The following is a 72,089-nucleotide window of genomic DNA, read 5'->3' as shown; positions in this document are numbered from 1 at the left end:
ACAACACAATGACAACCCATCTGAATTCGCAAGTAGATGCACTTCAACGTGTAAATTTGCAAAATATCGATTTGATATATAGTTAGCATAACTTTTAAAATAATAATTCGTATAAATTTTAGTTTTTTTAATGAATATTTAATTGATCTAATTTTACAAGTTAAAGTGTTCAATAAAATAATTTTGAAAATTAAGTGTTTAATAGATATAATTTTATAAGTTAAATTTTTTTATGGATCAAAGTAAAAGTTGAGAGTGTCACAAGCTTAAAGTAATAAAATTCATGGGTAAATTTATATATTTGGCCACTAATCATCTTATATAACTTTTTTTAATGTATTCTTATATTTGTTCCTTTTACTAGCAATTGAATTACTTTGGATAATTTGTAAAATATTTAGGAAGGAGATACTAATTAGGAGTTTCCAATTTATTATATGAATTCCAAATTAATATTTTTTTTTTTACTTGTTGTTATTCATATATTTATTTTATTTTGTTATAATTATTTCAATTTCCTATAGTCATTAAAGTTTAATTTAATCGTTCTAGTTTATTAGTCTAATATTTTGTTTTTAAATTCCCTTTCACTTCCTTAATTACCTTAATTTTTTTTTTTCATAATTCTTAGTCAAAACACAAAATAACAAAGTCTTGCTCTCTAGCAAGTGGCGTTGTTTTGTTCTAATAAAAAGCTTTTGTTTTTCACTTTCCCAACTGTGAGAATGGCTTCCAGTTCTTGTCTTGAACGCAACTTATCATGAGACCTTATCCAACTAACGATTCGTGAGGAGGAGGAAACTGGTGGTGTGGTGGTTGATGATGGTAATTTTCTCCATCTCCAGCGATGCCTGAACTACGCTTGGTTGTTCGCTTTTTAACAGAAAAAGTGATCAACTTTCCAGCCTTGAAGCACACTATGGCCTCTCTTTGGAGACCAGGGCGGGGAGTAAGTATAAGGGAGTTGTTGAAGCTAGAAAAAGATGAACAACCATAGAATGTTTCTTTGTTTCACACTCTTCTTTGTGTCCAGGTTCATGATATGCCTTTCAATTTTTTTACTATAACGGTTGCTAAGTCTATTGACAATTACATAGGAAAATTCGTAGAAGTTGACCCAAAGAATTTTTCTGGTATTTGGTGGGGCTTCACGCGCATTTGCATATGGTTTGATACTAGGATTTCATTGAAATGCCCTATATATGCGCCTCAAAAAGATGGGAGGAGATTGGGTGCGGATAAGTTTCAAGTATGAACGATTGCCCAATTTTTCTTTTGTTTGTGGAAAATTGGGTCACATAGAGCGTTTTTCCTCAACATCCAGAGAACGGTGCTATTATTACCCGATGAAAAACTGTTTGGCCCAGAAATGCGAGCCACCACTCGCCGAACTTTACAAGGCATTGGGTTTAGGTGGCTACGGGAGGATATTTTGGTTGATCGGAAAAGTGCTGACCTGGCATATCCGAATGGAGCAGTTATGAATTGTAGATTTTTCCGTAAAACAACACAAGAGCTACGTGGGGATGAGGAGAGCATTAGTGTTGTTAATGATGTTGATGGTGGGAGGTCATATGGGAAAGAAAATGTTGCTCCTACAACTAAGGAAAATGTTGTTGTTTTTTGATGCAAAACGTATAAGAATTAATGATGGGGCCTATGAGCAAGTTGACTAGCCTATGAATGTTGATTGTTTTCTTATTATGCATTTTTCCAAAGTTTCGGTGGGTCCGGAGTCCTAGGCCCATCAACTTCAATGAGCTTTTTAAGCTGAAACGATCGTGTGGTTTAGGCAATTTACATACAGTTCGAGTTCTTAGGGATCTAATTTATAAATATCGACTCGTATTCGCTGTTTTAACTGAAACTAAAATTGGCGGATTAGAATGGAAATAGTAAGGGATTTATTGGGCTGTGAAGGAAGTTTTATATTGGATTCATACAGGCTTAGTGGTGGTATTGCATTATTGTGGAAGGCCAGAGATTCAATCCATCTTATTTCTTATTCAAATTATCATATTGATATTGTTGTACACATTCCACACTACTCTACTTGGCATCTGACCAGCTTCTATGGCCGTCCTAAGAGGCATCTTTGTCATCTATCTGGGACATATCTAAAGTCGCTTAAGTTGAAGTTGGTGCTACTTTGGTATTGTATAGGTGACTTTAATGACCTTCTTTGTTCATCCGAGAAATGAGGTCGTGTGTCGCATCCTCAATGGTTATTTAATGGGTTCTGAGAAGCTTTAGAATCAAGCGGATTAATTGACTTGGGATTACATGGATACCAATTTACTTAGGAGAAGAGTCGAGGATCACCAGGCTTGGTTGAAGAAAGATTGGACCAAGGCCTAGCTAATCGGGATTGGATAGAAATTTTTCAAAAGCGAAGGTGTCAACCTTACAGCTTCTACCTCTGATCATTCCCCGATCCTTTTGAAGTCATATGGTCGCCTTTGGACAAGGAGTCGTGGTTCCAATTTGAAAATCTTTGGATTCGGGAGCCTGAATGTCGAACGATAATCAACGGTAGCTAGTCCTCAAACCCTTTTTGTGCTATTGCTAACAAAATTGCTTCATGCGCTTCAGCGTTAGCCAACTGGGGCAAGGGTTTTTAAAAGGATAAGAGGAAGCTATATAGGAGAATGCATGACTTAAGACCAAAACATGATGCGGCTTTTGTGCTGGAATTTAATGCGATTAAAACACAATATGAAGCTTGTTTGAACGCGGTGAAGTCTATTAGAAACAAAGATCAAAACAATTTTGGCTATATAATCGAGATCAGAATCCTAGTTTTTTCCATGTTTAAGCCTTGGCTAGGTGGAAAAATTATATTTCATGGCTTCAGGTAAGGGTGGCCAAAATCTGATTTTCGGAACTAGAACTGTCGGTTCGAAACCGGTGGGACCCGGAATCGGTCTGAACTGGAATCGAAACCGGTGTGAACTGGTTCGGTTTCGATTCCACCAGTTTTGGAACCATGAACCAGCGGTTCCCAAAACTAGTCGGAACTGACAGTTCTAGTTTAGGTTGGAACCGTCCGAAACCCGTCGGAACCATCCCGAACCGGTGGGAGAACCGACCAGAACCATTGATTTTGGAACTGTTAAGGAACCGGAACCAGAACCAAAACCGCTCGGTTCCAAACCGTAATCGAAACTGTTAATTTTTTGTTCGGTTTCGATTCTAAAAAATTTGGAACTTGAACCGACGGTTCTGGAACCGTGGCCACGTCTGGCTTCAGGATGCTTTAAGAATTTAAAATGAGGCTGGTCCAAATTTGAATAAAATTATAGTGGAATATTTTTTGAATTTGTTTACATTAAAGGGAAGTGATGAAAATGTAGTTTAAAACTGCGTTAGTTCATTGGTCACAGAAATTGAGATAATATGCTCATGGAGCCTTTTTCACTAGAAAAAGTTCGTTCAGCTGTTTTCTCTATGCACTTGGACAAATCTCCTAGTCTAGATGGATTTAATCCTGCATTTTTTCAACTATTTTGGGGAATTGTAGGATCCGATGTTATCTTAGCATGTTTAGCATTTTTAAGTGAAACTTCCTTGCCCTCTCAATTGAATAAGACTCATATTGTCTTGATTCCCAAAAAAAAAGAAAAATCTCCCTGTCAATGTCGAACCTGAGTCTGATACGTTTATGTAATGAGGTGGATTTGAAGATGTTGGCAAATCGTATGTCAACAAAAATTCATTTGTTCCAAAAATCCCACTTATTATAACCCTAAAAATGCCCCATAACTATAAAACTCGGAAAAATTAAATTTCATATATTTTCAATAAAATACATAATTTAATCCTTGAACTTTGATTAAAAAAAAAAAAATTACGGCCCTCTAAACTTTAAAATCAACATTATGACACTTGAATTTCACTTTTTGTAGTAATCTCTTACCTTGTCATGCTAGCAACAACAATTTATAGGTTTTTGGCTTTTATGTAAGAATGCTGATTCCGTATATTGTCAGTACAACTTTGAAATAATAATTTCCACGTTACTCAATCATTCAATAAGTGTTTAATCGAACTAACTTTATAAACTGAGGCGTTTAATAGATCAAATAAAGCGTATAATAAGTGTAATTTTATAAATTGAAATATTTAATAGGTCAAAATAAAAATTGAGAATTTCATAGAATATTTCACGTAAAGTACAATTGTGAATTTATGTACCAATCAAACCGTATATTTTTAAAATTTCATTTTCAACTTCAAACAGTGTTGCCATATAATTTATCAATGACCGCTGCATATCCCGGGTCGTCTGGCCAGTCAACTTCTTCTCCCTATAAATACATATGATACAACATTTTGGTTTATGCTAAGTTATTCCCTGGTTTTCTTTCCTTGGTTCCTTGTTTTTCTTCTTCTTCCATTTTTTTTCAGTTGGAAAACAACAACAAATTATATAATCTGTTGGTCCCAATTATAATAGAATAAAATGAAGGTATTTGCTTTCTGTTAGGAGTTAAATTATTAACAAAAAATTTTAAAATTAATGCATTTCCTATTGTGTGCAGCAAAAGATTGTGCTCAAGGTTGATATGAAGTGCAACAGATGCCGGACTGAGGCACTCAAGGTTGTCGCAAAAGCTGATGGTAAGTGTTAATCAATAGCTTTTAGCTAATAGTTGATTTGAGCTATTTTGCTAACAGTTCATTCTAATTTAAATTGATTCTCTATAATACCAGTTTCATTTCTATCGATGCTTTTTTTTTCCGATTCAACATTCGAAACTATCTTTCCTTATAAATATGTTTTCATTAATCAAGTTAAGTTCTGTTTTATAGATTGAATTTTCTATATTAAAAAAAATCATTTGATAAATTTATATACGCTTCATCACTTGAGTCATTCATCTGATAAATTCATATACGCTTCATCACTTTGAGCCATTCATCAATAAGATTTAATCGCATATTAAGTAAGTCGTAAGTATCTAATATCAGATAATAATTAAGAAATTTTCCCATTTCAAGCATCCACTTTATATTAATTATGAAAAATTAACTCAAAAGTTTAAAGTTTTAGTTTTTTTGACCGACTCATTATTAGGGGAAAATTTTCAAGGTTTTTGAATTTCTCCACACGTAAAGGTGGTTAGCCAACTAATGTACGACTAGAGGTAATAGTAGTTATGGTGTCGAGTTAAAAGAAAATATAAATATCAAAGAAAAAAAAATAGTTTTTCATAAATTATTGTTTTTGTTTTTTTAACTTTGTTCTTTCTTTTTTATCTATTTGCTATAAGATGTGATATTTTTTTTTTTTTCTTAATTAATTTAGAGCTCAAGTAAAGTAAGATCAATTATTGAAAATTGACATTATGCTGACTTAGCCTTGATGATAATATTAATTTTGTATAGCCAGAGCCAGCACCAACCTGGCATGGTCTATTCTCCAAGTCAAGTCTTGTTTAGTCAAGCACGTTTATATTTAATTAGTTCAGTACCAAATACTTAAATTTAAGTAACTTATTTATGAATTTAAAAAATGTTGAATTTTATAAAAGAAATATCTCATCTTTTTTATAATTTCCTTCATAAATTTTTAAGTCGCTAGATCAGTGAACATGTTTAAGTTTAGACATTCATTAGTTGTATAGAGCAATATCAGTTTTAAAACATTATTTATATTCAGGGACGAAGTTACTTGGTGGAGGAGAGGGAGCAATTGTCCCCCTCCCATTCTTTTTTTAAAAAAATTTTCTTTATAACTCTTGATTCAAATCTTGGTCTAGAGAAATTTTTAAGACATCTTTAATCATTTTACTCCTTCCTTTTTTTTATAATATTCTCTTAATAAATTTTTATAGTAGTTTGTCTCCCTCTTTTATAAACCTTAGCTTCGTCCTTGTTTATATTTGGAATTGTTTAAATTGAAGAAAGAGGATGTGGGAGCAGGTGTGAACTTCTTGGGGTTAGAAGGAGAAAACAAAGAAAGAGTGGTGGTGATCGGAGATGGAGTTGATGCGGTCAATTTGGCTACCAACTTGAGGAAGAAAGTTGGGCATACCGAAATTATCAGCGTGGCAGCCCATGATTCTAAATAGAAATATTCAGTGTTCTAATGTATAAATTTGCTCTTAAAATTTACGCGAACTGCCATCTCACACTCTCAAATTTGTGGAGAATCTATCGTGATCCTAAACTTTTATATTTCAGTAATAACTATATACCTCGCTAAAATGAATAACTTTACAAGAGTTTAATCATAACTCTGTATTTTTACATTTTATTTTGACGAGGAATATAATTATTACTGAAATGTGAAAGTGTAGGATTATAATAGGTTTTTGCAAACTTGAGGGTGTTATAAGGCAAATCACGTAAACTTGGAGAGCAAATCTACGTATTTAGCCGATATTTAACATGTAACAGGGGCTTCTGTGGCCCATTTGTTTGATGAGTTTATTTGGCTTATCTTTTGGTGCTATGGAGGATGGTCATTTGTATCACCATTACCTTTTAAATTTTCTTAATTTTCGTTTTCATTTTATGATATTATTATCTCACAAGGTTTGTCTTTTAAATGTTTTATTTTTGTTATTTTGGTTTGCATGAAAAATGAAAAATATTCTTCAATGACTATAAAATTTAAAACATAAAATAAATCGTATTCTGACAAAAGTCTGAAATATATATATATATATATATATATTCACACTATATTTAAGTGAAAAATTTTACAGCACTCCAAATTTTATAAGGAACTTAATATACTTCTAGAGCTATCAATTTCCATCACAGACTTCTTTATACTAGCAACAATAGTTCTTTAGTAAATCCGCTTTTAAATACAAAATACATTGATTTAATGTGGTTATTATAACTTTTAGAACAATAATTGCACTTTTTAACTATAGGTTAGAGTATTCATTATAAAAATTTTAAAAATTAAAATACTTAATTAATAAGTGTAATTTTATAAATTGAAATATTTAATAGTCAAATTAATAAGTTGATTTTGAAACCGGAACCAGAACCAAAACCTTTCGGTTTCAAATCGTAATCGGAACCGTTAATTTTCGGTTCCGATTCTAAAAAATTTGGTATCGGAACCGACAGTTCTGGAATCATGGCCACATCTGGCTTTAAGATGCTTTAAGAATTTAGAATGAGGCTGGTCCAAATTTGAATAAAATTATAGTGGAATATTTTTCGAATTTGTTTACATCAAAGGGAAGTGATGAAAATGTAGTTTAAAACTGCGTTAGTTCATTGGTCACAGAAATTGAGATAATATGCTCATGGAGCCTTTTTCACTAGAAAAAGTTCGTTCAGCTGTTTTCTCTATGCACTTGGACAAATCTCCTAGTCTAGATGGATTTAATCCTGCATTTTTTTCAACTATTTTGGGGAATTGTAGGATATGATATTATTATCTTAGCATGTTTAGCATTTTTAAGTGAAACTTCCTTGCCCTCTCAATTGAATAAGACCAAATTGTCTTGATTCCCAAAAAAAAAGAAAAATCTCCCTATCGATGTTGAACCTGAGTCTGATACCTTTATGTAATGTCTTATATAAGGTGGTTTTGAAGATGCTGTGGCAAATCGTATGTTGACAAAAATTCATTTGTTCCAAAAATCCCACTTATTGTAACCCTAAAAATGCCCCATAACTATAAAACTCAGAAAAATTAAATTTCATATATTTTCAATAAAATACATAATTTAATCCTTGAACTTTGATAAAAAAAAAAAAAAATTATAGCCGCCTAAACTTTAAAATCAACATTATGATACTTGAATTTCACTTTTTGTAATAATTTCATACCTTATCATGCTAGCAACAACAATTTATAGGGTTTTTGGCTTTTATGTGAAAATGCTGATTCCGTATATATGGTCAGTATGACTTTGAAATAATAATTTTCAGATTACTCAGCCATTCAATAAGTGTTTAATATAACTAACTTTATAAATTGAGGCGTTTAATAGATCAAATAAAGCACATAATAAGTGTAATTTTATAAAATGAAATGTTTAATATGTCAAAATAAAAATTGAGAGTTCCATAGAATATTTCATGTAAAGTACAGTGATGAATTTATGTACCAATCAAGCGGTATATTTTTAAAATTTCATTTTCAACTTCAAACAGTGTTGCCATATAATTTATCAATGACCGCTACATATTCCGGGTCGCTGACCTGTCAACTTCTTCTCCCTATACATACATATGATACATCATTTATGTTTAGGCTAAGTTATTCCCTGGTTCTCTTTCCTTGGTTCCTTGTTTTTCTTCTTCTTCCATTTTTTTTCAGTTGGAAAACAACAACAAATTATATAATCTGTTGGTCCCAATTATAATAGAATAAAATGAAGGTATTTGCTTTCTGTTAGGAATTAAATTATTAACAAAAAATTTTAAAATTAATGCATTTCCTATTTTATGCAGCAAAAGATTGTGCTCAAGGTTGATATGAAGTGCAACAGATGCCGGACTGAGGCACTCAAGGTTGTCGCAAAAGCTGATGGTAAGTGTTAATCAAAAGCTTTTAGCTAATCGTTGATTTGAGCTATTTTGCTAACAGTTCATTCTAATTTAAATTGATTCTCTATAATACCAATTTCATTTCTATGGATGCTTTTTTTTCGATTCAATATTCGAAACTATCTTTCCTTACAAATATTTTTTTCATTAATCAAGTTAAGTTCTGTTTTATAGATGGAATTTTCTATATTACAAAAAAATCGTTTGATAAATTCATATACGCCTCATCACTCGAGTCATTCATGGATATACATATTAAGTAAGTCATAAGTATCTAATATCATATAATAATTAAGATATTTTCTCATTTCAAGCATCCACTTTATATTAATTATGAAAAAATCAACGCAAAAGTTTAAAGTTTTAGTTTTTTTGACCGACTCATTATCAGGGCAAATTTTTCAAGGTTTTTGAATTTCTCCACACGTAAAGGTGGTTAGCCAACTAATATACAACTAGAGGTAATAGTAGTTGTGGTGGCGAGTTAAAAGAAAATATAAATATCAAAGAAAAAAAAATAGTTTTTCATAAATTTTTTTCTTTCTTTTGTATCTATTTGCTATAAGATGTGATATTATTTTTTTTTCTTAATTAATTTAGAGCTCAAGTAAAGTAAGATCAATTAGTGAAAATTGCCATTATGCTGACCTAGCCTTGATGATAATATTAATTTTGTATAGCCAGAGCCAGCACCAACCTGGCATAGTCTATTCTCCAAGTCAAGTCTAGTTTAGTCAAGCAAGTTTATATTTAATGAGTTCAGTACCAACTACCTAAATTTAATTTCTTCTTTTTCTCTGGTTGATGATTAATTTTAACTTATTTATGAATTTAAAAAATGTTAAATTTTATAAAAAAAAAAATCCCATCTTCTTTATAATTTCCTTCATAAATTTTTAAGTTCGATGAACATGTTTAAATTTAGATATTCATTAGCTATATAGAGCAATATCAATTTTAAAATATTATTTATTTTCAAGGATGAAGCTACATGGAGGAGGAGAGGGACAATTGTCTCCCTCCTATTATTTAAAAAAAAAATTTTCATTTATAACTATGTAATTCGAATCTTGGTCTAGAGAAATTTTTAAGATATCTTTAACGATTTTGCCCCATCTTTTTTTTATAATATTTTCTTAATAAATTTTTATATTAATTGTCTTGCTTCTTTATAAATCTTAGCTTCGTCCTTGTTTATATTTGGAATTGTTTAAATTGAAGAAAGTGGATGTGGAAGCAGGTGTGAACTTCTTGGGATTAGAAGGACAAAACAAAGAAAAAGTGGTGGTGATCGGAGATGGAGTTGACGCTGTCAATTTGGCTACCAACTTGAGGAAGAAAGTTGGGCATACCGAAATTATCAGCGTGGCAGCTCATGATTCTAAATAAAAATATTTAACGTCCTCATGTACAAATTTACTCTTAAAATTTATGTGATTTGCCTCTTGACATTCTAAATTTGCGGAGAATTTATCATGATCTCTATACTTTTACATTTCAGTAATAATTATACATCTCGCTAAAATGAATAACTTTGCAAGAGTTCAATTATAACATTGTATTTTTACATTTTATTTTGGCGAGAAATATAATTATTATTGAAATATAAAAGTGTAGAATTATAATAAGTTTTTTGAAAATGCTACAAGGCAAATCTCATATCTCATAAACTTTGACAGCAAATCTATGCATTTAACCAATATTTAACGTGTAATAGGGGCTTCTGTGGCCCATTTGTTTGATGAATTTATTTCGCTTATCTTTGGTGCTATGGAGGATGATCATTTGTATCACCATTACCTTTTAAATTTTCTTAATGTTAATTTTCATTTATGATATTAATATCTTACAAGGTTTTTTCTTTTAAATGTTTTATTTTTGTTATTTTGGTTTGCATGAAAAATGAAAAATATTTTCTTCAATGACTATAAAATTTAAAAAATAAAATTGACAAAAGTCTGAATATATATATATACCCATATATTGAAGTGAAAAATTTTGTAACACTTGAAACTTTACAAGGAACTTTTATTCTTCTAGAGCTATCAATTTCAGTAACATCATATATTTCTTTATACTAGCAACAAAAGTTCTTTAGTATTTTCACTTTTAAATGCAAAATATATTGATTTAACGTGGTTTTTATAATTTTTAGGACAATAATTTTTATATTTTTTACTAAAGATTGGAGTATTCAATAAAAAAAGTTTAAAAATTGAAGTATTTAATTAATAATGTAGTTTTATAAGTTGAAATTTCCAATAGTCAAATTAAAAGTTTTAATGTTTTTTTTATATAAAGTAGAAAGTAAATTTTTACATTTAACTCATAAATATTAAAAATATATTTTTTTATGAACTGGTGGATGATGACGATGAAAGCAAGAAGGACAATGAAAGATGATGAAGATGATGATGATAGCTAGCTGTAACTCTTTCCCTCTTTATTTCGATGAAAGAATGAGTTATATGCACTGCACCAGATAGCTATTTAATCCCCATCAGTTAGTTAACTGTTTTGATATGACAAGTATAAAAGAATTTAATACATGAAATATTATAATTTTTGTGGCAGAAAAAATTTAAATTCAAAATCTCTTATTTTTTATATTTTCAATAAAAGATAAAAAGACCAATATTAATAATTAAAATATTAATTGGTTAAAAATATAATAATTATTTATTAAAATTTTTTTTAGAACGCTTTTTTATATTGATCAGAATGGTAAACAGTCTAGATATTGATAAATGTAAAGGTACAATTTCCATATAAATTTTAAAAAGAGACTAATCACAATTTGGCTACTCCTATTTAAAAAGGAGAGTTAATCTCAACTATATATTACACAATTATTTCCCTATTTAGCCTCGAATGAATGAAAATAAAATTTTCATTTCTCTTTTTTCATTTTCCTTTTGCCCAACAAAAAGACAAATCCATATTTTGAGGTGTAGAGTACAGCTTTTATTGCTTCTATGAGGTGTAGAATTAGACTTTCAAATTTGGAAGAGGAAAAGTGGGAAAAAAAAAAGTTATATTTATTATACATTAAATTAAAATTCGTCAAATCAAAAATATTAAAAAATTATTATTATTATTAATATAAGGTGGTGCATAATGTTTCAAAATTCACAACTGCAGAAATATTATAAGTCTCGAATAAAATTTAAGGTGACGCACCTAAAGTACATAGTGAATTTGCTGCAATTGACTATAATATAAGTTTAGACTTCAAGAAAATTCCAAGAGGTGTCCTTCAACTCATAACCAAACAGTCCATAACCCAATTATGTCTCCATGACTATAATTGCAGTTCCTTTCACACCAAGGACCCAGTTTCCAACTCGGACTCGAGAGACGAAGACCGTTTGGCTCCTGGCTCAATAATTTAACTTCCGTTCTCTCTCCTTACGTGGCACCCTTACCTTCCTTCTGTTACCACAAACCTACACGTTTCCTGCCACGTCATCGACGAAAACTTCCAAACTCATAACACATCACTCTCTTTTTTTTATCCTTCAGTACTCGTATCTTTCATTTTCATCATTGTTCCTCCTCCCACCGCCGCAATCATGGCGGTAACTTCACCAGAAACCACCGATCCCACCCTCACTCAATCTTCACATAAACCATTCTCCTATCGTCCATTTAATCTCCAAAAACTTCCTCATTTAAGTGATTATCTTCCAGATGTCAAATCCTACACTAACCCATTAGAGAATAATTCTTACTACCGCCCAACCGACGGTTTCTACCTAACAGACGCCGACATCGTTTTGCGTCAGATAATCATTGACCTTTCTGGTACTTTCCCTCCTTCCGCTCCATTCTCTGCGTACCATAGGGCGGGTCCGCGTCAACAAATATTCTTTGACCCGAGTAGTGTTCGGGCTGCTATTGTTACCTGCGGGGGACTGTGTCCTGGAATGAATACGGTGATAAGGGAATTGGTGGTTGGGCTTTGGGAGATGTACGGAGTGCGTAAGATATATGGAGTAGTGGCTGGGTATAGAGGGTTTTATTCAAGAGAGCCTATTGAGCTTAATCCAAAGCTTGTCCATAACTGGCATAAGAGGGGCGGTACTGTTCTTGAGACCTCTAGAGGTGGGTTTAATCTTGAGAAGATTGTTGATTCCATTCAAAATCATTGCTTTAATCAGGTTTGTTTCTTAATATTCAATATGAATTATGAATGTGCATTTGGTGCTTGGTACTTTGGATTGAAAATTTACAGAATTGAAAGTCATTTTTCTTTAAAATAAATTAATTAACTTTCTCTTGGGCGAAGAAAAATATTTTTCATTTAACTTATTTCCCTGATCACCCCGATCACTCCGGGTTTGCTAGGCAAGACCTGACACTTCCATTTTCAAAATTATTTTATCTGCAACGTAAAATAACAGCTTATGGTTCTGTTTTGAGCGGTTTGTGGACACCTATAGTACTAATCCTTATTTAGAAGAGGCTGTGATGGTCAGAACTTTTAAGTTCATTGAGGTAAAAGATACATGTAACTAAAATTGGACAATTTCATATATATATATATATATATATATATAACCAATAGTTATGGATTTCTTATTTCTTTTTCTAAATAAGCTAGCACTTAATGTTCTTCAATTCAAAAGTTTGAAATTTTAATGTTACAGAATTTAAAAGTATGGCATAATTAATAAAAAAACTTTGGAAGTTCAGAAACTTGAAAACATGTCTTTTTTAACATATGTACTTGTATCAAACGCAAAAATAATTTCCAGTGTTATAGTTATATTTACGAGCATCCCAAAAAAAACAAACAAAAAAAAATGAAGATGGATATTTTGTCCTTGGAGTAATTGCAAAGAGGAGTCATATTTGGTCTCATTTTATAGGTAAATTTTCAAAGGCTAAAACTTTAGTGGGTATAATATAAATGCATAACAATTTATATGCTTTCTTTTTTGTTTCAACATTAGTGTGTATGTATAGGTACGTTGAAGCTACAGTCAACATCATTTTTCAAATTCATTCATGTGATCTGGCAAAAAATACATTGGCTTTCCTGTTTTTATGGAAGTTCATTGTCTTTGTGGTATTATGTGAGATAATTTGTATTTTGATAAAATTGAAGTTCTGCCCGTCTTCAAGCTGAGAGTTTAATCATGATACAATTGAGAAAAAATTTATAAACAAAAATGGTTGAGGCAAATTCTTTCAAATCATGCGTCTAATTTATGTAATTTGTCTTGATGAACAAAATTAGCATGAGATGTAATAAAGCTCATTTATATATCATCACTTCTGATTATGAAATAATTCCAGTTGTATATCATTGGTGGAGATGGAACGATGCGTGGGGCTGTGAAGATATTTAATGAAATTCATCGCCGGAAACTAAACATTGCAGTTGCTGGAATTCCCAAAACAGTTGACAATGATATAGGCATAATCGACAAATCATTCGGGTTCCAAACAGCGGTAGAGATGGCTCAACAAGCAATCAATGCAGCTCATGTAGAGGCTGAGAGTGCAGTCAATGGTGTGGGGCTAGTAAAGCTAATGGGTCGAAGCACAGGCCACATAGCCCTCCATTCAACATTGAGCAGCCGAGACGTGGACTGCTGTTTAATTCCAGAAACTGAATTTTTCTTGGAAGGAAAAGGAGGCTTGTTCGAATTTCTCGAGAAACGTCTAAAAGAGAACGGCCATGCAGTAGTAGTTGTTGCTGAGGGTGCAGGGCAGGACATGATACCGAGAAGTGAAGCGCAGAAAGAAGAGAGAGATGAATCGGGCAACCCGGTTTTTTTAGATGTTGGTGCATGGTTGAAGTCCGAGCTAAAGAATTGGTGGTCCAGAGATCACCCAAACGAGTTATTTACTATTAAGCTTATCGATCCGACATATATGATACGGGCAGTCCCTGCAAATGCGACAGATAATCTATATTGCACTCTTTTGGCACATTCTGCTATTCATGGAGTTATGGCAGGTTACACTGGATTTGTGTGTGGACCTATTAATGGCAACTACGCATACATTCCATTGGAAGAAGTTGCGAAGGCGAAGAACGAAGTTAACGTAAAAGACCATAAATGGGCATGGGTGAGATCTGTCACTAACCAGCCCGATTTTGTTAGGAGATGAATATGCAAATCATTTTCATCGATCATGTCTAATGTTTTTTGAAGTCAGTGAGTTTTTTGTTGGATTGAATTTTCAAGAGCATGGCCAGGCAAAAGATGCCCATTTGTTAAGTGGGTTCGTTCTTCTGATAGTTTTATGCATAAGGCCTGTTATGGATGCTTAGGTGGTTGGACCAGGTTTGGTTTGTGGAATGTCTTTGTTGTATAATGTAACTGGGCTTTGTTGATTAACATAATGCACCACTGAAAGATCTCTTACACGGTACTGGATTTTTTCACAACTTACATATAGCACTTGTCTCTCTTTCTTCTTTTTTTTTTTTTTTTTTTTTGGGGTAAATTTCAGGCTTTATGTATTTCTCTTACCGGTAGTTCTATCACTTTTCATTAAAGTTTATCAACTGAAGCCTCGAATTATATGTTGTTCAAGTTTTATGCTCCCTTTTGAACAGAATTTTACAACTTTAATTTTGTGAACAATAATGGTGCACCTTAAATTGCAAATTTTAGTAATAATTATATACTTTTGCAAATTTTAGTAATAGCAATAGTTTTGACGATTTGTGATTTTTATAGCAAAAGATTGATTTGATGTGTAATTAGTATGACTTTTGGAATAATAATTTTTGCGTTTTTTTAACTATTCAACATGTGTTTAATTGATCTAATTTTGCAAGTTAAAGTGTTAAATAAAATTATTCTACAAATTGAAGTATTCAATAGGTGAGATTTTATAAATTGAAGTGTTTAATAGGTCAAAATAAGAATCGAAAGTACTATAAAATTAAATTAACAAAGTGTAGGAGTAAATTTATGTATTTAACCCGTTCAACGATCAATTCTATTTTGTTACATCATACTGGAGCTTATTATCAGTTAATTTTAATTATCACCAAAACTAAAAATTTTCTAAGTCAATTTCTTATATCGTTGTTAATTTAACTCCAAATTCAATTTTTTAAATTTTCCTTTTATTGAAATTACTTTTTTTTTCCCAATTTCATAGTATGATTAATCTTTAAATTCGAAGAAAAAGAATTATATAATTCGACTGCAATAATACTCCAACTTAAAGATACTTTTTATCTATTATTGATTTTTTTCACTCATACGAAGAGTTGGAGGTACCGAGTTCGAATCCTCCTAATCATAATAGTTTCACCAATTTGGTGAGCTAATAAATGTATAGTCACAATAATATTTCGGCTTATTGAACTTCTCAATAAACAAATAAAAAATATAATTTTATTTAGTAAGCCAAAATTAAATTCTCACGCCAACTCACCAAGTGAAAAACCAAAAATGGAAATGATGGAAAAGGTGAGACAAATACTATATATTAAAACATTGATTTCTTTCTAATTTATTTGAATATGGCCTTGCGGCTTAACAAAGTGATCATCATAAAGAAGATATTGATAAGCATCCACAACGATTTTCAACTATCAAGTGCATAACGGAGTAAAAAAGTAGCAACATTATTATCATTTTTGTTTGGAAAAGAAAGAAAGAAAAGTCAAAAAGCTTGATATATGAAAATTAAAAGATTAGTCTAAAAATTTAATGAAGAGATTACCAAAATCCAAAAGGTCTTTTCTTTGGGGAGTGAGTGAGAATTGCCAATGGATTCTGTTCTTTCATACTCTTTTATAAAGAAAAAAGAAAGAAAGAAAGAAAATAAAGTTAGCAAATGGCCCTTTGACACATATGGTGACTAGGAGAGAATCTCCTACAACCTTATCTTTTTTTATTATTCTAAGTCCTTATCTACGTGGCCCATTTCGCCTTTCAACAAAAACAATGCCTCCTTGCGACCTGTTACGATTACACCTTATTCTCATCTTTTTGCTCAGTGACAGAGATCTATCCATTGAAAAGGTGCCTAATCCATCCCTGTTTTTTTAATTTTAGTTTTTCTTTTTTTTTTTTCTTTTTGGTTTTAACTATCCGGTGTCCATAGCCCACTGTGCAAACTAACCTGGATTCATGCCCGGCAGGCCCATAAAGAGGTGAAGCACTGTTTTTCAAGTATTTAAAGGGACTCCATATTTAGGGGGTCGAACTCAAGACCTCTAGTTAAAAGAGAAGAGATCTTTGTCATCTCAATTCACCATTCATACCTAAGCTCAAACTCGAGACCTCTGATTAAATGACTCCTCTTTTTTTTGTTTTTTCTTTATATGTGTAGTATAATTACTCAAATAACTTCTTTCTTTTCTTTATTATTCACCACTTCCCACGTAAAATGTTTAATCTCTTAATGTGGACCCATGTAAGATTAATTTTTGGAAAATTATAATTGTAGCTTTATATTTTATTAAAAAAAACTACTTTACTCTTATCTGTTTTTAAAATAGACCATCATGTTTTCAGTTCATTACACCATCTTCCGCTTCTGTCCAATATGGGCTAATTTAGACGTTAATGATAATCAAAGAAACTGAGAAGGAACAAAATAATATGAATTGAAGAATTGAAACTCTGTTAATAATATTTCAGCTACAATGATGGGGTTTGTATACTGTACAAATACAAGTGTGAAAGGAAAATGTTGTTCTAGCTGTACAAGCATTAATACTGCATTATAATCAGCCTAAAATCATGATAGGTCAATGCCAAAATGTGCTGCCATATTTACGTGCAAAATATCTCTATTAACACCTCCTCAAATTGGAGTTGGTTAGGATATCAATGACAATTTGAAAACCATCTAATTATGTCTCGTTCTATTGATGACTTATGTAAATAAGTCCGTGAATTGGTCATAAGAGGAAACTTTAGCAAGTGAGATGACACCTTCTTGTGAAAGATCTCGTTGTGCAAGATCTCTGATATAGTGGCAATCCAGTTCTATTTGTTTTGTTCTCTCATGAAAGACAGGATTGCAGGCAATTTGATTTGCAGTTGAATTATCTGCACAAAGAGGTGTACATGAGTTAATCTTGACACCATGTTCTCCTAAAATTCTGCGAAGCCAAATGATTTTAGAATGTGCAGCAAACATGGATCTATATTATGTTTCTGTTGAAGATTTGAAAATACAATCTTGCTCTTTACACTTCCAAGATATCAAGGAATCACCCAAAAACATATACCTGTAAGTGGTAGACCGCTGTGAGATTGGACATTCAACCTAATCAGAATCAGCGTAGCTAAATAAATTTAAAAAAGCGGTAGATGAATAAAATAGTCATTTACCAATGATTCCCCTCAAATATCGGATTATGCAAAGCAAGGTGGAGTAATGAAGTTGCCGTGGATCAGACACAAATTTGCTTAAAACTTATATTGCATAGGAGATATAAGGTCTTGTCATAGTCAAGAAATTAGACAACCAACAAGTTTTCTATACGTGGTAGAATCATTTAAGGGTTTACCATCATTATTTCTATATTTAGTATTTATTTCCATAGGTGTGAAAGCAACTTTATCATCCGATAGATTGACAAGTGTAATTATATCCTCTGTATATTTTTATTGGTTTAGTTGTATACCATTATCAGTATGAAAGAACTTTCAGTCCCAAAGAATATGTCAAATTATCTAAATCCTTCATATGAGAAGATCAGTGTAAAAATTTCTTCAATTGCAAATACCTTCAGAGTCATCACCCGTAATGATCATATTATCTACATATAAGAGGACAATAGTGATAGCAGTCAAGGAGCAACGTATGAACATGCAATGATCATAATTTCTTTGAGAATTCAACGCCAAAATGGTGGTTTGAAACTTTTCAAACCATGGCCGAGAGCTTTTTTCAAGCCATAAAGGGATTTTTTAAGTTGAACCAAATTAGGTGCTGATAATGAGTAACCAGGTGGAGCTTTCATATACACTAACTTCTCCAAAGATCCATGTAAGAAAGCATTCTTTACATCCATTTGAAAACGAGACCATTTTCTTATAAAAGTTATGGCAATAAGTGTCCGTCGTCATTTTGGCAATAAGAGCAAATATTTCTTCACAATTAATGTTGTATTCTTGTTTGTAGCCTTGAGATACCAATCGAGCTTTATATCGTTCAAAAGATCCATCTGCTCTAAGCTTGACAGAAAAGATCCATTTACTCTCAATAACAGTTGTATTAAATGAACCTTGTAGTTCATCATTCATTGTTTTTTTTCTACCATTCTTGACTAGCTGCTTGCAAATAAGAGTTAGGTATAATAATCGAATTCAAAGTGTTGTTAAGGCATATAATTTACCATAAGTTCCAGGAGAGTAACCATACCAATATGGAACTTGGGCATGACGAGAAGACTGTCGAAGAACATAAGGTTCAGTATTATTTCTGAAGGTGTTGTTTGGGTCGTTAGAATTGAAATTGACCTCAAGCTGATGTGCATTTTGTTGGTGAATCTCACAGACCCATTTGCCATAGTTGGGGAAGTGAAATAGTCTTTTTGAAAGAATGAAGTTTCGGAGGTATGTTCCATGCTCACCGCACCACTTGATAGTCTCTAGAATTTATGTTACCCTTTAGTATTAAAGAGGAGATGTTGTGTGATAGTGTTATTTTTTATAGTATTTTTAATATAGTTCTTATAGGGATTTTTAGCATTTTTATTACTTATTTAGTTTTTATTTCCAGTTTTATTTATGTTTTTGTGTAAAGCTTCCTTAAATCATAATCCACTTGATCTTCAGGAAATTTGTAGGGTTTTGGTACAGAAAAGAGCAAAATAAAGCAAAAAACACTCAGGCTCTAGCACGCACTGCCCATGCTGGACTCAAGGAAAATCAAGTGGAGATTCAGACTCTAGCACGCCCAAGCCGTGCTATATGGCACACCCATGCCAAAAGAGGACATCAACACAAAGGCGTGCTTACCTAAGCACGCCCGTGTTGCATTTCATCCTGGAGACTCAGAGCCTAGCACGCCCTAGCCGTGCTATGGGGCACGCCCGTGCCACATATTTTTCTCTAGACGTGCCGCTGAGCACAGCCCGTGCTGAGCCATCCTTAGAACTCAGGCTCTGGCAAGCCCTGACCGTGCCGCACAGCACGCTCGAGCTACGATTTAAGTGTTGTCTTAAGTCGAGAACGCCAGCCAATCTCTATCACTTGCAGGGGCCCACCTCAGATACTTTCCTGACGTACAAATCAAGATCTAATCCTATTTAGGCAGAAGGAAGAGTCTTAATTGAGAAGAAATCCAAAGCCTAAACAGTTTACTATCTCCAAAAAGATTTCTTACTTAATGAGGATTCTATTTCCTAAACGAAGTCGGATTTTCTCCCAGAATTCTATATAAAAAGAGGAGTCGTTCATTGTAGAGGCATCTCGAGTTTTAATAATTTTTGTTCTAGTGTTCTTCTCTCTCTCCAAGACTTCAAGTGCTCAAGATTTGTGCCAAGATTCAAGGAAGCCGTCCAGAATTAACTGTTGACTAGTTTTTATCTCTAAACTCTTAATATTATTTTATTCTTTCATTATTCTGATTGATTATGGAATTTTTATCAAGTATTATTGAGTTTTATTTAATTACTATGTCGAACTAAACTCTCATACGAGGGATTTGATGTAGCTTAATTTCTTTTCTAATTTGTAATATTAGATTTGTTTTTCTTTATTCAAAGTATAATTTATTATTGAACTTAATGCTTCCAGGCAGAGTTTCTCCCCTGGATTGATTTATTTCATTAATCACTATCGGGAGAAGAGTTTTTGATATGAAAAAGGTAATAAATTGCATGAGAATAATAACTTGATGCCGAAGCTATATGGTTTGACTCATGGGGTGTGACATCCCAGGTTTGGGGCACAACACCTTAGGCGAATCCCACATCGGCTACGCACAAGGTGAAAGTCCTATACATAAAGAGGGGTGGTCTCAGAACATGGTAGGCGCCTTTTGGGTTGGTAGAGCGGAGGTTTCCCTGGCCCAAAGGGACAAAACCGTGAGGGTGACCTCGTACGGAAGGGCCCAAAGCGGACAATACTTACCATGGGCTGGACCATGACAATTTGGTATCAGAGCCAAGCCTTGTCCCTCTGGCCGGTGGTGGGGCAAACCTCAGCGAGGACGCTGAGTCCCTAAGGGGGGGTGTATGTGACATCCCAGGTTTGGGGCACAACACCTTAGGCGAATCCCACATCGGCTACGCACAAGGTGAAAGTCCTATACATAAAGAGGGGTGGTCTCAGAACATGGTAGGCGCCTTTTGGGTTGGTAGAGCGGAGGTTTCCCTGGCCCAAAGGGACAAAACCGTGAGGGTGACCTCGTACGGAAGGGCCCAAAGCGGAAAATACTTACCATGGGCTGGACCATGACAATTAAAATTTGTAACACCCCTTCTCGGTCCACCCGTAAACCCGAATAAACCGAGCCGAGACGCTACAAACTGGTTGGCTGAATGAACTGACATGCTGAAATCATAATATATAATGAATCTAATATCATGCTGAGATTGCTTATAGTAATGATGTACTGAATATTTACAAGACATGATACTGTTTACAAAATGGATTGGGCCCAACTGTGTGCCCTGTACATGCCATAAAAGGATAACAAAATGAGTTTCTACCCTGAAGACCGAGTCTTCTACAGATGAACGGCAGCAGTTGTAAACGGACCCTCTACGGACCAGTCTCAAAACCTGCGAGTTAAACAGGTAACTCGCTGAGCAAATAAAGCTCAGTGGATATCTCAACAAAAAACAACAATAAGCACACATATAAGCAAAAAGCATTATGTAAGCACATATAATCACACATAACATGCGGCTTTCATTTTACCTTAATGATCTTTCTTACTGTTTATTTTACTGTATGATTCATGCAATAGCAAGTTAAAATATCTGTATGGCTCCATAAGGTTATAGCGAAACCGAGGTGATAAGAAAAACTGTATAAACTGGATGAATACTGTATACTTGGCTGCTATGGCCCATATAATCATATCCACTCAACGGCCTGTAGCCGGAGTAACAAACTGTATGAGGCGCAGATCTGCTATTCTATGTCGCGACATAGCCTTATCTACATGGTTTCTACCCAACCTCAATGGAGCTTCATATTAGCATATCAACAATGTAACACAATAGCACATAAATGGTTTTACAACTTCATAGTTCATCATATTGATTTGATTTCACATCATATGAATGCTTGTATGTTGTTTTAATCCATGTTCTTATGTTGTATTTTTGTTGTAAAATGATTGGATGCATGCATGATGAGCAAAGGAAGTTAATTGCATAGCAAATGAAAGGCAAAAGAGTGTCACAGCATAAGTCGCGAGCGCGAGAATCGCGACTGAGAGTCAGAGGGTTTCTGGCTCAAGTCGCGACCGCGTATGTGAAAGTCGCGAGCGCGACTTGTGCATCCTGAGAGTCAGTGTGTCTCTGGCTGAAGTCGCGACCGCACAGCACAAGTCGCGAGCGCGAGATGAAGTCGCGAGCGCGAGATGCGCACACTGAGAGTCAGAGAGCTTCTGGCCAAAGTCGCGAGCACGCAATGGGAAGTCGCGAGCGCGAGTTGTGCAATTGAGAGTCAGAGAGCTACCTGACTCAAGTCGCGAGCGCGCAATGGGAAGTCGCGAGCGCGACGTGCTTTCCAGCGTGCGCGAGCGCGCGATGTGATTCTGTGCAGTCTGTATTCTTTTGGCCATAACTCTCAATATACAACTCCAAATTGAGTGATTCCAAAACGCGTGTAAAGCTAACACAAAAAGGAACAAATAACTCTTCTGTGACAATTCCTAATTCCATCATTAAATGGGTTCAAAATCAAGATGAAGTCCTCCCCTATTTTCAACATAAACTCAATACCTCCCCTGTTTTCTCACCACTACCATTCTCCAACATAAAGCAATATATTGTCTCAATAGCAACACACTTCACAAATTCTCATGCAAAGAAGATGATAAAAATCAAGAGATATCAAACCTTTACTCCAAAAACGCGTGAGCTCTGTTCTAGCTTCTCTTTTCTGCACCTTTTGAACTTTCTTCTCCTATACACAAGAATTCTCATAACTCATCTCCAATAGAACTAAATGAAATAGGAAATAACATCACACTTCAAGGAATTCTACTTACTTGAAGTTGACTTAACGCTTAACTATGTCGACAATTGAAAGAAAATGGGCGGGACAAGTAAGAAGAGAAGGAGAAACGGGAAAATGGGAAAGTGAGTTGATAAGAACGGGTAGTCTCTAGATGAAATGACTTGGCTGTGTAAACTCCCCAATTGGTACCTCAAGTGTACAAAGGCTACAACTTAATACACAAGCTGTATATTCTAATGCAAACAAGTCCTAACCTTTATATGCAAATAAGTCCACTTCTAATCTCTTTCTACCCCAACCAGGTTTGGTTCAACTCGACTCAACTCAATGCAAGACTCGACTCAATACAAAGACTCAACTCAGTAGGATGTCACAATTAATTGTCATGGTCCAGCCCATGGTAAGTATTGTCCGCTTTGGGCCCTTCCGTACGAGGTCACCCTCACGGTTTTGTCCCTTTGGGCCAGGGAAACCTCCGCTCTACCAACCCAAAAGGCGCCTACCATGTTCTGAGACCACCCCTCTTTATGTATAGGACTTTCACCTTGTGCGTAGCCGATGTGGGATTCGCCTAAGGTGTTGTGCCCCAAACCTGGGATGTCACATACACCCCCCCTTAGGGACTCAGCGTCCTCGCTGAGGTTTGCCCCACCACCGGCCAGAGGGACAAGGCTTGGCTCTGATACCAAATTGTCATGGTCCAGCCCATGGTAAGTATTGTCCGCTTTGGGCCCTTCCGTACGAGGTCACCCTCACGGTTTTGTCCCTTTGGGCCAGGGAAACCTCCGCTCTACCAACCCAAAAGGCGCCTACCATGTTCTGAGACCACCCCTCTTTATGTATAGGACTTTCACCTTGTGCGTAGCCGATGTGGGATTCGCCTAAGGTGTTGTGCCCCAAACCTGGGATGTCACATGGGGGGTTTTCATAAGTTAATGACCTTAGGTTATGAATTCACAAAACAAACCATAAAACTTAATGATTTAATTCATTTTTGATTGCGCTATTGGAAGATAGGTAATTAGACCGGATTAAAATAGCTAACAAAACATCGGGAGAGCTTGTTAGTGATTTTAGGGTTGTTTCCCCTACTTGAACAATTAAATTTGATTAACGAACTAATAAAATAAATTGGATAGAATTAAGTGAAGTCAAAATCCCTAGTAGCTTTAAATCCTTGATTCTTTTAATCAAAAATTGTCTTGCTTTATTTCTTTTTATTCTCTTTTATTCACTGAAGTTAGTTCTTAAATATAATTTCCCTTATTGCCATTTAAATAATAATACGTTAACATAATTTTGGTACTTGGTATACAATCCCTGTGGATATGATACTCTTCTCACTCTATATTACTTGTTGCGATTTCGTACACTTGCGAAAATCACTGTCAAGTTTTTGGCGCTGTTGTCGGGAATTGGCGTTACCAATATCAATACCAATTACCCTATTATTAATTTAGACATTTGTTTTTGTTTATTGTTTATTTTTATTTAATTTTTCTAAGAAGATTTCTCAGGTGTTTATGCAGAGAAGATCAGGTAGGACTTAACCCTTGATCATTGATCTAGAAATCGAAAAAACTTGTCGTAGGAACAATGCTGCTAGAAGAGCACATGAGAACAAACCAGAACAACGAGCAACCATGGACGATGAAGTTAACCCTTAGGATGGACCTCAACCTCATGTCCGCACCTTGCGGGAATATACAACACCTTCTCTCACGGGAACAACCTCGAGTATCACTAGACCTAGAGTGGAAGCTAACAATTTTGAAATTGAACCTGCAATTATCCAAATGCTTTCCACCTCAATTCAATATGGAGGTTTACATAGTGAAGATCCTAATGCCCATATCATAAATTTCTTAGAGATTTGTGATACATTCAAACAAAATGAAGTTTCTGAGGATGCCATAAAATTAAGACTCTTTCCTTTCACTCTTAGGGACAAAGCACGATCATGGTTACAATCATGCCCTACTAGAAGTTTTACAACATGGGAGGAATTAGCCCAAAAGTGTTTTAGCAAAATTCTTTCCATCTTCAAAGACTACAAAACTACGCAATGAGATAATGACCTTTGTCCACCATGATCACGAGAGTTTGCATGAAGCTTGGGAAAGATTCAAAGATTTATTGAGAAAGTGCCCTCATCACAGCTTGCCTAAATGGTTACAGGTACAAACTTTTTATAATGCATTATCTCCTAACATTAAAATTACTGTAAATGCAGTTGCAGGTGGATCTTTTGAAAGAAAAGAAATTGATGAGGCATATGATTTGATAGAGGAGATAACAAGCAATAATCGTTATCAAAGCAACTCCAAAAGGAAGAAAACTGCAGGAGTTTATGAGATTGATGCCATTACCGCACTCAATGCCAAAGTAGATAATATGGTAAGGAAGTTAGACCTATTAACTACTAACCTTGTTAACTCTATTATGCAAGTTTATGACAGGTGTAATGGACAACATGGAATTGGAGAGTGCATGCTAGATATTTCAAATCCACAAACTCTAGAACAGGTCAACTATGTGATGAATGAAGGAAGGAAGAATTACCCATATTCTAACTCTTATGATAACATGTTGAGGAATCATCCTAATCTCTCTTATGGAAATCCAAACAATGCCTTGAATGCACCACCAGGTTTTTCCTCTCAAGAACAAAAGACTCATAATGATCTTCTCACTGCTCTCTCCAAATCTCACATGGACTTCATGAATGAAACTCGGGAAAGCCATAAAATCCAACAAGCTACGATAAGGAACTTGGAAATTCAATTCGGACAGTTTGCAAACATGATGGCTTCCCGACCTCAAGGTATGTTGCCTAGTAATACTGAAAAAAACCCTAAAGAGCAGGTGCAAGCTATTACTTTGAGGAGTGACACACAGTTGGAGGATCCACCCAGGAAGGAGGAAGAGAGTAAAGAGCAGAAAAAGATCCCTATCATTGACCTTAAAGAAAAAGAAGAAGTAAGACCTTATGTTCCACTTATTCCCTTCCCACAAAGGTTGAAGAAAACACAAGATGACAAGAGTTTTCTCAAGTTTCTTGATGTCTTCAAAAAGCTTCAAATCAACATCCCTTTTGCTGAAGCCTTTGCTCAAATGCCCAGCTATGCAAAATTCTTGAAAGAGATCTTGAGCAATAATAGGAAGATTGATGATCAAGGAATGGTAAGTTGACAGAGGAGTGTAGTGCTATCATTCAAAATAAATTGCCTCCAAAGTTAAAAGATCTAGGAAGCTTTTCTATCCCTTGTAATATTAGAAATCTTGATTTTGAAAAAGCATTGGCAGATTTAGGTTCTAGCATTAATCTTATGTCTTATGAAGTTTTTAAGATGCTAGGGATGGGAGAGCTAAAACCAACAAGGCTGTCTCTACAGTTGGCAGATCGATCAATCAAATATCCAAGAGGAATTGTAGAAGATGTGCTCGTCAAGGTAGGTAAATTCATCTTTCCTGTTGATTTTGTTATTCTTGACATTGATGAAGATAGAGAGGGATCCTTAATCCTTAGAAGGCCTTTTCTTGCAACTGCAAGAGCATTAATTGATGTGTATGAAGGTAAATTAAACTTGAGAGTAGGTCAAGAAGAGGTTGTTTTTTATGTTCTTAAATCTTGTAAACTTCCCATGGATTATAATGACTGTTTTAGGATTGATGTTGTTGATGCATGTGTTGAGAACACTTTGCATATTAAAGATAAAAATGAAATGAATAATCCAAGCATCATAGATGAAAAAGAAGGTGAATCACCAAAGGAAGAACTGAAACAACTTCCATCTCATTTAAAACATGCATTCTTAGGTGAGAACAATTCTTTTCTTGTTATTATTTCTTCTCACTTAACACTTGATCAAGAGGAAAGATTGTTGCAGGTTCTTCGAAAACATAAGAAAGCCCTAGGTTGGTTAATTTCGGATTTGCACGGAATAAGTCCAAGTGTGTGCATGCACAAGATCTTAATGGAAGAAGACTACCAACCTTCAATTGAGCATCAAAGAAGATTGAACCCAAACATGAAAGAGGTTGTCAAAGCAGAGATCATAAAACTTTTGGACGCTGGCATTATTTATCCAATTTTCGATAGCAGTTGGGAATTTGATTTAGAGATTCGTGATAAAAAAGGAACTGAGAACCTTATAGCGGATCATTTATCTAGGCTTGAGTTGGGGGAAGAAGAGTAAGCAGAATTGCAAATCAATGAAGAATTCTCCTATGAATATCTTCTTTCTAGCTAAAGCACAAGCTCCATGGTATGCTAATATAGTTAACTACCTTGCTTGCAAAATTACTCCTCCTAATCTTTCCTATCAATAAAAGAAAAATTTTTTTCATGATCTTAAATATTACAATTGGGGGGAGCCCTTTTTGTTCAAGTATTGTAATGACCAGCTTTTTCGACAATGCATACTGGAAGAGGAAATAGAAAGTATCCTTCGATTCTGGTCATTCAATGGAATGCGGAGGACACTTTGGAGCAAGCAAGACCACAACACGTATTCTAGAAAGCGGTTTGTATTGGCCTAATTTATTTAAGGATGCTTTTAACTTTGTTCGTCTTTGTGATCGTTGTCAAAGATTAGGTAATATTTCCAAGCGCTATGAGATGCCATTAAATAATATCCTTGAAGTGAAGATCTTTGATGTGTGGGGCTTGGATTTCGTGGGGCCCTTTCTATCCTCTTATTCCAACCAATACATTCTAGTAGCAGGAGACTATGTCTCGAAATGGGCGGAAGCCGTTGCCCTTCCCAATAATGATGCCAAAAGTGTGATGAACTTCATAAAGAAACATATTTTCACACGTCATGGTACTCCAAGAGCCATAATCACAGATGGAGGTAAGCACTTTTGCAACAAGTACTTAGATTCCCTTCTTTCAAAATATGGTGTTACTTATCGTGTAGGTACCCCATATCACCCTCAAACAAGTGGACAAGTGAAAGTCACTAATAGGGAAATTAAGAAGATACTAGAGACTACGGTTGGCCAATCAAGGAAGGACTGGTCCAAGAAGCTTAATGACGCTCTTTGGGCCTATAGAACTGCATCTAAAATGCTAATTGGTATGTCTCCGTATCGAATGGTCTACGGTAAGGCTTGTCACCTCCCTATTGAGTTAGAGCACAAAGCATATTGGGCAATCTAGTTTCTTAACTTTAATACTAAGGAGGCTGGTCAAAAGAGGTTGCTTCAATTGAATATGATGGATGAGATGAGACTCCATGCTTATGAGAATGCTAAAATCTATAAAGACCGCACCAAACAATGGCATGATAAGCATATCATCCTGAGGAATCTAAGGTAGGCCAACAGGTACTACTTTATAACTCTCGACTCTGTCTTTTTCCAAGTAAATTGCGTTCTAGATGGTCTGGCCCATTCACAATCAAAGAAATTTTTTCACATGGGGCAGTTGAAATAGTGGATGGTGACCGGAGTTTCAAAGTCAATGCTCAATGCTTAAAAGTTTTTCAAAATGAAGATTTTGATCTAGTCAAATCCACTATTAGTCTTACTTAGCCCAAATCGGGTTTAATGCGTCAGGCTTAACGACGTTAAATAAAAGCGCTTGTAGGAGACAACCCATATTCTTTTCCTTAACCTTCTTATTTTAGTTTATTTTTGTTATTTTTGTTAAAATTTTGCCAAAATTTTCACCATGTTTGTTTTTCTGTTTTTAGCCAACCTCTTTCAGGTAAAAGTTGAGGTACATGCTTTAGCACTCCCTGGCCATGCTCATCAGCACGGCCGTGCATCAAATAGGGGGAAATTGCTTCGAGAGTCAAACTCTAGCATGCCCTAGCCGTGCTATTTAGCACGCCCGTGCTAGGTAAGTTGAAATTTTTGCTTTTGCAGTCAGGGGCTAGCACGCCCAAACTGTGCTAATCCGCACGCACGTGTCTAGAAAGACAAAAGTTTGCCTTGCAAGTCAGAGGCTAGCATGCCCTGGCCATGCTATTTAGCACGCTCGTGCTAGGTAAGTTGAAATTTTTGCTCTTGCAGGTCAGAGGCTAGCACACCCAAACCGTGCTAGTCCACACGCCCGTGTCTAGAAAGCCAAAATTTTGCCTTGCAAGTCAGAGGCTAGCACACCCATGCTAGGTAAGTTGAAATTTTTGCTCTCACAGGTCAGGGGCTAGCACGCCCAAACTGTGCTAGTCGGCACGCCTGTGCCCATCACTGCCTCACAGACCCAGCATCAAGCATGCCCTGACCGTGTCAAGTAGCACACCCGTGCCACGTTCCAAATCTGCATATTAAAAACATGACTTTTCGGTTACCGCGCACCTCCCTCCATTTAAAGCCACGCCCTAGCCACATCTTTTCTCATCAAGCACGCCCTAACCGCCCTCTCCCTCTTCTTCATTTTTGTTCTCACCTTTTCTCTCAAACCACCAAGCTTAGCAACCCAAATTTCTTCTCTTTTCTCCTTTTTTGACCATGCCACCAAGGTATAAACGAAGTAGACTTGCATCTTCAGTGACCGCACGCAATCGGCCAATTGCCTGTCCTTCAACCACTTCTCCTCCTGCCGTTCCACCTCCTATAGGTCCCACTCCTCCTCCGTTTGAGATCGACTCACCAGAACAACAAGAAAGGTACAATAAACTTTCTCTTCGCCCTATTTTGCCATATCGTTTTATTGATGAATTTGCTTTAGCACAAGTGGGGCTTAGAGATTCTGTTTTAGAACCCCTTAAGCGCATTGGGTGGGAACAGTTTATTGCAATGAAAGACCTTATTTATGCACCTCTAACTTTAGATTTTTGAGTTCATATTCTTCTCTTATTCGTCTGTTACCTGTTAATTTCCCTAGAAAAATTAAATTCAGACTTTTTGGGAGAGATTTTGAACTTTCAGTTAATGAGGTTAGTCACATATTTGGTTTCCCCACTGAAAATGCTTTAAATCAAATACCTAAGGATTTTATGGATCGCAGTACATGGACCGATCTGACTAGAGAACATAACTATAACCCTAGGTTTTCAAAAGCATCCAAATTGAGAAATCCCGCCTTAAGGTATATTCATAAATTCTTAGCCAATACTATTTTTGGGCGAAGCGAGAGTGACGGGGTGTTGGGTCTTAATGAATTATATTTTATATGGGCGATAGATCAGGGAATTTTGTTGAATGTTGGCTATTGGCTATGCCTGCGATGGGCTAGAGTTGCATAGGCAGATAAAGGAGCCATTATGATAGGGTGTTTTGTGACACGAATTGCATCGTATTTGAGAGTTTGGAACCCTGCTAGGCCAGTTTATGATAGTGTGGGAGGAGGAAATGGCACTAGGCTAGACTTAGATGTCATGGTGCATATGAAGTTGGTGGAAAAGGTAGGAGATTCGTACCATATTGTGGGTTCTCGAGAAGAGAGTTCTGATGATGAAGCGGCTGAGGATGCTGATGACACTAATATGGAGGAGGGTAATCCAACTCCTTTCCCTGGTTTTGGTACTTCTTCTGGTGCAGGTACCTCTGGAGCTAGTCCTTCTTTTCAGGGAGCATCTAACTTGTCCAACAATGAAGTTCTTGCACGTATGATGTCCTGAATGGACATGTTTGATACTCGCCTTAATGGAATGGATTCCATGATTACTGACCGTTTCCAGTCCATAGAGATTATACATAAGAGCCTCGACTCTCGTATAGACACCATGCAAGGCCAATATCAGGGAATTGCTAGTCAACTCCAAACCGTGATCCAATTATTGCATCCACATCCACCTCCACCACCTGAATATTGATTATTTTTTGTTCTTTTTCATTCATTTTCTATTTGAATTAATGTTCCTCTTTATGTGTATTAAGTATTTTGGATATTATATCTTCTTATTTTTAGTGTTTTCTGTTTTATAACTTTGTTAATTTCCAACACTCGGCTCCTTTCGTATCTTTTCCTTCAATCTTATTGTATTTTTCAATACAATGATGGCAATGGTTCCTACACTTTCCTATTCTTTTACATTACTGATCAGATGAAAGTTTGGCTTTAAAGCTCATTGAGGACAATGTGCTAGATTAAGTTGGGGGAAGGAAAATTTTAGTTAAAATTTCAATTTTCTTTTGTTTCATTAGTTTAATATGGTTGGAATAATTATGAACAAGTTTAAAAATTATCATAATTCATTAACTTGCAGTGAATTTAGTTGTTCTTTGAAGTTAATTATTTTTAGCTTAAATTTTAATCTTTGACTTAACATAATTCTTTGGTTTAACTTCTTGTTTCTAAGATTATAAACACTAAATCTTTTGTGTATTCTATGATATATAGATGTGTTTTAATCAAAATTTATTTCACCTTGACATTCCTCGAACAAATTAGAATTCTCTTTGAGACAAAATTTTAAATGCTTACATTTAGAAAGAGATGATTTAGGCATTCTTTGTTAAACTTCATATTTAGCCTAGGCCACCTAAAATTAAAGTATAACCTTTGCAACCAATTTGAAGTCTATAAACCATAAAATTTCCTTGTTCAACCTTATTAAACCTAGCCATTAAACCAATTTCAATTCTTACCCTGAGTGCAATAATGTATAATTGAATGATTTGATTTTTATTAAAACATAGCAACAAAAGGGAGAAAAATTCCATTAATACTAGCAAGTGAAGCAAGTAGAAAAATTCAAAAAGAAACACCCCATAGAAAAAGCAAATAGTCAAGAATTTAAGTTTGGGGAAATAAAGCAATGAAGAAATTATCAAAAGTGTTATGAAGAGACCTTGCCAAAATTATCTCTAATATTGGGCTAGTAAAGAAATTCAAGTTAAATCTCCCTTTACAAATAAAAATTTATTTTTAATATAAATGAAAATCTTGATATTACACATTCTTTGTACTTTTGTCTACCATGTTATCCTTTTTCTCTCAAAGGATCCATTATATCCTTAAAACCCCATTACAACCTAAATAAAGACTTTTTGATCTTTTTAATTGTATGCATTTCAATTGTGGAGAAGGGATGACTAATTTTGCCTATGGGAATGTTGAACTTATATTATTAAACATCTTATTTAGAGGTTAAATACTTTTTTGTAGAAATTTATATTCTATTTGTCATAGATTGAATAAATTATTAGTGTTGAAAATCTTACTAACTTATGTTTAAATTAAGGAATGTGTTCTATTGGAAATTGAATTTTTGCTGGAATATAATTAGCGTAGGGAACACTTGATTTATTCTCATGTTAATGATTTTTGATACTTTTGAAATTGTGAATAATTATCCCCAATCATATTAAGCTAACTTTATTAGTTTGTTAGCTTGCATTTTTCTTTAGTCTTTTGTTTTATTGCTTGAGGACAAGCAACGGTTTAAATGTGGGGAATTTTAATAGTGTTATTTTTTATAGTATTTTTAATATAGTTCTTATAGGGATTTTTAGCATTTTTATTACTTATTTAGTTTTTATTCCCTGTTTTATTTATGTTTTTGTATAAAGCTTCCTTGAATCATAATCTACTTGATCTTAGGCAAATTTATAGGGTTTTGGCACAGAAAAGAGCAAAATAAAGCAAAAAACACTCCAGCTCTAGCACGCCTTGCCCGTGCACATCAGCACGCCCATGCTAGACTCAGGGAAAATCAAGTGGAGATTCAGACTCTAGCACGCCCAAGCCATACTATATGGTACGCCCGTGCCAAAAGAGGACATCAACACAAAGGCGTGTTTGCCAAAGCACGCCAGTGCTGCATTTCATCCTGGAGACTCAGAGCAGAGCACACCCATGCCACATATTCTTCACTAAACGTGCCGCTGAGCACGGCCCATGCTGAGCCATTCTTAGAACTCAGGCTCTGGCACACCCTGACCGTGCTGCACAGCACGCCCATGCTACGAATTAAGTGTTGTCTTAAGTCGAGAACGCCAGCCAGTCTCTATCACTTGCAGGGGCCCACCTCAGATACTTTCTTGACGTACAAATCAATATCTAATCCTATTTAGGTAGATAGAAGAGTCCTAATTGAGAAGAAATCTAAAGCCTAAAGAGTTTCCTATCTCCAAAAAGATTTCTTACTTAATGAGGATTCTATTTCCTAAATGAAGTCGGATTTTCTCCTAGGAATTCTACATAAAGAGAGGAGCCATTCATTGTAGAGGCATCTCGAATTTTAATAATTTTTGTTCTAGTGTTCTTCTCTCTCTCCAAGACTTCAAGTGGTCAAGATTTGTGCCAAGATTCAAGGAAGCCGTCCAGAATTACCTGTTGACTAGTTTTTATCTCTAAACTCTTAATATTGTTTTATTCTTTCATTATTCTGATTGATTATGGAATTTTTATCAAGTATTATTGAGTTTTATTTAATTACTATGTCGAACTAAACTCTCATACTAGGGATTTGATGTAGCTTAATTTCTTTTCCAATTTATAATATTAGATTTATTTTTCTTTGTTCAAAGTATAATTTAGTATTGAACTTAATGCTTCTAGGCAGAGTTTCTCCCCTGGATTGATTTATTATATTAATCACTATCGGGAGAAGGGTTTTTGATATGAAAAAGATAATAAATTGCATGAGAATAATAACTTGATGCGGAAGCTATATGGTTTTATTCATGAGGGGTTTTCATAAGTTAATGAGCTTACGTTATGAATTCACAAAATAAACCATAAAACTTAATGATTTAATTCATTTTTGATTGCGCTATTGGAAGATAGGTAATTAGACCGGATTAAAATAGCTAACAAAACATCAGGAAAGCTTGTTAGTGATTTTAGGATTGTTTCTCCTACTTGAACAATTAAATTTGATTAACGAACTAATAAAATAAATTAGATAGAATTAAGTAAAGTCAAAATCCCTAGTAGCTTTAAATCCTTGATTCTTTTAATCAAAAATTGTCTTGCTTGATTTCTTTTTATTCTCTTTTATTCACTGAAGTTGGTTCTTAAATATAATTCTTCTTATTGCCGTTTAAATAATAATAGGTTAACATAATTTTGGTACTTGGTATACAATCCCTGTGGATACGATACTCTTCTCACTCTATATTACTTATTGCGATTTCGTACACTTGCGAAAATCACTATCGTTGTGTGAATATTAAAAGTTGTTGTATGAATTGTTTGTGTCCTATTAGGTTGATAAGCTGCTCTATTTATAATAAAGTTGGGCGGTTAAGGGAAATCACATAGTGGAAGATATTGCCCCACTATTTGGGGTAGTTAGAGAGATTAGGGGGATACAGTGGTTATTAAGATATTTATTACATAACTAGGGTTTTCTCTTATAAATTGGGTTAATGGCAGTTGTAGATATTGCAAATTCGAATTCAAGATTGCAGGATATGTGAGGTTTTTGTAGATGGATTTTCGGCATGGTGATCAAAGCGGTTATAGATATGGGAAGTTTGTTATGTCGTCGGTTGTTTTCTTTTGGATTGAAGTGTGTCGATTAGTTTTTCGGGTTCACGCCGCCGTTAGTTTAAAAGGTTGTCGTTTATAATTTGGGAGGTTAGTTTGGGTGTTATTTGTTTTATTTTGATCGAAACTGTTTGTTTGTTAACAAATATTATTTTCTAACATTTACTTAAAAGTGAAACCTCAAAAATGACATTTGCTAAAATGCACTTTTTTTACCTTCAATGGAGGGTAGTAAGCCCTTAAACAATAGCACAAGGCCAAATTGCCCCACCAATTAGCATCCAGGTAAATACCTGCCATAGTTGTAGGCTCCTGAAAGATACTTAACCCCCAAGGCTCATCCCTTGCAGTTGATTCAAGCAATCCATTACTGAGTTTGCTTCGCCAAAAACCTTGACAAGTTTAACGTGTGACTCCTGACTCATAAGAGTTTGACACTTCTTAACAAGGCCAGAAAACCGCAGGAATCCATTTAGGAGCCCATTAATGGTTATGTACAGTCAAAATTATATATTATTTAATAAATTAATTAAAAGGGCATACTATAACAATTTATAATACTTAAATGTATTACATCACGTGCTAATATAGAACATCATTTTTTGAACTAGATAAATGAATTTGAAAGAGTAAACAACTACACTCTTTATTAATTCTTCCAAATTAAAAATATGTTTGTAACACTATTACATAGAAAGTAATATAAAACTGAAATCAAAATCCAAAGGAAAATAAGATTAAAGGTCATATAATCAATTTGAAGGTGCTTAATTCTTTTAGCATCCTTTTGAACAATTAGTAGCGCATGCTGCCACTTCATCCAGAACTTAGAAAAAAAAAAAAAAAGCAAATTAATAATGAGTTTGATTATTATATTTTAAGAAAAAAAAGATACAAATAAAAAAAAAAAAAAGAGAAAATATACTTACCATAGTTATCTTTAGAGATGAGATCGCAGCACTTAGAAGTAGCACAACCAATAGTGCAGAATTGTTGGCTTTGGCATTGGATTTGGATTTGATTTTGGGTATTTTTAGTGTAAATGGTTTTTCGTGAATTTGGTGGAGATGGAGGTTGAGGTGAAGGAAGTACAAGTGGGTGTATTAGGCACCTAAGAACACATCTAGGAGGGCAAGAATTGATAATACGTATATTAATTAAGCATATAATTGATTTTTTAACAGTGAATATTATTTTTTTTATTAATTCTAAAAATAATCATTAATTCGGAGGAATTTTGCTATGCATATTTTTATTAGTTGTTATGAGTTAGCTATAATTATATTTTTTTTTTCATACTTAAAATTATTACTATTTTTTACATATTAACTATACTTGTTATTCGTATCCGTTCAATTTTTTATGTTATTACTTATTTTTCTTGTTATTTATACTCATTTTTATTTTTTAATATTAAATATTAATTATAATTTTATCTTATATTATTTAGATTTTTATAATATTAAAATTAAATTTCATATAAAATTATGTGAATATAACGGTTGATTAATAAAACTAACCGTATATGTATACACTTCAAATCAATTTATATAGTTATTTATCTAAAATTTACTTCAATCCATTTCAATAATTCCAAAATTTAAATATATAAAAATAATATCCGGAGAAAGGAAGGTTTCAATCTTCAAATTTGATTGTGGTGCATGTCATGTGGATCTGGGTCTTGAATTTTTGGTGGCAGTGCAGAGGACAGGTGTGACAATTCCCATGTGAACGGCGTCGGTCACTAAATGGTGAGCCGTCGTCTTCTCTGCGATGTGGTTAAAGTGTTAAAGACGACAAATTGATAATATTATGACAAATTCCATTTTGACTAATTTAGGATTATGTTGCCTACGTGGCATCAAATAGGAATCAACTTCCTTTGGGAGCTCGATGCTGAAAGCACTATAAATTTATGTTGTAGTTGTAGTTGTAGGTGAAATGTCATCCTTGAAACGTAATGATTCAACCCTTTTTCTTTTTTTCTATATATGATATTAATTTTGAGATTATTTCCTTTTTGTTGGAATAGTAATTTTGGATTAGAATATGATTATTCATTATTGTTGTTGTTGTAAAATAAGAATCAAAGATTTAGTTAGTGCAATTTTGAAAATTCACAACTCAAATTGTTCAAGAAAATGTTTGGGTTTACTAATTGAATGAAGGTTTTTTGTTATTGAAATCCACAATTTTATAAAGAATATTTAGATTTTAAGAAAAGTAATTTTAATAAACTTGAATTATCACGTTTTTTGGAAAAGAAAATTAAACTTCAAATGTAAAAACTAATTTTCCACACTACATTTGAGGATCAAATTAAAAAAATATATATAAACACAATTATTGAATGAAATCTCTTAATTTGATTTTTTTTTTTTATAATTACAGTTAAAGTTATTCGCTTCTCCGTACAGATCAAACTTGAAAATTCTTTCTATATTCTTTCTATATATTCAGCTTCTATATATTCAGCTTGCATTACTAACCGAATTACAATCGTAATTTTGATTTAATTTAAATTGATTTAGTTCAATTGGAGCGCTTTGGTGCGTGAATTTGATGCCTTTATAAAAAGTTAAAAACTACCAATTTGCTTACTGAGTAGGGAGACACAGACTCCTTTTCAATAAGTTAATATTGACCGTAGAAAAGGACGAGTGTCTCCCAGAAGATATGACACTTGTTTCTCCTGTTAGAGGGTAATTCAGATATTTCAACAACTAATTTAACCGAGATACTAATAAATAATAATAATAATGCCTATCAGATGGATTCTTACACTTTACTCTTTTAGCGGTTATATTGCTTTATTTAATAAGCACTCCTAAATCCACACGCTATAAATTTAGCTCTTTTCTCACTTGTCACACTCCCATTCACCACCACTACATAAGCAGCACCGCCATTGCCACCGCCACCGCCACCGCCACCAGCAACCACTAACCCACTGTATGTGGGATGGATATAAGTGGGTGACTGCAGGGAATCCGTACAGAACAATTACAAAAATGGCAGGCTCAGGCTGGAAAGTAGTTTTTCTTTATATGGCAATACTGCTTTTAGCCTCCTTTATATTGGGAGAATCAGCAATAGGAGTGAACTGGGGAACGGTGTCGTTTCACAAGCTGAAGCCTTCTACAGTGGTGGATCTGTTAAAAGACAATAAGATAGAGAAGGTGAAGCTGTTTGATGCAGACCCAGAAGTTATGAGAAGTTTAATGGGAAGTGGTATTCAAGTTATGGTTGGGATACAAAATGATATGTTGGCTCCTATTAGCTCTTCTACTGCTGTTTCTGATTTGTGGGTTCGCCAAAATGTTTCAAGATATATGGTAAAAGGTGGTGTTGATATCAGGTTATTCTCTCTTCCCTGTATTTTGCTGCTTCTATTTTCTTTTTATTATTTTTTTTAAATTTCCTATTCTTTTAATGTGGGATTTGCTGTTGGTCCGTTTGATTGCTGAAAAGGGTCAGGAAATGCAAATCTTTGGATCTTGCTTTTTGTCTTGTTTTTGTTTTGAGTATAGAATTAGTTTATTTGATTTTTATGCTGCTTATAAAGTGAGACTGCTGATATTTATACCTCTTGGGTAATACTTTGATTATGTTTGTCTGTGTGCGTACTATATGTGAGAATTCAGGCCTTAGATTTCTAACTAACACCAAAATGATTAACAGTTTTGGGAAATATATTGCAAAAAAAGTTACGAACAAATGCTTTAAAATTGGAAGATGAATCTGAGGGAGGAGAAACACTTTATATGTTAGAGTAAGCACAAGCTAATTTCTCTTTGATTTGGTTTTTAATTGATTCTGGTTGCTCTTTATATAAGCAAATCTCCTTTGATGTGTACTCTTGGTGCACATTGGTGCTTTTTTGGTTAACTTGGCTCCAACTTCAGGGGTTTGAACTTTTAACTTCACAACTTATGCAACGATTCAGTAACATCGATACAAACCTCATTGGTTGATTTTTATTGAATAGTTTGGTCAATTAGGTCATCATTACAATAAATGTGTAGGCAAATTAGTCAATTACTTATAGCCCGTTTGATATTGTTGTTGTTTTTGGTTTTTGGTTGTCAAATTTGACAAAAAGATCTCTCAAATTTATTTATTATTATTTGGTGTTTTAAAACAGAAAAACTGGTTAAAAAATATGATTTTTGCTTGTTTTCTCAGCTTGATTTCCGGAAACAAACTTTTAGTTTAGAAAAACCAGAAACAGAAATGATATTATTTAATCTTAGTCTAGATGAAATAGCTTTTCATACGCAGTTGTGCACAAAATAGATTTTTGGTAATTGCAATTGAATGTTTTTGTTTAATGGACTTTATTTTTTATAGCGTTTCCTCAGTTTGAACTTCTTATAGTCCTATGCAGCTGAGGTTTGTTCCACTTCCTCAACAATTAATTGTCTTGTCTATGAAAGCTGTGGGTTGCTATGCGGACTTCCTATGCCAGATAGCACAGCTCGTCCTCCTAGGATAGACTGCATTGCTCGTCTGATGGTATATGGTGTCTGCCTATCTTTAATAAGTTGTTTCGTTGACATATAATATCTAAGAAAAAGAAGAGAATTGTTAAATATATTCTTGCTTGTCTGTGTGCATATTTATCTGACTATGTGTGCGGTGGGTGGGGAGAGAGTTATATTTCTTTCTGTGTTCCTGTAAACATTAGTTATATTTTTTGCAAACGATGTTACTGTTGCTCATCATGGTTTCTTTGTTTGAGAGAGGAGAGATTTTTCACCTGTGTAAGATGTTTCTACTCTATATGCTAAATTGTTTCCTAAATGCTGTATGTGAAGGAGTGATTGATTAACAATGCTATATCAAAGGCTATGGGAGTTTAAGTGGCTATACATCAAGTTAGGTTCACATTTGCGAGATATGATTTAGCGTGTGGTTCTGGAATCTTGTATTTAAGAAGCCAAATAGCTCAGAGTTCTTTCGTAAGAATTTGTTTTTTTTTTTTTTTTTTTTTCCTTGAGAGCCCATCTAAGGACAGTTTCTTTGAAATTCCAAATCTAAGATCTTAAATAATATTCTATTTATTTCATGAGTTACATGTTTCTCATGTATTTTCTCTTCTTGCCATGATTGTAGGTATGTTGCTGTGGGAAATGAGCCATTCCTCTCAAGTTACTCTGGTCAATATCAGTCGTATGTATACCCTGCCATGGTCAATCTACAGCAGTCTTTATCTAAAGCAAATCTTGCTGGCTATGTAAAGCTAGTGGTCCCGTGCAATGCTGATGCATATGAATCATCTCTCCCTTCTCAAGGGGCATTCCGGCCGGAATTAACTGAAATAATGACTCAAGTTGTTTCCTTCCTCAACTCAAATGGATCGCCTTTTGTCGTCAATATTTACCCATTTCTTAGTCTCTATGGGAGCACAGACTTCCCACAAGATTATGCATTTTTTTATGGGAGTACTCATCCTGTTACAGATGGGCCTAATGTTTACAATAATGCATTTGATGGGAATTTTGACACTTTAGTTGCAGCCCTCAGCAAAATTGGATACGGTCAGATGCCTATAGTTATTGGGGAAGTGGGTTGGCCTACAGATGGAGCCATCAGTGCGAATATCTCTGCCGCCAAGGCTTTCAATCAGGGCCTCATATATCATGTGCTAAGTAACAAAGGGACCCCACTTAGGCCAAATGCTCCTCCCATGGATATTTACCTTTTCAGCCTACTCGATGAAGGGGCAAAGAGTGTACTTCCTGGAAATTTTGAGCGGCATTGGGGGATTTTCTCATTCGATGGTCAGGCTAAATATCCGTTGAACCTTGGTTTGGGCAACAAAGAATTGAAGAATGCAAAGAATGTCGAGTATCTCCCATCTAGATGGTGTGTAGCAGATCCTACCAAAGATCTGTCTGATGTTGCAAATCACTTGAGAATTGCCTGTAGTGTTGCAGATTGCACAACGCTCAATTATGGGGGATCATGCAACGAAATCGGAGCAAAGGGAAATATCTCTTATGCATTCAACAGTTACTATCAACTCAAGAACCAGAATGAACAAAGCTGCGATTTCGATGGGCTTGGTATGGTTACATTCCTAGACCCATCTGTTGGTGATTGCAAGTTTCTTGTTGGTGTTACTGATACCAGTTCTTCAACTTCTAGACTATACCACAGACGGATTATCATTTGGATCTTGGTGGAATGGTGGATTTGGGTTTCTCTAACCTGAAACGAAATTTCGTTGAGTGGGTTTTTCAGGGTCCCCTCTTTTTAAACTATTAGTCGTAAACATAGGTGAGAGAATACCATAGTAATTGGGATGTTTACTCGAAATGATTGCAGGTATTGTTGTATGTAATAGTGTATTATGTAGGAAAAAATGGAGACTCATATTTATTGATCATCCCATCTTCAATTTATATCAACTCAAGTTTTCATGTTTGTTCTATGCTTCATCTAATCTAACCGCAAAATATGAGAGCAGATAGATAATGCGTTTCCTGAGAACTAAGTTTGCAAGTTTGTGTGAATTCGATGTTTCATTTCTAGCACTATACATGCTCCACTGGGGTTAATTTGGCCGGTGGTTCCTGAACTCAGGGGATGCACACATTATTTGTTGATTTGCAAGTGGAAAATCTCTTATTTAAATAAACCACGGAATCGTAAAGAGCTTCTGCAACTTGCATGAATTTATCATGCTCATTATTACTAAACATAGTATGCCTTTTGTGGCAATGTAAGTAAAAACGGAAGCCCCACTGGAGTATTCATTTTCAGGAAATGCAATAATTTGGCTCACAGCACACCCACACAGCGAAAGTTTGAAACCCTCCCTTGAAAATGGGCAATTATGCAAAACGTTGGCATTGAGTTTCTCGTTTGTCTTGTTTGGATACTTTTGCCAACAGCAGTTAGGTATTGCCAGTTCCGGTTGCAGTTCTGACGATACACTTATTCCTTTTTTTTTTTTTTAAATAATAGAAATTCGTTTTTAGAATTGTCTTTTTTTTTTCTAGAAAAAAATTAATGTAAATTAGAGAAAATATTTAGTAAATTTTATTATAAACAATTTTTAAAAAATGCTCATATTCACATGAAAAATAAAATCCATTAACTTTTAAATAAATATAAAATAATCAAATAAATCATAATTTTATTTATCTAAATGTTATTAATTAAATAAATTGTTACTAAAATTTGAAAATATTTTAAATAATAAAATTTTGAATACGTTAAATTTTCATTCGTATTAAGCATTTTATATTACATGTTCCACTTTTTTTCATTTTTACTTTTTTAGACACTAACTTTTTAAGTCAAATATATCAGGTTGCAACAAATTTAATTTAGATTTATAGTGACATAAAAAATAAAGTAAGTAATTATAAATATTTCAAAATATTCAAAACAGACTAGAACTATTAATTAACCACCGGTTTCGGCTCATTTTAAGTTATTTTTTAACATTAATATAAACCTTGAAATGCTGATTTCAGGTTCAAAATTCTAAACTTATGATTTCAGTTTACTTCTAGTTTATGTTCAAAATGATTTGATTACGACTTAATTTTTGATTTGATCTGAACCGATGGTCATTCCTAAAAGCAGTTAGAAACTCTTGTGAAATTTTATAATTAAAATTTAGAACATATTAAATATTCCTTGAACAAGCATCATTTAATTATCTTTAATCAAATATTCAAAAATGATATATTCATCAATTCAAGGAAGCCAAGGTGATTAAAACAACAAAACTAGATATTACCAATCGAACATTGAAAAGAATCAAACTGAAAAAAAAAAAAAAAAGTGATTAATTGAATCAATCAATTTTAAATTATTAAATATATCATTTCCATTTTATAACTAGTTCATCAACTCAACCAAAGTACTTGTCTAAGTATATAAATTATGAGTCGAATATAAATAAAAATAAATAAATAATATCAAAATTGTAACAAAAGACAATAAAAATACATAGTATGCGTATTTTTTTATTATAATAATCATGAAATTTGAAAACACAGAAGTTGGAAAACCGCTACTAAATACGAAGGTTAAATGTCATATTTAAGTTTGGACATACAAAGTAAACTAAACTCACCAGCAAAAAGAAAAGATAGAAAAATAATCAATGTAAACAGTACATTATGTAATGTAATAAAAAATGTAATCCAATGAAAAATATAATGAAATGAAATGTAATTAAAATTCCATTATTATATTTAGTAAAATAATTGAAAAAATCTATGGAATTAATTACCATTATATATTTTTGTTTATTTGTAAACATGTAATGTAATTAAGATTACATTACTATGTTTGTTTGGTGGTTGAGGTCGTGGAAAGGGCGGTGAAGCAGTGATTGAGTGGTTATGGTAGTGGTAGCACAATGGTGGTGGTAGTGATGGTGGAGCGGTGATGGTAGTGGTGGCTAAAGTGGTCAAAGTGGTGGTGAAACGATAATGGTGGTTGTAGTAGTGTTAAATAGCTTTGAATGATAGAATTTTTATTGGAATAACTTGATATAATTTATATTACATGTGCTTAATATAATCGATAATACATGTGTTTTTTAATGAAATGAATATTAAATCAGGTAATATAATTCTCATTCCATTACATGGTTGTTTACACCATATCAAACATGGCCTAAAGAGAAAAACAATTCATCACAGTGAAATTACAAATGCAATAAATAGTTCTTTAAATTAGTATCCAATCCAAAAGAAAATATAAAATCAAATGCCAAAATAGTAAAATACTCTCAAACTAAATGGACAATAAGGCGATAATAAAAGATAATTATTACATCTTTCAACCTAGTATATTAAATTTTTTCTAACACAAACTTTCTCCAAACAAGAAGGAATAAGCCATTGAACTAAAAGCAATAACTAATAAACCCTTTAATCCTTAAATAATCTCCATATTTACAAAAACTTAAAACTCGCTTGGCAAGTTAAAAACATAATAGGAATTTTTTACCGAATAAATTTTTTTTTTTTTAATTTTTAAGATATAATTCTAACAATTTCAAATAATTTTCGGTATTTGAAGGCATAATGAATTCTACCTTGGTGTTGAACCACATGCTCCGTAGTTGCAATTGAACAAAAGGCAAAGGATGCTACCATTAGAAGCAATAATTTCTTTCTCCATCTATGTTCTTTGCCTCCACAAAATTATATCTTCTTTCCATGGTTCACAAGATTATCTTTCTTTTTCCATGGAAGCAAGCTGTAACTCTTCAAAGAGATCGCATGAAGTGGTCCAAAGTTTCTCTGCAAGGTCGACACTGTATGAAAGTTTAGAAGAGTTCAAAGTCCTGCCCTTCCCACCAAAAAAGTATTCTCCGGATATTTCCTGAGAGACATTAAAAGATTAACATAGAAAATGAAATTTTACTAAAAAACACAGAATCTTCAACATTGTCCTTTTAATTAATGTCGGAGAAAAAATAAAGAAAGAAAAAAACACCAACTTTCATGGGATAACTTACTGGTGGGGCAAGGGCAGCATCAAGAATAGAGCATGCACCAATATCTGGAGACTGCAAAAGGCCTAGAAGTTTCAATATTCTGAATGCCAGACGGGAAAGACAGGAGGGAACTTCCCGCATGAGATTGGTTTCCACGGCTCCAGGATCTGCAGCACTGTGTATGAAGCAGCACCAAAAGCAAAGTGATCATATGAGGATGAAACAATCATGAACAATAGGACTAAATATTTTGAAGTATTACCAATATCACTGAAGAGAAGAAGAAGTTCCAAAATGTTTTAAGTACAGTATATTAGTAAAAGTAATTGATTATGTATGAGAAGATGGGTTATCTGTAAGTATACAAATTGATAGGGTAGATGACAAACAAAAAAACATAAACCAACTAATTGATGTACAAATCATACGAGAAGGAAATAAGGATAAGTGATTGCATTCAAGCATAGGCAACAATCTATTCAAGAAATAATTTCCTACAAATTATGAATATTGATTCATAAATTAAAAATGCAAGGTCATAAAACACATACTTGACAGAGACTTGACAAGGTTTATCCATCAACTGAAGTTGCTGATGAAGTTGGTATGAGAACAGCAGTATACACACTAAAACACCACGTGTGATTATTATAAATTATATAGAAGATAACCCAGTAGCAAATTATGTGACAGCTACGGCTTACACTTGGAGTACTGATAGATATGAGCATATGGATATTGTTTTGGAGTCCAGAAGCACCTTCCAGAAACAGTTTCCTTGTCAACCTGCATATTAAACACTAAAGAAAAAGGAGCTAAAGCAATTATGTTTTATACCAAATGCCTGTGAAGAACTTTATTCAAAACCAAACAGTGGTTCTATATTGATTAAAACTAATGATCTAAGAACACAAGAAATATCCCAATCAAAAGAGGTCCATGTGAAAAATGATATTATATTAAGCACACCATCTGATAGCATAATCCCCTTTATTGAACAGATGACAAACAGTAGCTGATACAAACAAAGTTTTATAGATGAAATGATAAAAATAAATAAATAATAATAATAAACCACCTCATACACTACAAATGTGCTATACTAGTGATTAGAAAAGTTCATACCACTTCGATGTGTAAAGGATGTTACATTCACTATCCTTGAACCAACAGGGCTGTTTCTGATAAGTGGTAGTAGAAATTTGGTCAGGGAGAATGCGCCCATATAATTTGTAGCCATCATCCTGGAAATAACCAGTAACATTAGTAAGAAAAACTCCATTGAATCAATAAGGACAAACAAACATTTGCATTTCTAGTTTGTAAAGCAGTCTGTGTTTTGTACAAAAGGCCTGATTTCCAAAAACATTTAGTATTTTAAGAATTTAATCTATGTTGCATGGAAACGAAAACGAAGAAAGATTGAAACGTGAAAATAATACGGGGAAACGACATTTAAAATATGATTTTACACAGAAAACAGTATTTTATACAGAGAAACAGACACGGGAAAATGTTTCCGAAGTGTGGAAACGTCCATGGCAAGGAGTTTCCGTGCATCACAGCATTTAATCAAATTCTAGCCAATTCTTTTTTATTTATAACTTATCATTTGAACATTGAGATTTGTTTGCAATTTTAGCCTACAGTGAAATTCCAGCTGAATCAGTAACTGAAGGTTATTAAATAAGGGCAGTCCTGTAATTTGGAAAAAATAATTTGATGTGAGGGTGCTTTGGCCCCATGAGGTTCAAATGTGGCTAAAGTGGCTCGAGGGAACTCATCAGCATATTGCAAGACGACCTCTTTTAGGATGTAAGGAATCATTGACGTTGAAATTCGACATGCAAGTGGTAAAGTTGGGCATATTTAACAGCCCTAGTATCTTTTGACACAGACCTGATAAAGGTCCAAAATAGAGGAAAAAAAGACAAAATAAAAGGATGAAAACATTCTTTTGGTGGCTAGCTGGAAGAAGAAGAAACAGAAAGGAAGAGAGCTATCCTAACGCATTAAAGAAGACTCCTCATTGAATATAAAAATTCAGGGAGACATTACTGATCATAGCCATCAGCTGTCGTACGATGTGATGTCGCCAGTATCCCAGCATTGTTGACCAGGAGTTGGATGGAAGAATGCATATCTGAATCCAAGAGCCATTTCTCTAATGAAACTCTGAACTTTAGGATTGATTGAAAAGATGATAGGTCAACGTCGAAAGCTTTGAGTTGGGCATCCCTATTCTGTGCTTTTATCCTCTCAACAGTCTATCACACAAAATAGTGTCAGGAAACATAAAGAGAACTTTAATATGAAGCATGACCATACAGGAGAGCTAATTGAATGAGTATACCTTATATAACAATTTGGATGACCGTCCAACTGCAGAAAGAATGAGTTCACTTATGGTTTACACAACCTATAGAAGAATTGTTTCTAGTTCAAAGATGAAGTGAACTACCACAATGAGATAAATAACTAACTTTCAGAAGTGAATTATTTTGTCAAATATCATAAGTTTATTATGACTTTGGGTGATAAGCAAAAATAAAGCATTCTAGAAGAGTTTCAAAATAGCAAAGCTTCATTAACAGAAAGTGCTTACAACTTACAGAATAGGTGACATCTAGAACAAATAAAGAATGCCTGTTAATTGTCAGATAGATTACCATAATATCATGTGGATGTTGGAGGTCAATTAACTATCAGATTATCATTGTAAGTAGCTTTACAAACAAATAAAGTAAAATAAGAATTGAAGAGAGATGGGCAGAGTACCAAGAACAACAAAAAAGCCTTTCCTTGAGAGGCCATAAGCAGCAGCAGCACCCAAACCAGATGTTGCCTATAACAATGATTAAAACAAAAAGGACCATATATTCATAAGTAAAAATTTGTGGGGTTATCTGTGGATATATATTTGTTTGTGCGCACATATATAAACCACTGTTTCTAGTCGAATGCGAGGATAGATCACTTACACCAGTAACAATGCAAACAGGTCTCCTAAGCATACTTTTTGGGGGAAGGGAGTGGGGGTAGGCATTAGAACTCTGACTAAATATCCTCTGGAAAAACAGATGCAAATATGAAGCAACAAGAGAGATTGTCCAAAACACTGCCATCCTCCAAAACTCGCGAGAGTAAATGAAATGCAGAGCCTGTCCCAGTTCCACCATCAATCTCATCAACTTCATTATCATCATCATAAATGATAGCCTTCCTACAAGGACTGTTTCAAAATCATGCACTTTGGGTTAGCCACCCTGGTGCCTATTGCTTAGATTTCTAGGTTGTTCCCCTGCAAAATTTTCAGTTCTTTATCCTCAATCTGCAAAAATACAAAATATTTTTAATTTAATGGATCATCATACAGCTTTCTTGGCAGTGGTCCATGAAATGCTTAAAAATTCCAGCTAGTTTCCTATGAGGGAAGTCAAGTGAGCAAGCATATAGGCTGGTTAGAGTCAGAGTAATAATATAATTGATAGTTCATATGCAAAAGAATTTAATTTCCAGCTTTTCACCACATACACAAAACAAATGTAGCTCTCCAACTATAACATTAAAAGGAGCATCACTAGGCTCAAATAAAGAATAAATGAATTACTTCCAACAATGGAAAAGCCAATATAGCAGCATTTCTATATCAGAATTCAGAGTTCAAACCCTAAAGTTGAAGAAATTTATCATTCCAAACACAATAATAATAAATGAAAAACGAGAATTCATCAAAAAGTTCTTGGAATCAAGCAATTCATTAGTAAAAAAAGGAAAAATCATGCTTGACCATATACTCCTTCCATAATTCATCATTACAAGTTAATTGGATATTTAAATAAAAATTGCATAAAACTATTCATATGAAAAACAAAAGAGAAAACAAATACCAGTAATCGAAACTATTTAAGCTTTTTAATTCCTATGGTACCTTAATTGAAAGTTCAGAGAAAGAAGTGTGTAATGTAGAGAGAGAGCGAAACCGAGAGAGATAAAGCTCGTGCAAAAGAGTATGATTCGTTAAGAATCTCACCTTATAGAAATCCAGATACCACAATAACTCTGCTAAAACATTCCAAATACCCCCAATTTTACGACTTGTAATAATCGCACCCTAAAATGAACTTAACCCCCAAAACACCCCAATTTTAAACTTGTGTAATAATCACACCCTAAAATGAACTTAACCCCCAAAACACCCCAATTTTAAACTTGTGTAAAAATTGCACCTTAATTACAAATTCAGTCACAAATTGATAATATAATATAATAAATGTGGGACCCATAGAAGTTAACTAACCCAAGTTGGGTTAGCATGTTCAAAACGGTGTTGTTTTGGCTTGTTATAACCTAACCTTAATTTTCTAAAGCCTGTCTTCTTCAACTATTCCTTTCTCTCTGTCTCTCTACTCATCAAACCACTGCAAATCCTCCACAAAACCAATATCATGACCCTCTAATATTAGTGTTTGCACTGTAAATTTTGGAATCTTTGAACAAAATTCGTTGTTTCTTATAATTAGCAAATCAAGATTTGACAAATGAGATCAAAACTTAGGATTATAACTTCACAATGCTACTAACACAATAACCTGACAATTTTCTAGTTGCTTCTCTTTGACTCTTTCAGATCCTTTTAGAACAATGAAACAAGCTACAAAGTAATAATGAAACAACATTGTAAATTTTGGAATCTTTCACAATGCAGTCTCTCTCTCTTTCTTCGGTTTCTTTTTTCTCTAGGTAACAGTTGATCATTAGCTATTACAGTCTCTACACTCTCAACACCTCCACCAACGGTACCGCCACTACTGCCATCGCCGCCCAATTCTAGATTCATAAACTTGTTCATGAATCCTTTACTTTTTCTTCTACAAATTACAAAAAAAGTTCAAATTGGAGCATCCCACGAGCCAAAATAACACAATCAGTCAAACACTTACCTAAATCAGAAAACTCCCATTCCATTAAAAAAGAAAAATCAAAATCCGAGAAAACCCATAAACCAAATTCAAGAGAACAAACATATGAAAATTCACCTCTTCAACAGCACCCTTTTGCCTTGCAGAAGCAATGAGAAATTTGCCACTACCACCTGCACCAGTCATGCTCGTACTTTGCCAAAAGTGAAGAACCATGGTGGAGATAGACACGGAGAGAGAGAGAGAAAGGAAGCGCTGAAGAAGAAGAGAGAAGTTTGTTTTAGAACAAACCAAAATGGCAACGTTTAGATTAGAACATTATTATATATTAATAATATTTGATATCTCATTTAAACTCAAGAATAATATCTATATATATTTTTATATTTTTTGACTTTTTTGTTTAAATTGACTCAAATTATAATTTCAATGATAAAAAAATTAATAAAAATTAGTTTTAATTTTATTTATACAAATTGCCCATTTTCATTTGAGAAATATTAATATGTAATAGATTGGCATTGAAAAACTCTTATTTTGCATATATTCACATTAAAAAACTTTATAAATGGATAAAATGTTAAATTTTACTTAGTATAAATGTAAAAAAAATAAATAAATAAAGTTTCTTATTGTATATAGTATTTTATGTATTTATTTTTTCAAAATTATAATATGTTGACAATAAAATTGTATTGTTGAAAATTTTATAATAAAGTTGTGCCAACTAAGACAAAAACGAACATATATGAATTTTCAACCTTATTTGGTTGATAAATGTATGTATATATGTAATAACAAATATTTTGACCAATAGCTGTCATGACCCGAAATCGTGGGTCGGACCGGCACTAATCCTCACTTGACCAGCTCTCTCCTTTTTTTTATACTCTCTTTCCTTTTTCATACCAACAGGCAGTCACGCTGTGGTTTTCCATATCATATATCATCAGATGCACACAAGGGCGCCAATCTCCCCATACATGGCCGACGGTATAAAAGACCGCCCTTAAAAACCCGTGGTGACCCATTTCATCCCAATTCCACACAAAGAAGACACATCAAGTTCATAGCACAAATAATCAAACAATTCATTCAACATAATGCACAAACATAAAAGTATAATTATTTATATTAACAATAACATAATATAATTATGATATAAATACATATAATAGTATATTAATAATAATATGATAATATAAAAATGAATGTTAAGTTATCATTTATATATTTCTTTAATAAGTAAGTGATATGTGTATGCAATGATGTTATGCCCTATTTATTATTACCAACAGTGATAGAGAAAGGAAGAAGCTCTAACTCAGATTTTGACTCGGATGAGCAATAGATGAGTCCGGACGATCTAAAGAATTTAAGAATACAAGGAGGAATTGCATCAGACAAAGAACTAATGTAAATAAAGAATTAGATAATTAATCTAATGAATTATCTAAGTATCTAACTGTTATAACTAGACTAGATTCTGCGAAACTTCGACAACATCTCCCCTAAAAATTGGACTATCCACCTGTTTAAATATCAAAAATTTCATTAAATATCCATCCAATCCACACATCCCATCCGTTGGGAAATCATCAAGTTAAATTCTCATCCTCCTTCAACAGCCATACCATCATCCAACCATAATTCACAAATTAAAACAACCCTCAATTTACAATTTTATGTAATCTTCCAACTTGTTACAACACTATTAACAATCAGTTTTGCTTTACATCCATGTAATTAGTTCTTTAGTTAATTACCAAATGAGTAAAATTCTTTATATATATATATATATATATATATAAACAAATCTTTATTTCGCTAACCTTAGTCAATACATAAGTATCATTCTATAAAATCCTAGACTAGCCATAAAGAATCAATCCTTCAATTAGACTTCAATTAACTAACCATATCTTATGAGTAACCCAATTTGCACTTAAATATATACCAATATATAACATCAAGTATGTATATATATATATATATATATATATATATATATATATATCATTACTGTGTTGAAAGTCTTAAATTCTTGTAAGTTAAAACTAGTTTAAGTTTATCATTTAAAGTTTAAATTTTGTATTTAAATATTGTAATACTATTTTGTTATTTCAATTATTTATTTTAGTCAATATAAACTGCTACTTTTAAAGCCCTGTTAAAGGCTTCATTCTCTTCTCCCTCCACACTCTGACTTAGTTCTGGGGAACCCAGGCTAAGGTTGCAGGAACCCTAAACCTTAATTAAAATAAAATCAATTAAAATTGGTTGAGTTAATTGATAAATATTAAATTTATTTGTGATTTGTATGTTGTATATAAGTATGCTCTGTGGTTGCACCTTAGTGTGATCTTCCACATCAGAAATATCATTCTTGTATGTTTATAAATAAATACTATTAAAATTAAAAATCTTTGGTATATCAGCTGGAAACACATAACCTCCTGGTGTTTATCATTGCACTTGATAAACAAGGGAAACCTTGTGCTACAACGCTACGTACCAAGAAAATAGTAATGATTTATATGATTATAAATCCTATTGATAATAGTATATTATTTGACATATATATTAATGATATTTTGATTAACATGTATATTGACATATATGTATATATATATATATATACATCCCCATTTTCATGTTAACTTATTAAAAGAACACAAGGTATCTGCAATAGTGGCTATCCACCAAAGAATTTTATTTATCTTAACCTAGCCTTATACACTATGAACAAAATAACCCATTTCGCATCAAGAATTCGACTTACGACCTCATTCTTAAACTAAGATTACCTCAATCACCCTAATATATTCACTAAAATATATATACTAATTAAAGTTAGAAAGGAATTAAAGTAATCTCTAACATTTCATATAAACGATAACATCTTGACTTAATTCAACACTACTCAGTTAATACCTCAAATCCTACGCCCTTAATTCAACAAATTGATGAAACATATATTTAAGTAGGGTTAAAGTCATTTACCAAGGTCTAGAATGCGACAATAGTTGAGTATTTCCGGTTAAAATGACGGGGAAACAGCTCTTATTTCCCAAAATGCGCCACTACCGACGATAGCTTGACCGGACTTAGGAGAACGATGGCTGGAAATGAAAGGAGAGAGAGGTATAGAAGCTTCGCCGTCAACTGATCGTACTTGGCTCGCCAGCCAGAACGGGAAGGAGAGAGTGAAGGAGAGATATCGAAGCTTCTTCGTCGAGAGAGAGACTGGAGTCGCCGGTCGAGTGAGCTGCAACGCTACTTCCCGATCGAGTCTCCTGCGATATCTGCGTTCGCCAGAAACGAAAGGAGGGTGAAAAAGGAAGGCCGGAACCGAGGCGCTGGTCTCAGGTGGTCGGAAAAACTAAAGGAGGAGCTTGGTGAAAGGCTGAAGTCGGCGCTAAAGGGTTAAAAAAATGGGTTTCTAGAATTTTCTTGTTTAGGGTTTTTGTGAATGATTTGGTTCCAATCGGGTTTGGTTCGGTCCAATCATGATTTCTGTATGATTTTCGATTTTTCAATTGATTTTTTACTGGTTTCACTTAGTTGTAGGTCTGGTTCAACTATATAAAATATATATTTGCAATAAGTGGTTAAATAACATAAGGTGTTAATTTATTCAATTTAAAATATAACAAGTTCTATAATACCATTGGTTTAAGGTTGATAATTAAATTTTTAAATGAACATTTTTGAAAATAAAATTTCAGATCGTCTTGACAGCAAAGTATGAAATAATATTTTAATTAAAAAATTATAAATCTAGAAAAAGAAAAGTAGAATAATGAATAAAAGAAAATGCCTTCAATTTTCGCTTTGTTTTATATTATCATATTAACTATTTTTCTGATTTTATTTTAATAATATTGATTTTTAATTTTTTTTTTCAAAAAAAAACGGAATATCGGCATATAAGGGCAAACGCAACCAGGCAAACTAATTTCCCGACTATGCTTTGCTGGCTTCCTACTTTTCTCTTGCAGCTTCCCACGAGCCCTTCATTTCTCAACGGAATTACAATTTCCTCCCTCTCCAAATCTTGAGTACATGCAATTCGAATAAAAGAACATCTGCAATTCTCACTCGAAGAAAAATCAATTCTCATTTTTAGTAAAATATCTGTTCAAACTCTTAAATTACCCATTATTACATCTTCAGCTTCACATCCATAACCATATACATTTCTTACCCTCATTGTCGTTTCATTCTCCGGGATGCTCATTTTGATACCATTTAATCTTCATTCTATTCTTTTTACTGTTAGATCTGATTTTGTTACTCATGAATCATTTCATTCTTTGAAGAATTAATTTGGGATCTGAATCATGATTTTGGCAATTGCAATATACGCTTCATTTTGATCACATTGCGGGATGATCTGAGATCTAATTTTCTCATCGGTGAAAGTTGTTTGATCCATTTACGCTTCATTTTGATTGAATTGTTGTGTTGAATTCGATAATAATTTAGTATCATAAGCTGGTTAAATCACGTCTTGCAATTTTTTTTTTCTTTTTATTTAAAAAAAAGCATATTTTTCTGTGTATTGTCTACAGTTATAATTTCCCATTTGCAGACTTGGAATGTGTATTTAATATTTTTTACTTTTTAGTCCGTAATTACTTATTTTTAAGTATTAAGGGGAGCTAAATAATCATTTTCTATTCCGTTAAGTGTAGATGGACTTTTGCAGGGAGGCCGAAGGGTAGAAGTCTTGAAATAATCAGTTTCGCTAAGTAATTTAAAATGGCTCCAGCTAGCAAAGCTGATAAAAAGGCAGCTGTAGATGCAGCTGCATGGATGGTCAATGTTGTCACTTCTGTTGGGATTATCATTATCAACAAAGCGTTAATGGGCTACTTATGACTTCAGTTATGGTGGGTTTACTTTCATTCTTTCCTATTTTCATATACAAAAATCCTTTTTCAATTCAGGAAATAGTTGATATTGAAAAAAGTTCAGGAAACAGTTGATAGTATGCTTGCTATGTTACAGAGGCCAATTTTCCTAATTCTTAAAAAAAAAAAGAAAAAATCCAGAAAGCAATTTATTTTTGTGAATTATGTTCTCCTAATTCACTTCTCATTGCCTTAAATGTTGAGCGATATTAATCACGGTTATAGGTGTAGTTGAAGAAGAAGCACTTTTCATAAAAGGTTCAAGTGCTTCTTCCATTAGCTCACCTCCGAAGAGGTCTGATAAAGATGAATATAATCTACTAACTCCTTGAACAACTACTGCTTTCTGTAAGTTGGATCACTCGAACAAACTAAATTTGTATAAAGCATCTAGCTGAAACACTTTCAAGTATCTATAGAGAGCAACTGATTCATAAGTACTTGAGCATCACATTAAATAAATTCTTAACTCTATGCATAGTTACATTTACTTGTAAAGTTCACTCTGCGCTCAGGCTAAAGTAAATTTATCTCATCTCAATTTCAGTTAGATTTTCTTCAAAATTGAGCATCTAATATGTAACTTTAATCATACATTGTCAGACAAATAAAAATGTCTTATTCAGTCAGTATATTTGCAGCAAATTAAAATCAGATGGTCAATGTAGGTAAGCTTTGAACATGTTCAAGTTGTTCCATGACAGCAATGATATCACAAAATTCATAAGAATAAAGGGCAGAATACAGAAAGGATAAGGAACATATATGATTGCATTTGCGATTCAAAAATTAGATAAAAATAAAGTTTAAAAAAAATTAATAACAAGAAAGTGCTAAAACAAAGATCAAAGAGAATTAGAAGTACACATCTCGTTTGATTCAAAGACGTAACAAACAACTTCAAGGGACCAAATAACTAAGAACCAAAAAAGAATTCAAAAAAGAAAAATATTTAGAAACCTGGATCTCAAAATAATAATAAAAAGAACCTGTTTCTTGACAAAATTTAAAAAACCAGGTTTTTGCTAAAACAAAGCAAACTCATTTACGAATGACCGAAAAAAAGAAAAAAAGAAAATAGTAATACACGCCTTTATATCCTGTAGCACCGAAAGAAAGAAAAGTTCAATCAAACAGAAGCAGAGACATGTAGTTAGCTGGGACCCCAAACATTCAAAACTGAAGATCCTATCGCAGAGCAGCCAAGAATGAAACCTCAAGTGTAGAAGCACAAAACCAACAAAGCAGACCAGACGACACCTCAACACAAAAAGAAAAGCATAAATTTTTAGCATCAGTCTTAGGGACAATCTGTCTCATTAAACTCATAATAAATACCTACAGAAACTTCTTTCTGCAAATTCCTACAAATATCTAGGATACCTAAAAGAAAATAACCAACATAGTAATAAGTATAAGAAACTTATACAAACCCAAGAGGCTTTGGGATTTCAAGCTTGAGTTATACTGGAGTTTGCTTGGACTTGCAATATATAATATTAAAACAAGAGAAGGACATGTAAATAAAAAACACACTAATTCGTGTTTTGAGTGCATTCATGCAATTTTAGAAATCAAATTGATGAAATTCTAGGAAGAAAATAGTAATACACACCTTTCCATCCTGTAGCGCCATCTCGAGTGAGAAAGCACTGCTTCGATTATCGCGTTGTGGAACCTGCCACAATCGCACAGCAACAATTGCACCACACCCACCTTCAAATTCCACTGCATCTTTATTTGGTTCACGTGATTGATGTAATCAATTTGTGAAGCATGATCTAAACCCAATGATAACGTTTCTCAGATATCACACCTAACAATTTTGAGAATTTAAGAAAATATAAACGCACCTACAACTCTATAAATATAATATTATTAGGAGAAAATAAAAGAAAAAGAAGTTAACCCACACTACAACTCTTGACTCTTGCTCGATTTTAAAAGAAGAAGTTAACCCGCACTACAACTCCATAAATCTAATATTAGTTTGAGAAGATAAAAGAAAAGGAAGTTAACCCGCACTACAATTCTTCTGGAGGCTTTTGTATAACTTTCCAACGCATGAATGCCACTGGTATCAATATCAGTAACGGCTGCAACAAAAGCAAAAGCAAAAACGTTATGAGAAACAAAAAAAATCAAAGTTCTGTACCTGCCAGAAGCGTTTGAAGCAGCTCTTTGTCCTTTAAACTTAGATAAAAGAAATCCATTACAGAGTGAGAGAGGCATATCAGCGTTTGAAGTCCAAACATAATACACAAACTCAATCTCAGCATCATCGCCGCAAAGCAATTTACATCGAGGTTGCACCTCTTAGCTCCTGCTTCGGTGTCGATCCCTTGCACCATTACTGCGTGAAATAGAGGAAAACACTGAATTGTCATATCCCTACTTCTTAACAGTAGAATTAATGTTTGTAACCTTTTGATAAATTTCTAGTCAATAATGACATCTAATCTTAATAGCAAACACAGCCATGTAGCTCCTGGGCCATATAAAACCAAAGAAGGATTAAATTTGACAGCAACAGAAGACAAAATATATAAACTGTGATACATGAGATAAGCATCAAGACTTCACCTTCGAACAAAATATTATAAAATGAATAACAGAATCCTGATAAATGCTAACTGATCTCTGCCGATAGCTGTCAAAACATAGATAGCTGGATGATGCGTCTCTTCTATACTCTGATAGCTTTGTGATGTTCAGGTGATAGCTGTCAAAACATAGATAGCTGGATAATGCGTCTCTTCTATCCTCTGATATCTTTGTGATGTTGGGGGTACCGGACCTGTGTCTACATCCCTCTAATTGTTGTTTGCGCCATCCCTCTAATTGTAGGTTGCGCGATATGCTCCGGAAGAAGACTCTTGTCTTTGTCATATCAACGTTCTGGTCAATCCAATTTGCTCATGTCCCTATTGCAATTTTGAATGCAGATTCAATATCCATTTGCTCCACCAATCTTCCATCATATTGAAATAAATCCGACTACCAAATAAGTACATAGACGTAATTTACAGTTGCAAACGATGATTCTAGTATAATTGAAGTTACTTTCATTATACTTTTTGGGTGTCTCCACCAGTGGCCTGTGTTGAAAACCATAAAGTCAGCCATGGTGCGAACTTGTCAAGCCTTAGAATACTACTTCATTTGCTTGCTTCCCTTCATCGAGTTCCAACAGAAATGGGCTCCAGTAGAACTCCACAGAGCAATTGTAATCCTGTCAGAGCAACAGACCCTACGCTGTCAAGTTTCTCTAAGCAGTTCAAAACCTGCAAATTCACAATCACCAAAAAAGAAAAAGGAAGGTTCTATAGACTCTTATTACCTTTGCCTTGAAGACTTTGTAAGCACCACTCAAACAGTCAATATCAGCTCGAGAGGAAGGTATGGCAAAATAAAGAAGACAAGCAAGTGATTCCCATTGGTTTCTGTTAAGAGAATCTCCAACTATTATCACCTTCTTCTCTCTAGGTTTCCCCAGCATGTCAGCGCCATTAAACCTTGGAAACTAACCTCAATTAAAAACTGTTAAACATACATATAATGTAACTAATTGGGATTGGTTGAATGCACTTGAAAATAGTTCAATTACCTTGGAATTTCACACCCCTTGGCTTCCCATCTCAATCTCTCATATTCAGAATCTGGTCTTCCATTTTTTTTGGCAGTTCACATGTTCACTGAGAAACGGACACTCTGAAGCAGAATAGATAGGACTTCCCTCAGGGTCATAAACCTCTATAGCAAGAGGTTCTCATCCTGATCCCGCAATGTGTTTCGAAACCCTAACTTAAATCATGATGCGTCTCCTTACAACTGTTAAGGGATTCGATTGAAATTGAATGTTAACGGTTTTTTCTAGTACCATTAATGAAAGGAGTTTTTGCAGAAGAAGAAGTGTGAGAAGAAAGAACCTGAGACAACCCTTTGGAGCTTCAATGGAGGAAATAGAAGAAGCGTTACCATTACTACTAAATCCCTCCTTGTTGAGCCGTTACTAACACCAGCGCCACCATTATTGAGATCTTGAATCGGGCTTCTAGAACACAGTTACCCACTTTTGCTTTCATTTTGATGATTGATTCGGTTTTGCAAGAATGATTGGATTTTGACAGTGTGTGAGGGAGAGAAGAGAGTTTTGTAACTGAGTGGGAAATGTCAAAAAATAAAAATAAATAAATAAATAAATAAAGTTGTAAGTATATATCGTGTGTGAAGGAATTGTTGGTACCTACTGTTTTTATTTTGGTTTTTTTATTTTGATGTTTTAATAATTTATGAAATCTTTTAAAAAATATAAAATACTTCATCTTTTTACAATTGTCCTAACTAATTATTATCCTCCACACATTTGACAATTTCAAAGACTCACATTTAGCTTGCATATAATGCAAATGACTCTACTTTTATGTATATATAGATTATATGTACACGACAATGTCAATATAGTATTTATAATGTTGTTAAGTTAAACTAGTGTTAGAACCCGCGCGATACGTGGAACAATATTAAATGATGAAATAATTTTTTATAACTTCGACACAAACACAATATAAAAATTAGATGGTTGACATGAACACGACACGTTTAACCCGCTTATTATCATAACAAGTTAGGTGGGTGGTGACCCATATACAACTCGTGTAACCCGCTTAATAAATAGGTTAAGTGGATGTGGTGACCTACATAGAACCCATTTAACCTGCTTATAGTATTTTTAACTTTTAACCTATTTAACTTCAATTATATTTAAAAATAAAATAAAGTTTCACATGTAAAATGTATAAATTCTTCATGATTTATAATTAAAATAAAAAAGTAATATAACAATAAAATTTAAATAGGTTTTAATTGAAGTATTTATATCTAACGCTAAAATTACCTTTTTACTCTTAAATAAACGGGTCACTCGCCTAACCTGCGTGTTAATCCGCAACACAACACGTTTATATTCGTGTCATAAATAAATGACTTGTTTATACCAAATTTCAAATGCCTATGAAGCACTCTAAAATCGAAAACTAGCAATCACCGCTAGCCAGGACTTGCCCCAACTGCTAGCGCTCGCAAGGAGGCGGAGCACATCAAGACAGGCCTGATGCACGGCCCACCACTTGTGGTTCACGAAGCCTGGCGGGTCCGGTCACAATAATGACAGACTGTATTTTTTTAGTTCTTTGACTATTTCAAAGCTTTTTCAATTTTTTATTTGATTAAATCATTATTTAATTGAAATCAACGCATAAAATTTTTTAAAAATAATCAAATTAATTTTGAAAAATTTGCAGCAGCATTAATATTAATTTTTGTCAAAATATTAAATTCTCAACACATGAATTAATTCGAAAACTAATCCAATAATTAATACATTGTTTTACACTCTAAGGGGTAGAGATGGAAATGGTATGAGTATTTAGGGTACTGCTTGCTCTGATCCGTTTAAAGAGGTTATGTGGTAGTTGTAAATGGATTGGAAAGGAAATGAATAATGAAATTACTATACATAACGGATATGGATAGTGAAATTACTACCTATAATGTATACAGGTAGGGTACGAGTATAGATCTCTGGATACTCGCTATCCGTTAACCGCTATATTAAACAGATTTGGTAGTGGATATTCGTGGGTATCCTATCTATTATTAGTAAAAAAATGTATTTTAAATAAGTTCAAATTTGAATAGTTTAAGATTTGTGGGTATCTTACCTATTTAAGAAGTACTTTAAACGGGTTTCGGATAAATACAGATAGTAAAAATTTAAACGGATTCAAATATAGGTACTTAAATGGGTATGTAAACGGTTAAGGACGGATACGAATAGTAAAATTTTATACGGATATCTATACAGATAGTTTAAAATTGTGGGTACCCGCTCGCTTCCACCCTTATTAAGGGTTTTGGATTAAGAATACTCTGTTAGATTTTAAAAGATTTTTTGAAATCTTTAGGTTAGAGAATGAATTGGTGAATGTCTATTTTATTCATGCATAACACTCTAAAATCCAATGAAATCAATAATTTTATAAAATCCTTCCAAATCAATAATTTTTTTTGAATACCATCAAATTTGTATGGACTTTTAAAAGTCATAATTGAATACCATCAAATTTTTATGGATTTTATAAGAGTTTGAATTGAATACCATAAAATTTTAATAGACTTCAAAAAAATCTAGATTGAATACCATTGGAATTTTAAAATCTTTTTAAATCTAACAGAATCTTAATCCAATATATCACCTTAGTAATATCCCCTAATAGTATTATTAGGGTATGTTTGGCTCAGCGATTCATACTAGCTAATAGCTGATAGCGATTGTTGATAGCTGCTGGTTGATGGCTGACAGCAGTTAGCTGATTATTGTTCATGTTTGGAAAAATTTTAACAACGGTTGTTGTTAAAATATAAAATGATTATTGTAAGCATAATTATTTTTATATATTATGATGTATAATGTGCATATATATCTTTTTAATTTAAGGTGAATACATTGTTTTTTCTTTTAAAATATTATATAAATAAAAATATTAATTACAATTTTAAAATAATATTTAAGAAAATTTTTAAATAATTATAAACGAAATTATCATAAAAAATATTAATTTAGAAAAAAATAATTTTATTAATAATTATCTTTTATAAAGTTAATGAAGTCCGAAATAATATAAACACGAATCAGCTACGAACTGATACGAAAAAGCTCATAATTCGAGTTTATAGAAACAGCTGAGAGGGACTTTTATAAGCTATCAATTGCTGATTAAAAAAACTTATTAAACACTTACAATTTAACTGTTAGATACAAAACAGCTATCAGCTACATGAATCAAATAAACCAAACGCAACATTAATTTTGAAGAGTGAAAATCTCATGAACAAGTGTAAGAAAATACTTTCTTATGACTTGTTATTGTAATAGCATTCAAAAATTATGTAACTAAGAATATAAAGAGTTATATATGATATTATATAAATTATAAACATAATCATTAAAGGTGGAAAGAATTAAAATTTATTTTAACTATAAAACTCACATTATCTACGTTATTGGTAAGCTTTAAATAAATTATATGGAGCAGATGAAATAGTAAGTTACGCTTCAATTCAACAGATAATTTTTATAAAGTCACGAGTAATATAGAAATATAGAATATAATATTTTATTTATTTATTTCCATTTCTCGGGAAGTCTAATAGGTTGGACACCATGAGATATACAATAAGGGAAAATTTTTCTTAATTCATTAAATTAGTTAAAAAAAATTTTATGGTCAACAGGATTTAAATCTAAAATCCCTCACTTTTCACATTCTTGTATATATATATATATATATATATAAAAAAAGAAAATCAATCGAACCGTACCATTAATATAAAACTTTTATTTAAAAAAGCATAAAAACTGTAAAGAGCTTCTTATTCATGATATCAAAATATAACAATATACTTTCATATTTTTATATTTGATGAATTACATAATTACTCCCATTGATTCATCAGAAGCAACAATCGTCCCCACAACAGACTTTTCCACAACGGAGATTTGGAACCCTACCCACGAAAAAGCAGCAGCGACAACCTTCAAATTAATACAACACTAATTAGTACATCAAATTTCACAATTTCACAGAATTTGTTTGTCACTAAGATTTAAATTAAAATTTTTAAAAACATAATTTTAGATTTTACTAAAAAGAAATATTTTGAAAATATTGTTTATATGTTTTTTTTTTAAATTATTATGATTAGAGTAAAAAATTCACCTTAAGAATTACATGTAATTATAATTTATAATCAACATTTTCATTATGATATTTTTATTCAATAATAAATCAAATCATGATGTCAAGCAGACCTATAACAATGGCTATGGAACTAAGTAGAGAATATGCCTTCTAACGTAAGGTGGGAAGACTTTAAAGCTAAAAAAACTCAAAGAAAATAAAAGAAAAGAAAAAAATATGTTTAAAACTTTAAGAAATAACCCAAGGATAAGACACGTATAAATTCAGCGGACAATCAGGGTCCGATCTATGAATACTTATATATAGTGGGATAGTCACAAATTTTGGAACAGGATGAATCTGATATTGAAAAGGGTTTACAGATACTCGTGGGTTTAAAAAAAAAAAAAAAAAAAGAAAAGAAAGTAATAATTTCTTACCTTGGGGATGAACCACATCTTCAGATGCCCGCAGGCGAGGGGCAGCTGTTGCATTTGCAGAAATGGCAATCGATGCCACCACTAGCAGCCATGCTAAAGCAATCAACAAGCGTTGTTTCTTCACCATATCTATCTTTTTTCCTCCACAAAATCAAGAATGGGTATTTAAGTATGGGAAGTATCTATCTTATTTATACTAAAAATTTTTAGTCTCACTTTGGCTGTGAAGAGATACAGTGCAGTGGTGAGTCTTGCAAATTGCAATTGTTAAACGTCATCTAGGAATGGGCAGCTTGCCCATAGTTTTTAAGTGCAAGGACAAATTTAGCTGCCTTCACTGACTTTATTTGACCCAGTTTGAAGATATATACTCATTTTATTTAAATGGAAAAAAATTAAAAAATAAATGTTACTTTTTTTTTTTTTTCCATCGTAATCGTTATCCATTATATTTTATTGTCAAGTTATACATGCATTTATTACTAGGCTATTATTTGATATGCATCCATTATGCGTTTATATTGAATTCAGTTATTAAATAAATTAATACTATTTGACTCCTCAATATATGTTAACTATTGTTGTTTCACCTAATGTGGTGATTGTGTAAGTAAATAAAAGGAAAATTTATTAAATATTAGCATCAATAGTCTTTTTTTGTCATTTCCTTCTATGTTCTGATAGGCTTTATTTTTATAAGTATTTTAATATAATTTTTATTAGGATTTTTAATATTTTTAATTACTTTAATTAATTTTTATTTAGTTTTATTTATGATTTTGTTTAATTGTTAATTTTAGTTCCTTTATTATTTGGTATCATTTTGGAAGGTTTTGTAGGGTTTATTTAGGAATTTGTCAAATATCAAATAAGGAAGGATGAGCACCACAAAGTTACAACCTAATTGGAGTTTCATCCAAATTGATCAACTTGGACTCTTAATTTGGAAAGATACAAAACTTAATTGTTTTCTATTTCTTCCTCAACAAGTTAAGTGGTTTTCCTAATTAGACTCAAGGAAGCCCTAAGAAATTTATATAAGGAGAAATCTCTACACCAAATAGGGATTCATTCACATCACATCCATTATTTCATATTCTATTCTCTACTTCATTTTCTCCTCACAGGACTTCAAGTAATCAAGTTGGAGATCAAGATTCAAGGAAGCGCTACAAGCCATTTGTTTATTAGTTTTTAATTTTAAACTCTTATTCTTGTTTATTTTCAATATTCATGTTGATTATGAGAACATTTACAAGTTTATTTGCGATTAATTTAATTGCTACGTTGAATTAAATATTTTACTAGGAATTTGATGTGACTTAATTTTGATTCCAATTTATAATATTAGATTTTCTTTTCCTTGTTCATAGTATAATCATTATTGAACTTAATACTTCAAGACATAATTTCTCCCATACATTGATTTATTTCATTAATCATTATTGGGAGAAGGGTTTTTATAAGAAAAACATGAGAATAACAAATTGATGCGGAAGCTATATGGTTTGACTCAAGGGGTTTTTTATAAGTTAAGGTTATCAATTCATAAACAACCATAAATCTTAAATGATTTTCTTCATATTTGATTGCGCTATTAGAAAATAAGTAATTAGATCGGGTTAAAATAGCTAATAAAACATCGGGATATTTTGTTATCGATTTTAGGGTTATTTCTCTTTCTTAAATAATTAAAATTGACTATCAAATTAATAGAATAAATTGAATAGAATTTTAACTGAAGTTAAAATCTCTAGTAGCCTTTAATCCTTGATTTCTTTTCATCAAATTATCTTACTTGATTTCTTTTATTCTCTTTATTTCTTTTAAATTAATTTCTTAGAATTATTCTTCTTATTGTCGTTTAAATAATAGTAGAATAACATAATTTTAGTACTTGGTATACAATCTTTGTGGGATGATATTTTACTCTCACTTTATTACTTGTTGCGATTTTATACACTTGCGAATTTGTTTGTCAAGTTTTTGGCGCTGTTACCAATATCAATATCAATTAAGATATTAATAATTTAGATATTTTAATTTTAATTTTTTTGTTAATTAATTAAAATATTTATTTATATTATTTGTAGTTTTTCTTTATTTTATTGATTGTTACTTTTGTTATTTTCTTGTGAATTATTTTTAGATATTTCATTGACAAGTGGTTGCAAGTTTTAGTCAACAATATTAGGAGCTATTTTATACCACTTGGGCAAGGTTTAACGATTTGTTGGAGAGATTTTTTTTATCATAATTCTATAAATAAATATCTCAATTTCTTATTCTACTTGCTTTAGATGAAGAAACGAGAAGTTGGATAGATAGTAAATTTTCGGTAACCGGTATACACCTTCCAGAAATCAGTTAGAAGATGTACTTCATATGTTAAACGATATGGTGAACTTTGACTACCATTGGCATTGGAATCCTTCACTGTAGGGTTGGAATCACCAATAGCCTCCAAATTTTGAGTATGAAAAAGAGAAGAAGAACAATTTAGAGGATTTGATTACTACATTACTAAATCTCACATGGAATTTATGAATCAAAATCGCCAGACTTTTGAGATCCAACAAGAGATTATCAAGAATTTAGAGGCACAAGCAGAACTATGGTAACTAATAGATCTCAAAATGAGGAATGCAAGTTAGATAATGAGGAAACTTCATAGGAAGTTGCACCTTTAGAAGAAAAAAGCCTACATGTGAAGAATGCAACTCCTTTGACGACGAATTAAGTCACACTTTCTTGCTTCCAAACATAATTGTTAATGACTATGAAGAAAGTGAGGTACAATTGGAATGGGCACTGAGTGAGATTCTAAACGAAGACAAACAGAAAACAAATTGGTGGATAAGGAGATAATTGAAACTATTGATTTGAGCTCGTCAATGGTCTTTATACATACACACTAGAAGATCCTTTCTGTCCAATGATACCACCACCAACAAATTGTGTTCGCGATGACTTACAATATTTTCTTCCCCAGGTTAATCATTCGAAGCCAAATATTGTTGACAAGATGAGCATAAATTTTTCTAAACCAGCTAATCTTGAAGGCATTTTCAACCAAGACAATATGTGATATTACATGATACATATTGACACGTTTTTTCGCAAGTGCACGAATTCGCAAATAAGTAATAAAGAGTGAGTAGAGTGTCATCCCTCGAAGATTGTATACTAAGTATAAAATTGTGTTAATCTATTATTATTTAAACGACAATAAAGAGAGTGTATTTGAAAATAAAAGAATTAAAGTAAAACAATAAGAGTGAGACCAAGCAAGAAGTTGTTGAAATGAAATTAAGGTTTTGTGATTAACTCATTAAGTTCTTGTGATTATTCAGGAATTCACAAATTAAGGCCTTTAATTTTATGAAAACTTCGCACAAGTCAAACCATCTAGCTCTCGCATCAAGTTGTTATTCCCATGAAATTCATTACCCTATTCATGTCAAAAACCCTTCTCTCGGCAGTGATTAATGAAATAAATCAATCTAGGAGAGAAACTCTACTTTGAAGCATTAAGATCAATAATAAATTTTACTTAAATAAAGAAAACAAAGTCTAATATTATAAACTGGAATTAAATTTAAGCTACATCATATACCTAGTAAAAAGATTTAGTTCGACATGGTGAATAAAACAAACTCAACTAAACTTATAAATAATTCCATAAAGAATAATACACAAAAAAAAAGAAAAAAGAGTTTAGGAATAAAAACTAGACAACGATTGGCTTTAGTGGCTTTCTTAAATCTTGATCGCAACTTGAATACTTGAAGTCTTAGAAAAGGAAAAACTAAAATAAACTAGAGAACAATGGAACAAAAGATAGAATATACAATCAACAATTTTCAATTATAACTAGTCTCTCTCTTTATATAGACTTTCTGGAATATCTTCGAATTCGTTAAGGAAAGTGAATCTCTATTGAGAAAGAAACATTTTGGAGATAGGAAACTATTTATACTTTGTACTTCCTCCCAATTAGGACTCTCCTAGCGTCTAAATGGGACTCCAGTTTTAATAAGGCACGTCCCACAATATCTTCATGTAGACCCATGAAAGTTGCACGAGCTTTTTAGAATCTTTGCCCAAGTTGAGCTCCGCAGAGTAGCACGAGGGTGCTAGATAGCATGCCCTGGGTGTGCTACTTGCTAGAAGTTTTTGACAATTGATCTTCTATTACTTTTTTGGCTAATTTCTTATAAAAATCTTATAAAATTCCTCAAAAATCAAGTGAAATATGATTCAATAAAGTTTAAACAAAAATATAAATAAAACTAAATGAAAACTAATTGAAGTAATTAAAAATACTAAAAATTATAATAAAAACTACATTAAAAATACTACAAAAATACCACCTAGCACATACTATAGGCAACACCCGCTATTTGACGAATACTTATCCAAAAGTCAAGTTTAAAGACTTAAAACAAAGCAGTAATGTAGGGCAATCCATACTTTTTTTTTTTATCTTTTTAGTTTGTTATTTCAAAAGTTTTACTCAAAAAAAAATTTAGATTATTTATTGTCATTAGTTTCTATTTTTAATTATCCCAATTTAACTATTTTTGCAAGTGACATGGGTTAAAATGAAAGTTGTATGGCTTGATTCATTAATTAGCACGCGTATACAAGGTTTTTGTGAGAATTCAAAACAATTACGTGTGAGAATTCGGAAAAAAATACGGAACTTACAAGAAATAGCACGTGTTGGGCGTGATAAGAAGCACCGGTGTGTCAATTGGTTCAGAAAAATTGACGCAAGTCAGAAGGTTGCACGGTCAGTCCGTGCACTGAGGCATGGCCGTGCAAGGAGCGAATTCTTTTTAACAGTGTCTTTCAATCGAATTTCGTACTTTCATTTTAACACCTCATGTGCCACCGTTCGATCTTCGTCCATTTATGATAAATGTAACCGTGTGCACTGTTTGTCCTTTTGTTTTTAATATGGTCTTTTGATTTTTTTTTTATTGAATATGTCCTTTTCTTTTTATTTTTAACATGGTCTTTTTCTTTTTTATGTTTACTTTATTTTATTCATTTATTTTTTATTTTTTACTTTATTTGGCTTTTTTTTTTTTGTATGTTTTGTCCATTTTGTTTTTTTTCATTTTTTGTCTTTATATTTTCTCTTTATTCTTTTATTATTTTTATTTATAATTATTGTTATTAGTAATTATATCTTTAGCTCTTTGGATTTGTTTTTATTTTTTAATTTTATTTTCTGTCCTTTTTATTAACATTTTTTTTTGTATTTTTCATTATTGTGTCGTGTAGTTTTTTTTTTCTTCTCTATTTCAGATTTTAGCCATTGAAACTAATGCATTTCGTTTCCTTGTTTTATTGTATTTTTCAATATAATGGCAGTAAGATGTTCTCAATTCTAAATTTTATTTTTATACATTGTATTGATAATATATGATAAGTTTAAAAAATTCGTCTTATTTTTGTACACATTGAGACAATATGCTAAATTAAGTTGGTAGAAGGAAAATTTTAGTTAAAATTTTAAACTTTTTTTATTTTATTAACTTAATATGATTGGAATAATTGTGAGCAAATTGAGAATTATCATAATTTAAGGCTTAATATATTGTTTCACTCTCAGCTTTAAATTTTTTGCAATTTCACTATGGTTTGACCTTTTTACCAAATTCACTCTGAACTTTAACCTTTTGTTGCAATTTCACTCCAATTTGACCATTATACCAATTTCACCTTGATCTTTGACCTTTTGTTGCAATAACACTGTAAATTATAATTAGGACTTAAAATGTAAATAAAAAATAGGTTCACTATTGATTTTGGACTTAAATTAACTTAATACATTTATGTTAATGAGGGTTTGAGTTAATAATAAGGACAATCTTTATTATTATATTTAATATTTTTAAATTCTTTCTTTTATTGATAATAAGTAATATTTAAAAATTAATTATTTGAGACATGAACTCTTTTTTTAAAAAAATTAGAATATAATTATTTTCATGGTTTTATTTTAATATAAATTTTAAAATAATTATAAAATCTAAAACAAAGCTACTATCAATTTATTTGACTCGTAAACTATTATAAATTGTCACATTTTTTTATCAAAATAGAATATAAGATATAATTATACTCTAATTTTTTTCAAATCATTCATTTATAAAAGATTAATTTTTAAATATTATTTATTATCCACTAAATAAGCAATTTAAAAAAATATTAAAAATAATAATAGAGATTGTCCTTACTATCAACCCAAACTTCATTTTACATAAATGTATTAAGTTAATCCAAACACAAGCTCAAGAGTGAACCTATTTTTTATTTACAATTTAAGTCCTAATTATTATTTAGGGTGCCATTGTAACATATATCAAAGTTCAGGGTGAAATTCGTATAAAGGTCAAATTTGAGTGAAATTGCAACAAAAGGGTAAAATTCATAATGAAATTGGCATAAAAGTTAAATGGGAGTGAACTTGCAATAAAATTGAAAGTTGAAGGTGAAACAATGTATTAAGCCCATAATTTAATAACTTGTGATAGATAGAGTTGTTTTTTCGAAGCTATTTTTTTTTTAGTTTTAATTTTAATTTTTGACTTAATATGATTTTTTAGTTTAAATATTTATTTTTAAGGTCATAAACACCAATTTTTGTAATTGTTACAGTATGTAGGTACATTTCAATCAAAATTTATTTAACCTTGACATTCCTAGAATAAATTAGAATTCCTTTTGATGCAAAATTTTAAATGCTTACATTTAGGAAAAGATGATTTAAGCATTCTTTGTTGAACTTCATATTTAACCTACCTTAAGTTAAATTATGACTTTTGCAACCAATTTGAAGCCTATATCTAAATTTTAATGTTATACTCTTTGTTTAACCTGGCCATTAAATCAAGTTCAAATCCTTACCCTAAATACAAGAATGTATAATTATGAGATTTAGCTACATTAAAACATAAAAAAAAAGAAGAAAAAGGAGAGTTAATTCATTGATGCTAGCAATTAAAAAAAAAAAGTAAAGAAGATCACCCCATGAAATAAAAGGTAATCAAAATTCAAGTTTGGGGAGTTTTTACAAGGAAGTTGCTATCAAAGTATTAATAATAAGAAGAAGAGTCCTTGCCGAAATATTTCTAATATTTTGCTAGTAAAAGTACTCCAAAGAAATTTCTCCTTGTTATATATATATATATATATCTTGATATTATGCATTCTTTGTACTTTTTGTTTACCTTTTATCTTTTTTTTCTTTGTTAGCTAAATTATACTCCTAAAATCCCATTACAACCTTAATTAAAAATCTTTTGATCTTTCTAATTGCATGCCATTCGATTGTGAAAAAGGGATAACTAATTTTGTCTATGAAAATGTTGAATTTATATTGTTAAACTATCTTATTTAAAGGTTAATAATTTTTGAGAAAATTCATATTTTATTTGTCATAATTTGAATAATTATCGGTGTTGAAGATCTCATTAACTTATGTTTAAATTAAAGAACGTGTTTGTTGGGAATTGAAGTTTTGCAAAAAAATAATTAGTATAGGAAACACTTGATTTATTCTCATGTTAATTATTTTTTATATTTTTGAGATTATGAATAATTTTTCCCAACCATATTAAGCTAGCTTTGTCAAGTTGTCTAGTTTGTGTTTTTATTTTTGTTTTGTTTTTAGTTTTGTTGCTTAAGGACAAGTAATGGTTTAAGTTTGGGGAATTTTAATAAGCTTTATTTTTACAAGTTTTTTAATATAGATTTTATTAGGATTTTTAAAATTTTTAATTAATTTAATTAGTTTTTATTTAGTTTTATTAATGATTTTGTTTAATTCTTAATTTTGGCTTCCTTTATTGTTTTGATATCAATTTGTAAGGTTTTGTAGGGTTTTAATTTGGAATTTGCCAAATATCAAATAAGGAAGAATGGAGACCACAAAGTTACTATCTAATTCGAGTTTCATCCCGATTGATCAACTTTGACTATTAATTTGGAAGAAATACAAAACTTAATTTTTCTAATTGTAATTCTGTTTCTTCCTCAACGAGTTAGGTAATTTTCCTAATTAAACTCAAAGAAGCCTTAAGAAGTCTATATAAGGAAAAACTCTACATCAAACAGAGATTCACTCACATTACATCCATTATTCCATATTCTATTCTCTAAATCATTTTCTCTTCACAAGACTTCAAGCAATCAAGTTGGAGATCAAGATTCAAGGAAGACGCTATAAACCATTTGTTTACTAGTTTTTAATTCTAAACTCTTATTCTTATTTATTTTCAATATTCATATTGATTATGAGAACCTTTAATTACAAATTTATTTGGATTTAATTTAATTGCTATGTTGAACTAAATATTTTATTAAGCATTTGATGTAACTTAATTTCGATTCCAATTTATAATATGAGATTTATTTTTCCTTATTCATGGTATAATTTATTATTAAACTTAACGCTTCCAAGCAAAGTTTTTCCCCTAAATGGATTTATTTCATTAATCACTATCGAGAGAAGGGTTTTCGATAAGAAAAAGGTAATAAATTACATAGAAATAATATTTTGATGTGGAAGCTATATGGTTTGACTCATGGGGTTTTCATAAGTTAATGAATTCATAAACAACCATAAAATTTAATAATTTAATCTATGTTTAATTGCGTTATTGGAAGATAGGTAATTAGACCGATTTAAAATAGCTAATAATACATCGTGAGAGCTTACTAGCAATTTTAGGATCGTTTCTTCTTCTTAAACAATTAAAATTGATTATTAAACTAATAGAATAAATTGGATATAATTAAGCAAAATTAAAATCCCTAATAACTTTTAATTCTTGATTTCTTTTCATCAAATTATCTCTTTTATTATATTTATGTCTATTAAATTAATTTCTTAGAATTATTCTCTTTATTGTCATTAAATAATAATAGGATAACGCGATTTTAGTACTTGTATATAATTTTCGTTGGACGATTTTCTACTTACACTTTATTATTTGTTGCACTTTCATACACTTGCGAATTTGTATGTCATGTTCCATTATAGATGATGATATGTAATGAATTTTTTTTATTAATGTGACTACAATTATCAAGTCGGGTGAGACAATATTGATAACAAATATTGATGGTTGAAATAGCATTAGTCTATAAGATATTAACCTTTTCTTAAAGAAAAATCATCTCCAAAAATAGAATATAAGTGATTCTCTCAAGTCTTTTTTTAGTATGATAGCAATGACTGTTGATATATATGTAGGTGGTTTAATTGTTGAATTTCATATATTAACCTCAGGACTTGAATCTTAAACATCTATGATATTGATAGTTTCAAGAGTCAAAGAAAAAGAAAAAAGATGTTCCAATTGGTTCATGTAAGCCAAATGATTTAGTTTTGAATAATGCACAGGTTCTGTTGTGGCATCAACGTGCTTTGAATAGGACACTAAACTACAAATACTTTTTCGTTACAAAACTACACTGAAAGTCCACAACTGCAAGTTCATTGAACCTCACAGTCGATTCCTTCTTCACGTGCATCTAGGACGTCATGTTTTTGACATACCATGCACTGAATGATAATGCACTAATTCCAAACTGTAAATTGTCAGCCCTAAAGAACTCCAATTCTTGATATATGTTTGATTTTATTTTATGTGGCTTTAGGAAGCTTTATCAATAAAGTGTAATAGAGTTGGTTATATATATATATATATATATATATATATATATATATGAACTGTATTTAATGTTGAGGCATGGTAGATTCAATCAACCACCAATTTTGGTTCAAGGAATCAGCGGTTTAAAATTTTTAAAATATTAAACTTGAACCAGCCACTGAACTGTAGGTTCCGATTCAGTTTTTATTCCAAAGCGATTTCGATCAGTTTTTAAATGATATGTGTATAATTTTTTTCAAAAAAAAAAATCGATTACAAAGTTACATCTGTCCTCCAAATATTAATGTAAATTTAAAAGAAATTAATAAATTTTATTTTAAATAACTTTTAGAATGTTCATATTCATAAAAGAAATAAAATTAATTAACGTTACAAACAAATAGAAATAATTAAATAAATTATCATTTTATTTTGTCTAAATGTTATTAATTAAATAAATTGTTAGAAAAGTTTGAAAAATATATAAGACAATGTAATTTTGAACTAAGTAAAAAAATTTAAAAGGAAAAAAAAAATGTTAAACTCTCATTTGTATCATACAAATATAACTTTAGACTAAATACTTCACTTGTTTTACTATTTTATTTTTTTACTTTTTTAATTTCTAAGTAAAGTGTATCATGCAGACTTTTAGAGGTGTATAGAATAAGCTAAGTGATTATAAATTTTTGAAAATAAAATTTAAAAATTTCCAGTCGAACTGGATCGGAGTTGCCTGTTCCGAATTAGTTCAGGTTCATATTTTAATATTCATGTGAATATTAACTGCCTTGTGAACTGCCGGTTCCAGTTTAAAACTTTGAACCGACGATTCTAGTTTAACCTGAACCAGAATCACTATTTTCACATTGA

The 72,089-nt window shown here is 32.4% G+C and overlaps 5 protein-coding genes, 2 long non-coding RNA genes and 1 other non-coding gene across 15 annotated transcripts; 4 read left to right on the top strand and 4 right to left on the bottom strand.

Annotated features, from left to right (window-relative positions):
- Positions 1-4,330: 4,330 nt before the first annotated feature.
- On the top strand, positions 4,331-6,515 carry LOC119369043 (heavy metal-associated isoprenylated plant protein 47). Its single transcript, XM_020680164.3, has 3 exons — positions 4,331-4,468; positions 4,542-4,620; positions 5,926-6,515. Exons 1-3 carry the CDS (start codon positions 4,463-4,465, stop codon positions 6,072-6,074), a joined length of 234 nt encoding a protein of 77 aa, XP_020535823.2. The 5' UTR covers positions 4,331-4,462; the 3' UTR covers positions 6,075-6,515.
- Positions 6,516-8,196: 1,681 nt separating this feature from the next.
- On the top strand, positions 8,197-10,365 carry LOC105636233 (heavy metal-associated isoprenylated plant protein 47). 2 transcript variants are annotated; one of them, XM_012219455.4, is made up of 3 exons: positions 8,197-8,354; positions 8,428-8,506; positions 9,764-10,365. In XM_012219455.4, exons 1-3 carry the CDS (start codon positions 8,349-8,351, stop codon positions 9,910-9,912), a joined length of 234 nt encoding a protein of 77 aa, XP_012074845.1. In that variant the 5' UTR covers positions 8,197-8,348; the 3' UTR covers positions 9,913-10,365. The 2 variants fall into 2 exon arrangements, with proteins under 2 accessions (XP_012074845.1, XP_089574407.1); XM_089718281.1 differs by lacking the exon at positions 8,197-8,354 and having other exon boundaries at positions 8,422-8,506.
- A 1,676-nt stretch (positions 10,366-12,041) lies between these two features.
- On the top strand, positions 12,042-14,910 carry PFK2 (phosphofructokinase 2). Its single transcript, XM_012219453.4, has 2 exons — positions 12,042-12,683; positions 13,825-14,910. The coding sequence occupies exons 1-2, from the start codon at positions 12,096-12,098 to the stop codon at positions 14,644-14,646; spliced, it is 1,410 nt and encodes a 469-aa protein (XP_012074843.2). The 5' UTR covers positions 12,042-12,095; the 3' UTR covers positions 14,647-14,910.
- Positions 14,911-24,713: 9,803 nt separating this feature from the next.
- LOC149498443 (small nucleolar RNA R71) lies at positions 24,714-24,820 on the bottom strand. The gene has a single exon (XR_016319814.1). It is a non-coding gene; the product is annotated as a small nucleolar RNA R71 (small nucleolar RNA).
- A 12,029-nt stretch (positions 24,821-36,849) lies between these two features.
- Positions 36,850-40,486, top strand: LOC105636231 (O-Glycosyl hydrolases family 17 protein). The gene is made up of 2 exons (XM_012219452.4): positions 36,850-37,408; positions 39,166-40,486. Exons 1-2 carry the CDS (start codon positions 37,005-37,007, stop codon positions 40,265-40,267), a joined length of 1,506 nt encoding a protein of 501 aa, XP_012074842.1. The 5' UTR covers positions 36,850-37,004; the 3' UTR covers positions 40,268-40,486.
- A 2,309-nt stretch (positions 40,487-42,795) lies between these two features.
- LOC105636230 (uncharacterized) lies at positions 42,796-52,025 on the bottom strand. 4 transcript variants are annotated; one of them, XM_089717898.1, is made up of 11 exons: positions 51,448-52,025; positions 48,562-48,699; positions 46,504-46,853; positions 46,301-46,367; positions 45,876-45,904; positions 45,581-45,789; positions 44,648-44,766; positions 44,227-44,322; positions 44,074-44,149; positions 43,544-43,697; positions 42,796-43,339 (listed from the first exon to the last, which is right to left on the bottom strand). In XM_089717898.1, exons 3-11 carry the CDS (start codon positions 46,729-46,731, stop codon positions 43,292-43,294), a joined length of 1,026 nt encoding a protein of 341 aa, XP_089574024.1. In that variant the 5' UTR covers positions 46,732-46,853; positions 48,562-48,699; positions 51,448-52,025; the 3' UTR covers positions 42,796-43,291. The 4 variants fall into 4 exon arrangements, with proteins under 4 accessions (XP_089574024.1, XP_089574021.1, XP_089574025.1 ...); XM_089717895.1 differs by having other exon boundaries at positions 42,796-43,407; positions 51,448-52,017; XM_089717899.1 differs by lacking the exon at positions 45,876-45,904 and having other exon boundaries at positions 42,796-43,407; positions 51,448-52,017.
- A 2,088-nt stretch (positions 52,026-54,113) lies between these two features.
- LOC105636359 (uncharacterized) lies at positions 54,114-57,431 on the bottom strand. Of its 4 annotated transcripts, none has more exons than XR_016319653.1 (6): positions 57,290-57,431; positions 56,968-57,191; positions 56,701-56,883; positions 55,944-56,592; positions 54,976-55,713; positions 54,114-54,620 (listed from the first exon to the last, which is right to left on the bottom strand). It is a non-coding gene; the product is annotated as an uncharacterized LOC105636359 (long non-coding RNA). The 4 variants fall into 4 exon arrangements; XR_002284619.2 differs by having other exon boundaries at positions 54,114-55,141; positions 55,380-55,713; XR_002284616.2 differs by having other exon boundaries at positions 54,114-55,713.
- Positions 57,432-60,740: 3,309 nt separating this feature from the next.
- On the bottom strand, positions 60,741-61,682 carry LOC110009745 (uncharacterized). Its single transcript, XR_002284625.3, has 2 exons — positions 61,543-61,682; positions 60,741-60,957 (listed from the first exon to the last, which is right to left on the bottom strand). It is a non-coding gene; the product is annotated as an uncharacterized LOC110009745 (long non-coding RNA).
- Between the last annotated feature and the right edge of the window lie 10,407 nt (positions 61,683-72,089).

This window comes from Jatropha curcas, chromosome 2 (assembly GCF_041381405.1).
Source record: "Jatropha curcas cultivar XTBG-Jc1 chromosome 2, XTBG_Jcur_1.0, whole genome shotgun sequence".
Lineage (NCBI taxonomy): Eukaryota > Viridiplantae > Streptophyta > Magnoliopsida > Malpighiales > Euphorbiaceae > Jatropha > Jatropha curcas.
This window is presented reverse-complemented; position numbering and strand designations above follow the sequence as displayed.

What these genes read in the sequence shown, in the direction of transcription:
- LOC119369043 (XM_020680164.3), top strand. An exon ending in GGTTGTCGCAAAAGCTGATG is followed by an intron (nt 4,621 to 5,925) that starts GTAAGTGTTAAT and finishes ATGTGGGAGCAG; the next exon opens with GTGTGAACTTCTTGGGGTTA.
- PFK2 (XM_012219453.4), top strand. Translation starts at nt 12,096, where the DNA reads ATGGCGGTAACTTCACCAGAAACCACCGATCCCACCCTCACTCAATCT. An exon ending in AAAATCATTGCTTTAATCAG is followed by an intron (nt 12,684 to 13,824) that starts GTTTGTTTCTTA and finishes AAATAATTCCAG; the next exon opens with TTGTATATCATTGGTGGAGA.
- LOC105636233 (XM_012219455.4), top strand. An exon ending in GGTTGTCGCAAAAGCTGATG is followed by an intron (nt 8,507 to 9,763) that starts GTAAGTGTTAAT and finishes ATGTGGAAGCAG; the next exon opens with GTGTGAACTTCTTGGGATTA.
- LOC105636231 (XM_012219452.4), top strand. Translation starts at nt 37,005, where the DNA reads ATGTGGGATGGATATAAGTGGGTGACTGCAGGGAATCCGTACAGAACA. An exon ending in AAAGGTGGTGTTGATATCAG is followed by an intron (nt 37,409 to 39,165) that starts GTTATTCTCTCT and finishes CCATGATTGTAG; the next exon opens with GTATGTTGCTGTGGGAAATG.
- LOC105636230 (XM_089717895.1), bottom strand. Translation starts at nt 46,731, where the DNA reads ATGATGATGATAATGAAGTTGATGAGATTGATGGTGGAACTGGGACAG. An exon ending in AGGCTTTTTTGTTGTTCTTG is followed by an intron (nt 45,905 to 46,300) that starts GTACTCTGCCCA and finishes TTCTTTCTGCAG; the next exon opens with TTGGACGGTCATCCAAATTG. An exon ending in ACAGCTGATGGCTATGATCA is followed by an intron (nt 44,767 to 45,580) that starts GTAATGTCTCCC and finishes GGTTATTTCCAG; the next exon opens with GATGATGGCTACAAATTATA.